Raw genomic sequence first — 65078 nt, forward strand, 5'->3', positions numbered from 1 at the left:
CCAAATCATGTGAAAACTGGAAGTTAATTTGCTCTTTTACCTCTCTGAGCAAAACTCAGAGCTTTTGCCAGCAGCAAAAGAAACACCAGAGCGCTGCTTGTTATTCCAAGTCTCGGGAGCTCCCAAGGACAAGCAGAGGGAAGTCCTTGACCCAGCAGAGCAAAAATGCCAAGCAGCTGATGAAAAGACAGTGGAAAACAGAAATATTCTGGGTTTGGCTCGGGGTGGTTCATGGCAGTCTTCGAAATGAAGCTGTGTGGGTAGTTCTGGCTTGCTCCTCCGGTGGAGGAACGGCCTCATTCCGCCTTTGCCCAGGGCAGCCCCGCCAACCCAGTGGCCTCCAGATGTGCTGGACTGCGAGTCCTATCACTTCTGCTGGAACGAGGGCTGTGATAATCCAACACATGGCGGAGCAGAACAGACCCTTCCAGTAACCCGATGTTGCTTTTGTCTTGCAGAGAAGAACGAAAACAAAAGGAAGGAGAAACGCGGGAAGAAGCAAAAGAAGAAGAAAAAACCGAATTCCCAGATGGTCACTTAATTGGCTACCGAGTGGGGGGGCCGGCAGGGGGCACTGTCGTGGACAGAAGCACCTCTCCGCTGCAGCGAAGTTTGTTCCACAGCTTTTCTATCTGCCCCCCCACCCGCCCTTTTCATCCAAATCCTATTGCACAATTCTTCTTGGCCTTCTTTCCACCATGCTCAGACAAAGAAACAGAGACAAGGGATCATTTATAGCTTGTTACACGCATCCCCTTTTTACAGATGAGAATTGGAAGCATCCCCCCCACATGCAAGATTCCCCCCCCCCCCGGCCCCTATTTGTTGGAAGGCTCCCGAAATTGCACAAGAGGACAACTTCAAAGGAAACAATATGGCTCTGCATGACGAGCCTTCCTGGATTGAAACAGAGCCGCTGTAAGAAGAGACCGGGAAGCACAGAGACTGTGGGGCCCCAGGGGTGCGCAGACATGAGGAGGTTGGCAAAACTATCAATCCAGAGGCAGCGGGATGCTCCCCGAGCTCAGCAAGGGCTGGAAAATGCAGTGTCTCCCAATCCCAAGGCAACCTTTCTCCCTGCAGAATGACTCAGAAGTGGCACCTCACGAGTTTATATTAGCTAGCACAGATTCCTCTGCCAGACCGTATCCTTCACCTTGGAGCAGAACAGGTTGTCTGCCAGAATGGGGGCAGCACCTGCCGGGGAACCAGCGGGCACCCAAGGTCTTGCTCACTGCAGACAAGGATGGGCAGGAGTGGAGCAGCCGCCGGCAACCAGCCTGGCTCTTCCGCTGGAGCCAATCAAGTCAAGAGCCTTCTTCAGCAGAGGAGAAGCCGAAGCACCTCCTGGGCTCTCCTGCATCCTCGATCTGTGCCGAGGGATGCTGCACCGTCGCCCTGCTTCTGCCGAGCTGCCTGCCGGCTTGCCAGGTCGTCCGGGGGGTGGGGGGGCGGCTTGTGCCACGGTCCCCTGAGCAGTGCAATGGGGCAGGGTGCGGGGCTTCCCAGAGCCAGTTCCTTTCACAGGGAAAGCTGCTGGAGCTCAGCGAGGCCTTGCCATAGCTGGCTTCTTTGCACAAGCACATGCAGGACGGAGGCAGAAGCGCAGCTTCACGACCCCAACAGAAGGGCCGCTCTCCCGGCAGCAGATCTCGCAAGAGGTGGCTCGCATTCCGGAGCCCGGTCTGCTCCTGAGTCAGAGCTGCCGTCTGCCAGTCCCCCTTTCATCCCCACTTCCACTCGGGCCTTGGCTGCTCCCTCCCTATGGAGAGGAGGGGTGGGAAGAGGGCTCCGTCCTGCTGGCTTTTAGTTTCCAGGTAGGTCTTACGCCCTTGCAAGGCCCTAGTCCCCACTTGGGCATGAAGCTCGCTGGGTGTCCGTGGGGCACTGCCTCTCAGCCTGACCTACCTCACAGGGTTGTTGTGAGGACCAGATTGAAAGGAGGCGGGGGGGTTATGTAAGCTGCCCTGGGTTCCTTCCAGGAAAGAGGTGTGCTGTATGGAGTCAGAGACTGGCCCAAAGGCACCCCGTGAATTTCATGGCTTCGGGGAGCATGGAACCTTCACCCCCACCCCCAATCCAGTGCATGGACTGCCACACCAGACTCTGCATGACATGGTCTGCATCTAGGGTCTCTCGTGCTTTCCAAGCAATTCTGCAGCTTCTTTTTCAGAGCGACCTTTGGAAATGGTGGGCTGAACTGGCATGCAGAGCTCATGCATTTTCACAGTCCTGCTGAGCTGCAGCCCCCACCTCGTGCTTTTGTGATGGAGCGTCTAGGAAAGCAAGGCGAGGCCCTCAGAGGGGAAAACACGGGTGGGACGGAGGGGACCTCATGCCCAGGAGCCAGTGGCAGCCCGGCAAAGAATGCAGGGAGCTCAGTAAAGGAACCTCGTGGGAAAGCCCTTGACCTTGGAGAAGCTTTTGGCGGGGGGGGGGGACCTCAAGAGGTTTTCTTCCATTGATGCATCTCATTTCTATCAATGTACACTGGAAGCTGGAACCCTGAGGATGCCCCCCCCCCGACGATGTGCACCCCAAAACAGCGGGAAGGCTTTGCCAAAAGGTAGCACTTGGGCGGTGCTTTGGATGTGGAACTAGATGGCTTGTCTTCTATTAAAAACAAATTCCAGTAAATAGGTATATGTGTGCATCTCTACCTATAAATTATTATTATTATTATTACTACATTTTTATACTGCCCATAGCCAAAGCTCTCTAGGCAGTTGACAGCAATAATCATAGAATCATACCCTCAAGTCGCCCATCCCGCTTCCGCCCAGGCCTGACCCTGCTTAGCTTCCAAGATTAGGCAGGGTCAGGCACTTCAGGCTCCACACGTCCCAATTCGATGCAAACCTCTGTCATCTTTTTCAGCACGGCACGTGCTCCCTTTTCTCCCAGGAGGTGCAGGTGTGCCGCCCAGAATAATCATGGGTCACCTGCCCCCCTCACCTGGGCTTCTTGGCAAAGCACCTCCTCTGTTTTGCAAGAGATGTTAAGGTAACCTTGCCTGGCCAAAGCCCAGTCTTAGAAACAAAGCCTCAGGAAGGACCCTGGAGGCCATCCAGTCCAGCCTTCCCCTGCCCGTAAGTGCAGCCCTCTCAAGCTGCCTCCACACATGCATTTCTCCCCCCCACCCCCAAAGTGCCTTGCAGGTATCCCTGGGCAACTCCAAAGTAAACACTCAGAGCATTTTAAAAGAAATAAAAACGACCCCAAGCCCAGAGTGACTCTTCCACACCTACAACCTTTTGCCTCCAAATTCCTCACTGAACATGAACCGAGTGCCCAAATGATCGGATTATCCAGTGGAGACAACCCACCAGGAAGTTCTCGTGTGCAAAAGATTTTACACAGGACCGTGTCCAAGTGGGCGATGCCGGTGGAGTCCCGTTACTCCTGAGTAGGCATGCACTGTACGTCTTAGATGGTCCGCTTCGTCAACGGATTTCAGATAGGTTTCTGTGATTCTGGATGATAGAAAATGACCTTTTATTGTTTCTATAAATAATAAATATATAAAATATAGAGAATTTATTTCTAGAATGTCAATGTATTTAAAATGTCTTTCATTATATATATATATTTCTTAAATTTTAAAAATGTTTTTGTCTTTTGCATTTTTCTGTTTCATGATGCACTGTACATAGCTTTTTCTGAAACCAGCTTTGCTCCTTTTCTTAGCGAAATAGCGATCTGAGCAATATACATTCCTTTCTACATACAGTTTTAGCAGCAACCACATGGAGGGGCTACAGAATAGAGAATGACTGGACAGCATTTCTATTCCTGCTTCCACTGAAGAATTTTTAAACTGCTGTTTTTTGGCTCCTGCAAGAGAAACGCTAAAGCACCAGCTATTGATGTTTTTAACATTGCCTGTATTGGATCAAACAAAGGGCAGCTGTCGCTTACTCACTATTCAATAAAGTCTTAAAAAACCCAAACATTCTGGCGTGTGTGTATCGGAGATTTCTGAGAAATACTACAATTACAAAGCCGCCTCTGGTATGGCAGTTCGGGATGTTGTGGACTGCACCACCCATCATCCCTACCTACCTGGGCAAGGATGGTGGGAGTTGCAATCCAGACCCAGTTTGGAAAAGGCTGTCATAAGGCATAAGCAAGTCAAAGTTAAGAACTTTTAAGTCCCGCTGACTCCACAGGTTGACAACAGCGTGACCTCTATACCTGCTTACCTGATAATAAGCCCCATAGAAGTCAATGGGCCGTATGTATTTACTTCGTCAGGTTAACTTGCGCACTACAGATGGAGGGACGACATGAAGAAGGGCCTCGGCTTGCGATCCGAAGACATTGGCTGTGATGTGCCATGCAGCTGCTGGCATCCCTACGAAGGAGACCGCTCCAGCCTTGGCGGCCCTGCTCAGCTCTTCCAAGTCCAAGGCTGTGGCTCCCTTGGTGGAGCAGATCCGTCTCGCGCCTGGACTCCCTTCTTCTCCTGCCTTCAGCTTTCCCGAGCATGCTTGCCTTCTCCAGGCAGTCCTGCCATCTCATGATGTGTCTGAAGTACGGCAACCTCAGTGCGGTCATTTTTGCTCCAGGGAAAGCTCTGCCTTGATTTAAGCCAGGACCCCCTGGCTCACCTCTCTGTCAGTCCAGGGGATTTGCAAAGCTCTCCTCCTGCTCAGTATTTCACACTAATTCACTGTCTCCTCTCAGCTTTCTCCCCTGTCTGGCTTTCACACCCGTGCATAGAAGGGTGAGTAGATTGAAGAATACGCAGGGGCCGTGCCATTGAACAAAGCGGGGCTTACTCCTTGCGTGAGGATCGGGTTGCTAGGAGTGTTCGACTCTGGGCGGATCATGCCCTTTGTCCTCCGTCCTTCCAGCCCCAGGACTCCCCTTTCATAGAATCCTAGGAGCCGAAGGGGCTCCGATGGGCTTGCTGACGTGAGAACCGGCTGCTCGCCCTTCCCGGCAGGGCCCACGCCAGCCTCTGATCCAGCCTTCCTGGGAAGGGGGCAGGGGTGGCTGAGCACCACAGGCAGCTCCTGCCCTGCTCAGACCTGGACCTGCACCGCCTGAGGCCCGGCCCTGCGGACGTGAGAGCCACCGGTCTCTCTGGCCAGCATCTTCGGCACTTCCAGGTCGAGCTTGGTCTCCAGGGCTCGCTCCTTCTTGGTGGCTCCCCACGGACCCTGTTCCAGCTCCCCAGTGCCCTGAGCGCAGCATCGGGATCCAGATTTCTGTCTAGGTCCAGCGTGGAAGCCAGGTTGGGTGGGGGGAACCTGTTGCCAGCAACAGGTGAGCCTGGAAGGGGACTGGGTGGGGCCACCCCCCCGCCTCCCTCCATCCCTCCCTCTCTCACACACACACACACACACACAGGGAAAGGGCATCCCGTCAGGTAACCAAGCAGTCCCAAAACTGGGCTTGAAACTGGATTGAATTGAATCCAGGTTCCAGATTCCTCCCAGAGAGCCTGGAATTGTCTGGCCACCACCCACCTGAGCACCTTGCCCAAGAATGGGATATTAGCCACTGGTCCATTATTTATTTATTTATTTGGGTAAATTTTCTTTACCCCGTCCAATACCTAGTGGGTCTCTGGACGGCTTAGGATTCAAATCCAAAAAATACATATATACTCAAATAATACAAATAATCCATGAAGTGAGCATAGAAACATGGTTAAAATTAAACATTAACATTATGGAAGAATCAAAAGGTCTTGACGTGGTGCCGAAATACATAATGTTGGCGGCAGGCGGACCTCTCTGGGGAGCGCATTCCACAGTCGGGGCGCCACCACAGAGAAGGCCCTGCTCCGAGGATGTTCTAACCTCCTTCAAGGAGGGTTCCTGGACCAGGGCCTCTGCCTCAGATCTTAAGGGGCGGGAGGGCATGTAGGGAAAAAGACGTTCCTTTAGGTATCCTGGTCCCAAGCCGTTTAGGGTGGCCACGTGGCTAATTGGTGGTGACCTCTGGGTCCAAGTTCACCATCTTTAGGAGGGATCTGACAACTGCCTCCTTCAAGGGAGTGGGGATCCCCCCCCCCTTTGGAGGGCATTTATGACTTCCAGAAATGCCCCGAAGTTAAACCCTGATCTGCTGGCAGGTCACAGGAGGACTACGCTGACCTCCAGGAAAGCTTTCTGACCACCCCACTGTTTCTTAGTCTCTTAGGAGTGCCAACCTATGCACATTTGCATAGGTTGAGCTTGCTCCAGCCCTTCAAACACAGTAATTAAATCAATCAATTGATTAATTAATTTTCCAATTTATATCCTGCCTTTTTCCTACAAAGGGCTGGAGGCAGCTTACATCCTCCTCCTCCTCCTCCATCTTATCCCCACAACAACCCTGTGAGGTAGGTTGGGCTGAGAGTCTGTGACTGGCCCAATCCATGGCTGAGCGGGGACCAGAACCCAGATCGCCTGAGTCCCAGTCCCCTGCTCTTAACCACTAGGCCACACTGCCTCTCTGAACTCGGTTGTGCAGCAGAACGCTTACAGGAAACCGGAGGTCCTTGGCGCCACACAGGTGCCACAGTGCTGAGCATCGCTCCAACGGGAACGTGTGTTTCTAAGGAAAGGCGCGGCCAGTTCCCCAAACCCACAGCTCAGTCTCATGTGGGGCGTGCTTAAGCACACGGATTTCTGCCTGTTTTCCTCTGCCCGGCCTTGTCCCATTTGCATCAAAGAGCAGGGGAGGCTGGGCTGCTTCCATTTCCCAAGTGGACCAAAGGGCAGCGTCTCAGTAGAGCAATCGGATCGGCAGTGTAAACAGAACTGGCCGCGATGTTTATTTGCCCAGCTGGCATCGCCCCAGCGCGCCAGGCAGAATGGGGGGCACTCCTCCAAGCTTTTGTTGCAACATCCCTGACAAGGCCTTCGTATCTTGCGCTGCTTGGACAAAGGGCTGGGATTCCTCTTTCCGAAGGGGGAAAGCTATCGAACAAATGCTGCATCAGCCAGGAACATAGAACAACCCCAAAGCACTGTAGACTCTTGGGTCCAATCCTTTTTGGTCATCCTATAATCGGGGTTCTTGGAGTGGCTTCCGAGGCTCAAAACAGAAGATATTACAACGAACCAACCAAATGCAACCAAAACACCATCGTAAATGCACCAAGCACTTAAAAAGAGAGGGCAAGGAACGGCATAGCGAAAAAGGCTATTTGCAGCGAGTGGCCCAGGAGTAAAATCCACAGAGCTAAAAGAGTATCAAAAGTAAATAAAATAAACCAAGCTGCTGGCTGAGACCAGAGTTAGGCTGCCCCATGAGCTGCCAGGGATCCGTACTAATGTTGTGCAATCATACAAATGGGTCTTGCTTACCGTTTAGGCCCAGGCTTTTCCTGGGTCTTTCAGGTCCAACCCCAGATGGGGAGGATGGAGTGCCTACAACCAGCAAAGATGGCCCACGTTGTCTGGGGCTGAAACAGAAAGCCCCCATGGACTAAGCCAGCCTTACCCAACCAGGTGCCCTCCAGGTGCATTGGACTACAACTCCCATCAGCCTCAACCAGCATACATCTGGAGGGCCTCTGCAATCCAAATAACTCTTTGGATTTCATAGAAACATAGAAACAGAGCGAGTCAGAAAGGGTCTCCCGGGCCATCTAGTCTGACCTCCGGCACCAGTACTTTCATTACTGGCTAAGCAGCTCTCTCTCCTTCCTGTCTGTTCCCCACTTCTTCCCAGGCTGAATTCACAACGTCATCATTTCTTCTCCCGCTGGGGATTATCGTTCTGCGATGGGAACGGGAGTTTTCTTCCTGGCGGAAGAGTCTGAACAGCCTCATTAAACCGAAAGAAAGTGAGGTGGCCAGAAACCCATTTGCCCAGGGCACGTCACTCTGATCGCTGTCAGAATTGAAATTTCAGTGCAGCCAAATGGAGCCAAAGGACTCATTCTAGCCCATAGACAGCACAGATTCCTTTGACAGAAGTTGTACTTATTCACAGCATCACAGGAAGGACCTTGGAGATCATCTAGTCCACCCTCCTCCTCAGTGAAGGCGCTTCAATGCAAGCACAGCATTTGCTGATGGCTTCATTCCCCTGACAGCTCCCAAGTTCAGAGCATCAGGCACAGCCTTTCTCAGATGCCAGGCAGATCCATGAAACCCACCTTTACAGTGGGTCTCCAGAATCGAACTCGTGCAAGGCATTTTTGCTGACACTGTAATTTCAGGCTCATGGGTGTGTCCCAAACCTCCTTCCCCGTGTTCTTTCTGCCATTATATCCCAGATTTCTTCAGACTTGTCATATCACAGTTTTTATGCATTGAATTTTTAATGTAATATATATTTCAGAGTGTCCTAAACTTGTGGCACTGTGCTGGGCAGAGGAATTGCGCTGGCCATTTGGGCTGAGGCATGAAGTGCTGCACTGAAGACAGCTGATCAGATTCGCAGACGACACTAAAACTGGGGCAGTGGCCACAACTGAGGAGCAGGTACTGCAGTTCCAAAGGATCTGGACAGACTATGGAAGTGGGCAGGAGACAACAGGATGGCGTTCAATGTGGAGAAGTGCAAGGTCTTGCACTTGGGGCATAGGAAGGGGTGTCGTAAGTCCAGGTTAGTGGACAAGTGGCTGGAGAGCAGCACTTGTGAAAGGGACCTCGGGGTGCTGGTCGCCTGCAGGCTGAACATGAGTCAGCCGTGTGATGCAGTGGCCAAGAGGGCCAATGCCACCCTTGGATGCATAGCCAGAAGTGTGGCTTCTAGATCAAGACAGTTATTACTACCACTCTATATGACTCCGGTGTGCCTGCAACTGGAGTAGTGTTCTCAGTTTTGGGCCCCTCGTTACAGGAAGAATATAGCCAGGTTGGAGTCAGTGCAGCGCAGGGCCACAAGGTTGGTGGCCGGTTTGCAGGGGATGCTGTGTGAGGCGAGACTGCGGGAACTGGGTCTCTTCAGCCTGGAGAAGAGGAGACTCAGAGGGGATCTGTTGGCGACATGCAGGTATGTGAGGGGGTGTCACACGGAGGTGGGGAGAGACCTGTTCTCCCCTGCAGAGGAAGGCAGGACGCGCTCCAACAGAGCAAAGCTCAGGAAACCCAGGCTCCATCTGGATGCCAGGAAGCACTTCCTGACAGTTAGGACCCCGAGGGCGTGGAATGGGCTTCCCCGGGAGGAGGTTGAGGCCCCATCGGTGCGGGTGCTCAAGGATAGGCTGGACGTCCACATGGTGGGCATGTCGTGAGCGGAGCCGGCTGGAGCCGGGGGTCAGACTAGATGGCCCGGGAGGCCCCTTCGGATTCGCTTTGTTTCTATGTTTGTATCTCCTATCAGGTTGGTTTTTGTTCTTTTTTTACAGTATTTGCAGTGCACATGTGCAGAAGTGTGAATGTAGAAATAACACAAACCTCTCTGTGGCATCAAGTTCTGGGCAAGGAACACACCAGCTGAAATGTGGCACTTAATACTCAGAAGTAAATACATTGCCTTCAGTGGTGCTTACAGCTACGGAAGGCGCATGGAGAGGGGTGAGACCTGCACATTACTTAAAAAAAAGATATTCTTTAAAAAGCCAGAAAAGAAACTTAATGGGCAATTTCCTTGCTCACACCCATTCCCAGCTCCTCCTACCTCGCCCACAACTGCATTTGTGTGTGACACAAGATCACATTTTTAACACAATGGAAACAGTGCTGTGTTTGTTAGCATGAGCCTCAGAATGGCAACTTCATTTTGCACAAACACAGGGAGGAAACCGTCTTCCTAGGGAAGAGGAATCCCCAGTGCATGCAAATGGATCCGGATTCTGTGCATCTGACCTACAGATTCAGCGGCGGATTGCCATCTTCCAAATCGCGTGTTTTCAGTGGACCTGCAGACTAGCTTTTCATTAGATTGGATTTGTGCAGAGTGTGTAAATGTGCATTTGCAAACAGGAACAAAACGACTGTGCAAAAATACAGTTCCATAAGTGGTGGCGGGGGAGGAGGCAGAAAAAAGATGCCTAACAATCAACAAGCGATAGATGGAGCATTTTCCCAAAATCCATACATTCCTACCACTGGTACATACTGTCTTTCAGGATTGACCCTGAAATTATCGTCTAGTGGAGCTGGCTGCCACTTTGGGCAGCTTCTGGAGCCAAGGAACATTTTAAAGAAATCAAATCAATCATCTCCTAGGTTCTCTCTGCATTTGAACATCTGAGGACAAAGCAAACCTAGCTGAGGCCAGAGTGCCCAAGCCCTGGCTCCCCGGAGAGTTTATTTCTTTTCCTGGAGACTTGGAGGAAGCGAAAACCACGAAGGCTCAGGTCAGTCCGTGAGACTTGGCAGCGCTTGTTCCGCTGCGATGTTTCCGCCGCTGAGCCAAGAGGTGAAATGTCTTGAGAAGCAGGGATCGCACTTTGGCCGGCCTCCACAAGTCCCATGGGCCCTCAGAAGAGGCTACGGGAAAACATAAACAGATATTATCGGAAGCACAAATGCTGTACTGCCTCTTTCCTCAGAGCACCAGAAGGCGTTCTGCGGTCCCAGTCTCCCCTGAAAGTTGGAACAGCAGGACTCAGAAGGGACACAATCCAAAGCCTCCCGTGCTCAAGCAAGTGCCGAAAGGCATTTGCTACCTGTCTCATCACTGTATCACCTTTCTCATGGCAAATGTTCCTTCAGATGCAAAACTGCAGCCACATATTGGCTGAATAGCTGCTTTTTTTTACTGGGAGGAATCTGAATTTCAACATTTGTTGGCTGATGTGTAATAGCATTTAATGTTTGAGGGCCTTGGTGGCTGACTTACAATTGTGTGTCGCCATCCTTTCCATACTTTCTGTCCTCAGGTTTGTTGTTGTTGTTTAGTCGCAAAGTTGTGCCCGACCCATCACGATGCCATGGACAACCTTCCTCCAGGCTCTCCTGGCCTGCACCATCTCCTGAAGCCCACACCGACTGCCCCAGTGACCCCATCCAGCCACCTCGTCCTCTGCCGCCCCCTCCTTCTTTTGCCATCAATTGTTCCCAGCATTAGGCTCTTCTCCAGGGAGTCCTTCCTTCTCATCAGGTGGCCAAAGCATTTGAGTTTCATCTTCAGGATCTGGCCTTCTAAAGAGCAGTCGGGGTTGATCTCCTCTAGGACTGACCGGTTTGATTGCCTTGCGGTCCAGGGGACTTGCAGGAGTCTCCTCCAGCACCACAGTTCAAAGGCCTCAATCCTTCGGCGCTCAGCCTTCCTTATGGTCCAGCTTTCACAGCCATACATTGCAATCTGTCCTCAAGGCTTTCCCCCAAATGCTCTCTTTTTTGCCACAGGGAGCAAGAAATTATTAAGCAATGATTTGGCCACCTTGAACAGGTAGCAGTCAGAAACGGCAGCTGGAGAAGTTGACCTGGAGAAGAGTCTTGAGCGAGGCAGCTCCACCTCTGTGGAACTCACTGCTACTGGAGGCCAGGCGCGCACCAGCATCGTGTCATTTCCGGCACCTGCTGAAGATGACTGTTTCAGGAAGCCTTCCTTGGTGATCAGCCACAGGTCTTAGGCATCCTTTAAAAAAAAAATCCATGTTTTCTTTGTTCAAAAATCCAGGATCTATCCAGATATGGAGTGCCAGGCAAAGCCTGGAAGTGAATCAGTAAATAAAGAGGACACTCCTTTGTGTAACATTTGTCTATGCTAATTTATAGGCATGGACATAGAAATGCAGTGCATCCCACCTGCACAGAAGAGAGGGCGAGTTGGCTTGTGGGCCTGATCCGTCTGCCATTCATGCACGGATTGTGGAAGAGCATCCTCAAGGCCCTGACTTGCTCTCCCTCCTTATTTGTTTATTTGAGGTGTTAATTATGTTTCTATCTCACCTTTTCTCCACAAGCAACTCAAGGCAGCGTTCTGGATGCTTTCTGTATGATTCTGTGGGCGTGGACTGTACAGCCCATCAGGCAGAGGATGCCTTCAAAGAGAGAACTGACCTCCCTAAAGTAGGACACCTGCTTTCAGCCACACAGGGAATGCAAAGCTGAAAAGCTTTTCTCCTGACTTTTCTTATGTGCGGCCCAAGCCATGGCGCCCAACCATGGCAGGACATCGACAAACCTTGCCTCGTTGCTCCGTCCCACACGAGCTCTGTGGGAAGTCCTCTGCTCCCCGGGCAGCACCGGCCACCCCCGCCCCTGCCTGGCAACCCGGCCCTGGCTTGATTAATGGCCCCCGGAGTGGTCCGTGCCCGGCTGCTTTCGCACGCGTCCCCAGGGAGGGCAGAAGCCCTCCATCCATCCGGCCGCTGCCAACCGTAACATGGCGTGGGCGAGGAAAGCGGGGACCTGCCAGGCCAGGGAAAATGACCCCATCCCTTTCCCTGTCGCTTTTTCTCAAGGCCAGGTTCGGAAATGGGTGGCCTTGAGTGTGCCACTAGGGAGGGCAGTCCTCGATTTGCAGGGCTGGCGAAGGACGGTCCCTGGTGTGAAGGTGCCTGCCGTTTAAGAAGCCACCTGCTCCAAGACTGCCTTAAAGATGGACCCCTTCAAATGAAGGGAGAGCCACGGGCCACCAAGTCCTCCAGCTAGGGAGCCCAAGGACAGCGTCCTGAGTGGGGCACTCTGTGGGGTTTACTTCTGCAGGATGAATGTCAGCAACCTGGAGGACTTTCTCAGTGGCCACCCCTAGACTGTGGAATGGCCCACCAGGAAATATGCCTCTGATATTTCAGATTTCTACCTTCCAGGGGGTGTTAAACTCTTATCTCTTCCAACGTGCCCTCCTAGATCAGTTTCCATATTTGTTTTATTTAGTATGCTTGTTTTCAATTGAAACGTTGGCTATGGTTGGATTTAATCTCTTGTAAACCACTCAGAACCTATGAAAAGATCAGAACATAAGGAAGGACATGCTGGGTCAGGCCCAAGGTCCGTCCAGTCCAGCACTCTGCGCACGTGGCAGCAAACCAGCTGCCCCCAGGATCCCTCCAGCAGGAAGGGGGCGAGACCCCCTCCTGCCCAGCTCCCCAGCAACTGGTGCAAGCAGGCAGGCCGCCCCTGGAGAAGGAGGGAGCACCTGGCCAGCAAGGCTAGTGGCCACCGATAGCTGCCTCCTCCGTGAATCTGCCCAATCCCCTTTCAAAGCCATCCAGATTGGCGGCCATCCCCTCTTCCTGCGGCAGCGAATCCCATGGTTTAACTATCTGCTGTTGCTAGTCCTCAGTGCTGCTGCTCCAGTCCCTGGCCCGTTTCACTGCTGTTTGGGAATGGAACATTTTACAAAATTCAGAATAAGAAATAAATATTAGATGAGCCGGTTTCACACTTCTGGTATTTTCTGAGGACCAGTTTTGCTGGGTTAGTGTTCTTCTTTTTTAATGAATAGATGAATTTCAGCTTTCAGGCTTGTTCCCATTAAACCCCCCCCCTTTTTTTCTTTTGGTAATCAGGGCTGCCATGCATATTTTTAATTCAAAGGAAATGTCTCTGCAAAGCATTTGGAAAGTTGGCTTCTTAAGTCTTTCTGTGGTCCCGAAGTGCTACTTCTTGGGTGAGTTTTTACATTCCAACTTTGTGATGGCGGGGGGGGGGGGGGGGGGGGGGGTTGTGATGGGGGGGGGGGGATGCTGCTCTCCCCCCCTTTTGGCATCTGGAGAACTCCAGGACTGGGGTGCAAAACTCACCAGCATTGACCTTGCTACTGGCTGCAATGGATGCAGGATTAAATCCCCATGGTACAGCAGCAAAGAGCCAGAAGGGGCTAGGGTGGCCAGGTGTCCTCTTCCACAGAGAACAGTCCTCTTTGGAAGGGCTGCCAGAAAACCATTCTCCTCCCTCTTTTGGCATCCTCTCTTTGAAGAGCTGTCTTGTCCAAATTCACAAAAAAAGTAAAGAGACATAAGAACCGTTTGCCATCCACAGTTAGTCACAAAAGCAGGAAGCAGGTTTACGGGAGAGCTGCTGAAAGGCGCTGCATTTCTATCTAAATTCTAAGATTTTTGTTCTAAAGATGCGTCTATGCACATTCGATTAGTATAGGCATATTCTATGCATATTTGTCTCTTCTTTTGTCTTTGGGTGTGTAAGTATGGATGGACTCCATACAGAAAGCTCTTGGAATTGACAAGAGCCGAGCAGGTCTGTCAAAGAAAGGACCTTTTGAAATGCTTTCTTTCCAGGGTCCTCAGGAGTCACAGACCTCAAAGGCTGTCACAAAGAGGAAGGTCAAGATCTCTTCATGTTGTGACAACCCAGATTCAGGAAAAGCTTCCTCACTGTCAGAGCAATGAGACAGTGGGACCAGCTGCCCGGAGAGGTGGGGGGCTCTCCCACACTGGGGACATTCAAGGAGAAACTGGGCAGCCCTCTGAGTGGGATGGTGGGACTTGGAGACCTGCAAGAGCAGGGGGCTGGACTAGATGGCCTTCATGGCCCCTCCCAACTCTACTCTTCTAGGATTGTAAGCTTTCTTCCTAGAGGAGTCCCCCAGTTCCTCAATCGTTTTGGTTGCCCTTCCCTTGCACCTTCCCCAGCTCTCTGGGCTTCCTCTTCCGCGGAGCAACCGGACGTGCGCACAGCATCGTCGGAGCATGGTCCTGCAACGATGCCTGGCCAGGACTCAGAAGCGTTTTCAAGGGGCTTGCACCAGTCTGCATTTTCTCTTTGCTTGAGGGGGAATTTTCCTGGATGGGAGCAGTGATTGCAGGCATGCCCTGACTCAGTTCTCTGGGTTATTATAAATATCTCAGCAAAAACGGAGAAGGAAGTGCTTGCTCTAATCAGGACACCGCTCCTCTGAACCGAGGAGTGAGGTCACAGCTGGTCCTGATCAGGGAGGGATTTACTGTTTGTACCACGGAGGGGACAGTTAAAAAGAAATGGAATCCGCCTCTGAGACTCGCTCTCTCCTTCGTCCCGGAGGACGGACATGGGGTTTCCAGAACGAGTGCAGTTTTGCCTCCCAAGGGCACCTCCAAATGATTTTGGCCCCTTTACACTCCGGTTTTAAGGCATGTTTAATGGGAGAGCACGCTGCCTGGCCCCATATTTCATGGTGAACATACACTGCCACTGCGCAACACTGTGGCCTGGCATACGCCACAGAAGCTCTGGCGCTTGGGGCTGAAGGCCAGGGGTCCACAGTCCAGCCCCCCCAAATATCCGTCTGGAAAAAGCCGCACCGAAGAATTCTGGTGCTGTTACCTGGGCAGGCAATGGCAGTGCCTCCCTAGCGGATGTGATTCACAGCACCTGCCTTTCTCCTCACTTTCACCTACATTTTATAGTCAGGGGCGTGTGGCTCAGCTTGGAGGTCCTTAAACACGCTCCTCTTTGCACCTTATTTTTATCTTCTGCAAGAAAATGGCACTTGCTGCCAAGCAAACCTGTTTAGCATCAGGGCAGCAGAACCAAAGTGCATTTTATTCCTGCACTCAAGATGGCAAAACAAGTTCAATGAATCTGAAATGCAACGGCGCGCATGCATGGAGCATCTCAAGTTTGCGAGCAGTTCTGCCAAATGATCAGCACATAGAAGCAGCTGGAAAGTGTGAAACAGTGGCTGACTGGGGAGCAAAGAAGCATGAGTCATGCCCCTCGCAACCGAGTCATGCACATCTCCGTGTGAAGATGGGCTTCCGGAAGACTGAAGTCCAGGTACCAAACGGTGCCGTTGGCAAGGTTGGGATTCACCGGACAAGCCCCGCAAAGTGTACCACACAATTATACCTGCTCGTCTGGGCTCTTGTACGGATGCGTCCCAGGGAATTCCAGGCAGTGTGAGAATTCATCAGTACCCCTCGTCACTTCCAGGTTTAGAGGTGGGGGTGAGTTGCTTGTCTCCCCCACCCGGGTTTCATAGACCGTTAGGACTGCACCTTAGCAAACTGACCGAAGATGTTTCTAGAACTCTTACAAGGGCACGTGCTCCAGAAAACCCAAATCTGTCTATAGGCCTGCAATGAGCCCTTGCCTTGGCTGTGTGCAGCGAGTGTGTGCGCGTGTGCAATTTCACATCTGAAACTTGAGCTCTTTCGGTGGATAGAGGAAAGTGGGGGGGCAGCGCTGCGCTCCTCTGTTCTCCCCCTTTTTCCCTCTTTTCTTCTTTTTTTGGCAAGACTGCCCCCATTGCCGCTGGAGCCGGGCTAATGATAAAAGGGAAAGCAGAGGCGCGCGCGGGGGGGGGGGGGGGCTCGGAAGAGGGGAGCCCGGGCAGGGGAGGGGGTGGGAGGAAGCTCCGAGTTTGCGGAATTTCGACATGCTCTGAGGGACGGAGAGAGGCAGCGCGCCCGGCAGGCGAAAGACACGCAGCTGCGCGCCGCGGCCGGCCCGCACCGGAGCGGGGCCCGATTCCCGCGGAGAGTCGCGCCGCAGCGATGTGGGCGGCTGCCCCCGGGCGGCTGGTGGCCTGCGGCTTGCTGCTGGCCGCCTTCGGGGCGGCGGGCGGGCAGCGCAGGGCGGGCGAGGGCGCGATCCGCCGGCGCTCGCACCGCGTGCAGCACGGGCGCTGCAGCTACACCTTCGTGCTGCCCGAGGCCGACCCGCCCCCCTGCCCGCACGCCGCCGAGCCCTTCGGCGCCAACACGCTGCAGCGCGACTCCCCGGCCGGCCCGGCGCTGCGCGGCGACGAGCGCCCGGCGCTGCGCGTCCAGCACCTGGAGCGCGCCTTGGAGAACAACACGCAGTGGCTGCTGAAGGTAGGCGCGGAAAGGGCGCTGCTCCGGCCCAGAGGCGCCGGGGGAGCGGGGGGAACGCGCGCCCGTGGGAGCCGCCCTCGGCGGACGGGCCGCGGGGCTGCGCGCCTTCTGCGCGGGCGCTCGCGGGCCCGCTCGGCTCTCCGTGCGGGAGCGCCGCGGGGTCAGGTGCCCTTGCCGCCCGGGGTCCCGGTTCAGCATCGGCGTGCACGAGGGGCGGCTGTTTCGCAGGTTGGGGCGGGGGCGGGGGTTAACCCTTGCGACGCGTCTGGCCGCTTGCGGCACTCCGGAGCACCCGTGGGCCCCGGGGGAGGCCGGCTCTCTGCGCGGGTGTCCCCTCGCCTTTGCTTCCGGCCATCCCAGGAGAGGCGCAGGCTGGGCCGTGCCCTGAAAGAGCCCGCTTCGAATTCCCACGGCAGCTTCTCTTCCTGTGCGAAAATATCCCGGAGCTTGTGGGCTGCCGACGAAGCTTTGGCGCAGATGCTCTCCCGAGAGGCGCGGAGGAGAGCGAGGATGGCGCAATACCCCTAGGGGCGCTAGCGCAGGGCATCCTCGCCCCCTGCAGGACGCGAGATGCGGAGCAAAGCAGGCCAGCGTACAGCGCAGGGGGAAATCGCCCCCCCCCCCATGACAGGGCTCGGCTTTCCCCCTGGGAGTGAGTGGATGCATCCCACTTATAGGGGAAAGGGCTGCTTCCTGCTCATGGTGACCCCAGGGATGGGGAATCAGCCCGCCTGGCTCATCTGCATAGCTCTGCCCCCTTTTCTCTTTCTTGGATATGCCAGAATATGTATGACCAGAAGTTTGGGACAGGGAGGGAACTATTGGGGTTATTATTATTATTATTATTATTATTATTATTATTATTAACTCATGATGGGGAGAGGAATGGTAGGTTGGACAGCCAGTTACGCATCACCAAACTCTGGAAAGCATCGCTTTGATGGGTGAAAAGATTTGCATAATATTTGCATGTGCTCATTCAGCTGAAGGCCAGCATGGTGAGGTGGTTACAGAGTCGGACGGGGGACCTGGGAAATCCCTGATCGAGTCCCCGCTCAGCCATGAAGCGCCTTGGGTGGCGTTGGGCCCGTCACAGACTCTTCACCTAACCTACCTCACAGGGTTGTTGTTATGAGGATAAAGTGGAGCGATGTAAGTCGTCTTGGCTTCCTCATAAGAAGAGAAAAGGCAGAATAAAAAATTAGCATAACAGTAGTGGTAACAATAATTATAACAATAAAGCATGTCTAGATACACATTAGATATAAATTGCTATTGCTCATATATATATATATATATATATAGTTTCATATATATATATATATATATATATATATATATTGCTTTAACACGTAATTGCAGTGTTGGGGAACTCCAGGACAAACTCAGAGGAGTTTGGTTTTCTCTGAAGCTGACCTGCAAATTCTGTGACAGGCCGCCTTTTTCTGAGTTGCACAAATTCTGTGGCCTTCTAGACTCCACATCTTTAACTTTTGAGGGGCATTATGGAAAGTTGCTCCTTAGTGACAGATTTTATTTTCCTGGACTCCAAGATCACCACAGACGGGGACTGCAGCCAAGAAATTAAAAGGCGCTTGCTCCTGGGGAGGAAAGCTATGGCAAATCTAGACAGCATACTAAAAAGCAGAGACATCACCCTGCTGACAAAAGTGCGTATAGTCAAGGCGATGGTTTTCCCAGTTGCCATGTATGGCTGTGAAAGCTGGACCATAAGGAAGGCTGAGCGCCGAAGGATTGAGGCCTTTGAATTGTGGTGCTGGAGGAGACTCCTGCGAGTCCCTTGGACCGCAAGGCGATCAAACCGGTCAGTCCTGGAGGAGATCAACCCTGACTGCTCTTTAGAAGGCCAGATCCTGAAGATGAAACTCAAATGCTTTGGCCACCTAATGAGAAGGAAGGACTCCCTGGAGAAGGCCCTGGTGCTGGGAACAATAGAGGGCAAAAGAAGGAGGGGACGGCAGAGGATGAGGTGGCTGGATGGGGTCACTAGGGTGGTCAGTGTGGGCTTGGGTGGGCTCCGGGGGATGGTGCAGGACAGGAAGGCCTGGAGGAGTGTTGTCCATGGGGTCGCGATGGGATGGACACGACTTCGCAACTAACAACAAAAATGCGAAGTTGCACTTGCACTAACGAAGATCAGTGCAGTGCAAATTCGGGCTAATGTACCTTAGTACAAGTGGAATAAAATCTTTCCGGAAAAGACTCAGATTCTGTCAGTGAAGGAGAGACAGAACAAAGCCTGACAATCTGCAGGATGCAGAGAGCAGGGGCATTGCGAAGTCTGCCCTTTCCTAGCGGGAAAGAATGGACCAGGTGAGCTGGAGCTGCACAATCAGGAACCCTGAAATTGCCTCCGGATGGGCAGTTTTGGGGTTCCTTCTCAGGTGTTTATCTTCAAACTGGATGTGGACAAGAGCTTTACAAGCAGAAGAGAGGCAGTGTGGCCTAGTGGTTAAGAGCATGGGACTGGGACTCAGGCGATCGGGGTTCGAGTCCCCGCTCAGCCATGGAGCCCACTGGGTGACTTTGGGCCAGTCACAGACTCTCAGCCCAACCCACCTCACAGGGTTGTTGTGGGGAGAAGATGGAGGAGGAGAATGATGTAAGCTGCCTTGAGCCCTTTGTCGGAAAAAGGCAGGATATAAATCCAAAAATAAATAAATAAAATAAGATGGAGCTTATAAAATAGAGTTCCTGGGAGGACTCCAGGTAGTGAAAAATCAGGAACAACCTGCCAGCAGAATCCCTTTCCTGAGCTTCAGATTCTAATTCCAGGGGAAGCCCATTGTGTGGGAAAAACCACAGTGGGTTTCTGGGTCTCCCCCAGCAGGGTGGCGAAGGGGATGTGGGAAGCCTGGGTAGCCCATGGGAAATGGATGCCATGGACTAGAAACCTAACTCCAAGTAATCTAGTTTGGATACAGTGGATATTTGATTAATTTAAATAAAAGAAAACAAACGTGAAGGATTTTTTTAAAGGACAGGAAAGAACCAAATGCTTGTGTAGAATTGCAGTCCTGGAAATTGGGATATACAGAGTGAACATAAAAGCATCAGAAAAGCTCTTCTGGGTTCAGGCTGAGATCTTTCTGATCCAGGCTCCGGTTCTCACCGACAGCTCGCAGGAAGCAGGACAGGAGTGCGAGGCACCCTCTTGCCCATGTTCCCCAGCAACTGGTGCCCACAGACCTACTGTCCTGGATCTGGAGGTAGCACGTGGCCATGGGCAGACTTGTCCTCCATGAGTCCGTCCTATCCCCTTTTACAGCTGGCCCTAAGTTGTGGAAGGACATGCCATCATTTTACTGTGTGAAGGAGGGTCTCCTTGGATTGGTCCCCCCCGCCATCAGCTTCAGGGAATGACCCTTTGGGTTCCAGCATCAGGCCACTGGGAGAAAAACGTCTCCCCAGCCACTCTGCACACAAGGCACAATTTTGCCCTTCTCTGCCAATGTCTTCCCTTCCTCTCCTTTTCTCCAAGCGAGACTGGCTCAGCTGTTGCAGCCTTTTTCCCACTGAGGAATACATGATCCTTCATATAAGCAGAAGAGTTAGAACACCCTTCCCAGGGCAGTATGACTTAATTAACGACCATCCTGCCTCTCTGACCACCTTCCATAAAAACAAAGGGTCCCAGTTTAGACCAAGCCAGCGCTTTCCCTGAGAAGATTGAGGCTGTCGTACCATGGACACGTCACAAGAAGGCCAGACTCCTTGGAGAAGGCAAGCACGCTAGGGAAGCCAAAGGCAGAAGGCAGAGGGAAGATCAAATAGGAGATGGATCAACTCCATTCAGTTCATCATAAGTCAGAGACAACTTGATAGCACATAACCACAACAGCAAAACACAATTTAAAACACATCAGCAAAAGAGACAGGCAGCAACAACCAAGTAAGCTTATCTTCTGCAACTGACCAGTTTAGATTCCAGCACCCTCCAGATGTGCTAGACTACAACTCCCATCATCCCAGGCCAGCCATGGTGCTAGGGATGGTGGGAGCTGTAGCCCAATACATTTCCAGAAGGCATCAAGTGGGGGAAGGCCAAGTTTCTTGGTAAAGGAAGAGAAAAGAAGCGAGGCAGGAGGACCGGACAATTAGGGCGAGGGGACTGGGATCTCTGTGAGGGGCGCACCCTGCCCGTGTTTGCAGGCATCTGCCTCCAAAATAGGAGCCGGCCAGAGCCGGGCCTTTTTGCTCCCGCGTCCCTCTCGACTCCACATCCGTCATCTTTGACTCACGACGACTTGCGTCAGGCCCACAAATAGCCGCGTCCCTGATGGGTTCGGGGGGACAGGATCCCAAAACAGCAGCAGATCCGCTGAAATAACCAAACTTGTAGCACAAAGCGAAAACCAGCACGAGGCCCCTCCCCCTCATGGGAAACAGAGCGGGGACGTGGAGGAGCGTGATGAACCGGATCCTGGCTCCCCATCCGCATCCCAGCAAAAGGCCCTGCCACGAATCGCCTTTGCTCTGCTCGTCGGGGGAAATGCCTCGTGTGCGCCTCTGCTGAAAAGGGAAGTGCCCAGGCACGCTTTTCAGAATGCTCTGGTCCGTGTGCAGTGTTCATGTGCAATGCACAAGCAGCCCACTTCAGCTCTGCACTCCCCTGCTCAGTGCTCTGCAGCTTGTGGCAAACACGATTTCTGTGCGCAGACCTGCAAACATACACAGAGGCATGCAAAACCTCACTGCATTTCTTTTACCCATGAAGAGCCGGGTGGCCTGAGCCCCTGAACAAGGGTGGGCTGCAGATGCACAAGAACCAGGTTGTGGCGAGACATTATGTGAAATACCCAGAAGCTTGAAAAGCAAGGAAAAGAAAACTCCCTCGGAGGTGCCTGCAAAGGGCAATGCAGTCTTCCCCAAGCTGGAAAGCCAGCATGGGATGATGGGAGCTGTAAATCGGGGCACCAGTTTTGGGTGGCTGGTACAATAGGATGGGGGTGCAGGAGGTGGGCATTCAGGCTGCGATCCATGCTCGGAGCAGGGGCTCGGAGGTGGCCTGCCAGGGCTTCGGTGTGCCCCACAGGAATGGCATGGCTGTGGTCCCGGGAATCTCCACCGATCTCTCAGCTGCATTGCTGGCATTCCGCTTCCTTGCAGGGCGTGCCGCCTCTGGTCTGGGGGGAGAGTCAGGACAACGTGTCCCCAAACCTGTGAAGTTGCCACCCCTTGTAGCCGTGGGCTGCATGACCTTGCTCCCCTGTCCAGCGGTCACGGGGTTCACTCAAAGTGTGCAGAACACGCCCTGGTGCTGCACTGGGGGCCCTTCATGCCGCCGAGTGGGGCCACGCTTGCAGACCTTGCCCCGCATGTGGGGATTCAGCGGGCACTGGGAGCGCTCCGTCAGGCGGCCAGTCCTCGGGCTGTTTTTTCAGGAAAAGCGAGCGAGCGAGAAAGCCAACCAAACCCCCGTGGACTCCATTTGTGCTGCCCATCAGAAATTTGCTTCCAACTGGGAGGTGGCTCCATCCCATCCAAAGGGCTGCAGCAAAGTTTGCATCGGGTTGCCATCTAAGCAATCCATTGCTACATTATCTGTGAGCAGAGCCAGCTGGAGCCGGGGGTCAGACTAGATGGCCAGGGAGACCCCTTCTGACTCGCTCTGTTTCTATGTTCCTGCACCTCGGAAGCGGGGTGGAAACAGGCATTGAGTTTGGGCGATGCACTTGCCCATGGAGATGCGCTCTCAGAGGAGGCACCCTCCTCGAGAAAGCGAGGACGGCATAGAGGGTTGTCCTCCCCCAGCCCCCCAGTGTCAGGGAGGCTGTGTCTCCACTCTGGATTTTACCCTGAACGGCAAAGGGGCTGCCTGTGGTGCTGGACTGCAGCCGCCACGCTGAGATCAGCACCACAGAGAGCTCCGTGCAAGTTTGGTCCGTGCTCTGGACTGACCAAGGGCAAGTCAGCAGCCTCCACGGGAAGGATGAGGCCCTTCCAGAGAGGGGACTCCTCACACCATGGACAGAACTGGGCTTGGCCACACGCAGTCTGACGCATGGGGTGCAGCTGTTTTGGGTTGATGGAGGGCCCCGTCCTAGGAAAGTTGGGACAGAAAGAAGGCTCCAGCGAGTTGTAGGACGTTCTTCTAGGATCGCACCCTGAAATATCTCCAAAGAATAGATTAAATTTGCTGATTACGGGAGCGATCTTATAGAGTTCTCCATGGAGAAGGTGCATTTAACAACTTAAAGGGCTCCTGCCTCCTGGACTCTTTCCCTGCTACCCCCCAAAATCCCCTTCCCTCTAGGAGAGAATGGATTTAGATCAATCCCACGGCAATCGTCATTGCCCCTGTGGTCAAGGGCTGGAAGCACTAGATAATGCAGATCCTTCTCTGCTCTGCCCACGTGACCCCAGTCTTCTCCCAAAGTGCCCACAGGATCCCTCCAGCAGGAGGGGTGCAAGACCCCCTCCTGCCCAGCTCCCCAGCAACTAGTGTGTGCAGGCCTGAAGGAGGGAGCCCATGGCCAGCAGGGCTAGTAGCCACGGAGAGTCTCTTCCCTCCTCCAAGAATCTCTCTAGTCCCCTTTTAAAGCCCTCCAGATGGCCAGCACCATGTCCTATGGCAGCAAAGCCCATCGTTTAACTGTGTGACGGAGTCCTTGTCTCTGTCCTGAATCTCCCCCCATTCAGCTGCATGGACAACCCGTTTGAGCATCAAGTGCAACAGGAGAAGGAGAAATACCAGCCTTGGGAGGGGTGCAGATCTTAATGCTGCGGCACGGATTGGGGGTCATCTCTCTTCCCTGAGAACTTTGGCTCTGAGGGTTATTTATGATCTGCTATGGACTGCCCCACGCACGGCAAACTGTAGCCGGAATCCCCAGCCGGTGTAACATGAACACGTCCCCCTGCCCCCGAGCTTCTCCCCCACCTCTGCTTTCCATTATGGAACACCGGAAGGCGGTTTGATTGCAAAAACGCCCCCTGAAAAGGGGAGGGGGAGAGAACGCATGCACACCATCCCGCCGGTGAGGCCGGAGGGGGCTGCCCGATCTTGGGGCAGAGCAACACCCATACTCTGTTTGCAAAGAAAGAACAGGGACTTGGTCCCCCACTTACTGCCTGCTGCCAGCCAGTTCAAGACAAATGCAATCTCGCTGTCATGCACACTGTACATGCCCAGGGGCCCTTTTTCCTCTTTTTCTTCCAGAGAAATGCGAGCCCTAGCCCAGGGGGCCTGCAGTGGTTCTGACCTGCCACTTGCATCCATCCAGCCGTCTGGCTGCTGGTGGGGCCCCTGGGGGCTACGGGCCAAACATCTGGAAGACGACGTGGCCCCGCCCAGGCCTGGCCCCATTGCCCCTGCATGGGGCAAGGCAGCGATGCAGACACACCTTGTGTGTTAGTGTCTTCCACTGGCCCAGTGGATGTGTCCTTCCTGCATCAAAGGGGGGCTCGGGGCAGGGCTGGGTGTCGCGGGGCCACAACGGAGGGAGGAAGGGGCAGCCCCCTCCCTGTGGGCCACGGCGGCAGCCCCGCTCTTTTGGAGGAAGCAGCCCACAAACCAAGCCGCGTTCCTTCTGTGCGGCTCTCAGGCTGAGCCGGCTGTCCTGCGGCAGCGTCCGAAGCAGTGCCATTCCACAGGGGGCCTGGAGGTGGGAACTCGCCCTCGCCGGCCCGGGGAGTCCTCTTTCCTTGCTGTCCCGCGTCCCGCTGCTCTTCTGTGTACACAGCTGCGTCCGAGGTTGCTACCGGGCAGCGCTGCCGATGCCCCATGCTGGGCCGGCGGAACCGCTTCCGGGGCATGCGCTCGGCACTGTGGTGGCCCTCCGGATGGCCGTGCCGTCTGGCCTCTCACCGGACTGGGCCGCCGGAGCTAGTCTGACCGCAAAGGAAGGATTTCGCCTTATTGTGAAAAAAGAAGAAAGCACCTCTCGTGTTTGAAATGGTGCAAAATGCAAAATTTCGAATTTTGAAATGAGCTGAAGGGGCTGAGAAGGGACCGTGGCCCCTCCTGTTCTCCAGTTCCACACTGTCTGGTCTGCTGGTCAAACCTCTGGGTGAGCGACCGCCCCCCCCCCCCGGGAGCGTCATGGCCGAGCGGGGACTAGAACTCACATCTGCCAGGGCCAGGGCCCACACTGCACTGGCTCTCAGTCCAGGCCGCCTGCAAACCGGGGCATTCACACCCCGACTGAGCCTGAAGTCCTGTCTTCCCCCAATCTGGTACTCTCCAAACGTCCTGCTGGCTGGGAATGATGGGAGAAGCGGTCCAGCTCCAGACTGGAGAAGGCTATTAACAGGGGAGCAAGTTCCAGTGAACCTTGCAGAGTCTACTTCTGAGTAGACTTATCTGGAACTACGCTGGTAACCGGATTGAACAGACCTCCCAGGGAGACTGTGGGAGCTGTCGTTTGGGGGCGGGGGTGGAGGGCTGAGCCAGGATGCTCTTGCGAGGAATTGCAGACCCGACCAGGCCTGAATTCCCGGGATTCTTTGTCACCTAGAGGAATCCCTACAATGCCAGGGCTGTTCCGTGTATTCAGAGCCGTTGGCACGATCTGGGGGCTTTCTCCAGGCACGACCACGCTCCCCTTTCAGACCAAATGGACTGGCACTGGTCATTTGCACACATCTGCTTGTGAAAGTTGGTGCGAATGCACACATTGCCAGCATCTCAACAGAAGTGCCTTCTAGAGGGGGAACTTGCAGTCAGGTGGCCTGAGCGCTCTGTGGACGGGCAGGTGGACGCGCTTCTGCTTTTCCTTTTTCGGGGCGCCGTCTCCTTAAACCAGCTCGGGTAGGCGGCCCTTCAGAGGCCCACGGCTGCCTGCTGCGCCAGTTTTGCCGGCGTGAGCTGGGCTCTCTTGGTCCTCGGAGGCGGCCGAGTTCTCTGCGATGGGGACCTGGGCGTTCGCTGCCTCGGACCCCCTCCCTGAAAGCCCCAAAGCCCGGTGACCCCGTGCTGCAGTGTTGCTCTTCCAAAGCAGCCCTGTTTTCCACCACCCCAGCTGGAATCACTTAGCGGGACCTGTTTTCTTTGGATTCAGATCCTGAAACAACAAGTAGGAAGCACTGGCAAGGCGGGGGGAGAGGGAGGGGGCCGTAACAGGACTGGAAAATGCAAGAAAAGTATTGGCCAGCCAGTTAGAGAGAGCACTCAGGCTGGCTCCAGGCCAACGCGCCTGGTGGCCAAGGCCTTGAATTGTTAGAAGGAAGAAGAGGAAGAAAGGGGGGAGGGTGCCTCTGGGCATGTGTAGAATGTCCTCCCCCCACAGTGGAGTAATAGACCTAGGATTTAGTGGGCAGAACAACAAAAGTTCAGAAAATGAGAATTGCAGGCATATTTCATGCCCAGCAAATATCCGCAACACAAGCAAAGAAATGCCGAGGTGTTCCAGGTTGATGCTGAAGGTCACACCGCTGGCTCGAATGGGGTGGGAGCACCAGTGTGGCCTGGGGGTGCAGGACCCTTCCTGCGAAACTGCTCAGCTGCTGAGTGCAGGAAGCCCGAGGGCTGGGAGCGAGGCAGGGGGGGCTTGGCTGCAAACATTTGTCGGGGCCCGTGGGCTTCGGGCAGGGTGCCCGGCAGGGCCTGGTTGCTCAGCTGGCGGCCTGAGTGGACTTGGGGGAGCTAATAACCCAAAGTGTCGCCAAGCCAAGACGATCCGCCACTCACGGAAGCTTTCCCTCACATTTCACTTCTCTAAATAGCAGAGATGTGCCTGGAAAGGGGGAATCAACCCACCAGCTGAGCAACCCAGAGAGGACGTTGTTTCAAAAGGCAAATCCAAAATGGAATTCACGCAGCGCGTGGTCCAGTGCCATGGGGAGTGGTGATGGCCACCCATCTGGAGGGCTTTCTCAGGGGGCTGGACATATCCCTGACGGCAGTCGGTGGCTACAGGACAGCGCAGGGCCACAAGCGGGGGGGGGGGGGCGGGTTGCAGGGAAAGCCATATGAGGCGCGACTGAGGGAGCTGGGTCTTTTCAGCCTGGAGAAGAGGAGACCCCGAGGGGATCTGTTGGTGACATATAGGTACGTGAGGGGGTGTCACACGGAGGTGGGTAGAGACCTGTTCTCCCTGCAGAGGAAGGCAGGACGCGCTCCAGGGGAGCCAAGGTTGCATTTGGATGCCAGGAAGCACTTCCTGACAGTCAGGACCCCGAGGGTGTGGAATGGGCTTCCCCGGGAGGTGGTTGAGGCCCCATCGGTGCGGGTTTTAAAGATAGGCTGGACTTGCACATGGTGGGCATGTCGTGAGCGGAGCCAACTGGTGCCGGAGGTCAGACTAGATGGCCCGGGAGATCCCTTCTGACTCGCTCTGTTTCTATGTTTCCCTCTAAGATCGGAGGCAGTGTGCCTGTGCCCCCAGTTGCTGGGGAGCATGGGTGGGTGGGTGGTTCCATTGCCCTCGTGCCCAGTTTGTGCTTTTTTCATGGGCAGCTGGTTGCCCACGGTGTGGATCAGAGGCTGTCCTGGCCTGGTCCAGCTGAGCTTTTTCCAAGCTCTTACGTTCTTCCTCTGGTGAGGGTTCCCCTCTGCTGGCCTTCTGGGTCTCATGAATATACCCCATCCAAGATAATAACTTGGGGGCTTGATTTAACGGGTAGAAGCCCTTCCAAGATATTTTGATAGATGCGAAGAAGCTGGCAATCTGGAAGGGATGATATTAAATGTCATCAGAAAATGCACACTGGGGGCAGGCGATTGTTTTCAAGGAGGATCTGGTGTGTTTGCACTCCGATCTCCTGGCCTTTTGCTTTTCTCTGGTCACAATCGCCACTGCAGGCTTTGGAAGCACTGCAAAACTCTGCAAATGTGTGTGGGAGTCTCTCTCTCTCTCTCTCTCTCTCTCTCTCTCTCTCTCACAAACCCCTCCGTGTGCAAAACGGAGCAACAATGCTTGCGAGAAGCCCGAGGCTTGGCGGAACCGTTCTGGATTCCCTGAACATGCTGCTTCCAACTGGCTGCTGCCAGGAGGGCCTTGGCTGGTCAAAGGGAGGTGGGGGGAGAATGCGCACGGAGAAACAGCGGTGCGGAGGTGTGGGGGGAGAGAGGCAGCTGCGGGGCTGTGGGAGGGAGGGGGGAGGAGGGAGGGGCTGGGGAAGGCGAGGAATTGTGTGGAAGGGGCTGGGGGGGAGGACTAGCAAGGCGAAAGCCGGGCGTGCAGGGGGAGCAAAGGGGGAGCTTCGTGGGGGTGCGGGGAGATGGCAGGGGGGCCGGGAGCGACTCCATCGTTGTCCTTCGGCCACTGGAGAGTGGACGGGAGGCAGCCGAGAACAGGGAGGGAAACCTGGCGCCGTCACGTTTGCCAGCTATTAATACTATTATTATTTCGAAGTGGAATTCAAGAGAGACCCAGGGAAGGGGAGCTCCGGAGGCACCAAGAGGACCCCTCGGGGGCCACTCCGAGGACTCCCTCCTGTGCTCACGGGCTCTGCAGAGGCTGCTCCGAGGTGCCTCCGCCACAGGGTAAGGAAGGGCTTTGTGGCGAAGCCCTGCCAGATCCTCCTGGTCTTGGGACTCTGCTGGGCTTCTCCTCTTCCTCTCCTTCCTTTTCACCGTGCTTCCCCAACCCAGGGCCTTCCAGCTGGGTCAGACGGGATGCCGACATGCCCAGCGTGGCCTCTGGGACCGCAGTCCACCTGGAGGGCCCCTGGTGGGGGAGCAGCCCCCTTTTAAATGGGTAGCCGCTTTCCAGATGTTGAGCGGCCCCAGCCTCCCTCGGGAGCTTCCCATGAACACTGTAAACATGGATCCAGCTCACTGTTCCCGAAATAGCAAGGAGCAGCCCCCCGCCCCCCCCTGCCCCTTTCACTGGCATTTTTGATGCTTTCTGAGTTTGTTATGCTTGCTTTATCTGGGGCTGGCCCTCCACTTCTCTGCAAACTGGCAATTTTTCATGGCAGGGGAAAGCCGTCTCCGTTCAAAGGAAAACGCGGACTGGAGCCGGTGTGGGAGCAAAGGCAAGGCCAGGGGAAGGGGGGGCAGCCGAGGGGCTCCCGGCAGCGCCCTTGTTGGCAGCAAGAAGCTGTGACGAGCAGCCGCCTGTCAAGGCACTGCAGAGAGAGGGCACAGGACGACCTCCCCAAATGCCCTGATTGACAGAAGAGGCTCCTGCAGGGGAAGCATCCGTCTTGGCGGACAAGGGGACAGGACAGAGGACGGGAAGAGGCTCAGCAGGAATCCCAGGGAAATAATTATACTGTTGTTCTCAGGAAGACGGCTCTCTTGCAGGTCATACCTGCTCTCTCGCAACCGGTTTCTTTTCCTTCCATGGATTTGGCCGACTAGTCAAACTGCCTCGCTAGGCCCAGCCACCCCAGCGGTTTGCTCACGTAATTGATGGATGTATCTATCCATCCGTTATATCAATATTGCGACTTTTCTCCCTCCATGTGGCTTTCATAGTCCTCCTCCTTCTGCTCTCCAATTCATTCACACAACAACCCTGCAAGGTAGGTTACGTTGAGCATCCATGGCTGAGTGGGCACTAGAACCCGGATCTTCTGAGTCCCAGTCCAAAACCAAAACCCCCTTCTCTGCTCCAGGGAGCAGCCTGCCCCCCCCCCCCCCCCCCCGCCACATGAGACTTACACACACACACACACAAATCAGAGTCACATTTGTGGATAATTTATTTCCCCACTTCCTGTGTGCATCCTGGGGATTTAAGAAGAGGCTAAATGAACTTCCTTCTCCCTCAGGGAGAATCATCTCCTCCAGGGTTCAGCAGGAGCAAAATTTCTGCCTGCACTGGGCTAGGTTTCTCTCCGCTTTTTCCTTCCAGGGTTCTCCACAAGCCTTACTCCACCTGAAAACCTATGGATGTAGACACCCTGGAACCTTTTTAAATGTTTAAACTTAGCTTTTCTGCGCCTGCCACCTGGACTGGTGGTTAAAAGCAGTGGGGAAACAGAGCTGTGATTCACACTTGGTGGTTAGTCCTGGCTGTCAAAGGATTCTGAAAAGATCCCCAGCTAAGAGAAACGCTGCTAGAAGGTGGCTTTGCCTGGCTGGGGGTCGGAGAACCGCGTTCAGATTCTGGCTTAGTCATAAGGTTTCCGTGGCGGTGGCCATGGGAAAGCTGTGCATGCGCTCACACGGATCCACACACAGTGTGAGGACAATAAAGGTCATAATTATGGGAGTGGAGATTCGCTTGGCTCACATTTTAATGCAAATGTTTTTAGCTTCACATGCTCAAGCCAATAAAAACCCAACATTCAGATACTGAAAAATTTGCATGCTCCTAAAATTTGCAAAGGAGTTGCCAGCCTGAAAGTGCATGTACAGATGCATATCTCAGTGAAGCTGCTCTTCAGAAGGGCATTAAATTAACAGAATGGCTTGCAGAAATGGGCACATTCATAGAACTGTGCACGAGACTGTGAATCTTCATGTGAAATTTAAAAAAAAACAAACCCTCGACTTTGGGGCTAAAGCAGACGCTTAAGGTTACAGTCCTAGGGCTTCCCAACATTATGGATCATTAAGAATCATTTGGCATCCACCTCGAAGGTCCTGCAACCTTGATACTGGGGCTCCATATACTGGATTGGGGAGGGGGGAGGGGGTGCACCAGGAGGCAGGGGCTTACTGTACCCAAAAGGCACCCCAGGGACCTTCTCTCCGCTCCCTGGCACCTCATCTAGATGCCAAAATCAGCTATCAGGAAACTCATAAATGGCGATGAGAAAGAGGATGAGAAGGATTCTGGGGAAGAGGTTGGTTAGGCAAGAGGGAGGTGGAGGAAAGGAGCCAAGAGGCCAAGAACAAAACAAAACAAAATACATATTTGTACCTGTGCGAACATATGTAAATGCCACTACAGGATTTGTGTCCTGCGCAGATGCAACATTATTTGCAGTCTAGCAACCTGTGCATGGCTGGTTCATAACCATTCTTGTTTTAGAAATGGGAAAGAGTTTGTCCTGAAATGACGGGGGGGAACTGGAGACCCGGCCGTCCTGTTTATGGACTTTGACAATGAATAAGTGACTGTAGTAATTTGGAGGAATGTGTGCATAGCTGCTCACTGAACTGTGCAACCGGGCTGGATTCTCACAGGATGTCGCATCCTTCCCCTCTTCCAGTGTGTGAATGTTCCCTCATCTTACCCGTGCGGTTTGGCATGGTCATCTCCTGGATTAGTCACGCAGGCCATCTTGCCCATGCGCACTGAGAAAGGAAAGAAGGCCCTGCCAGCTGGAAATTGTAGGGTGGATTTCTTTCTCAACATGCGTGGGACTGTGCCCTTCGTAAATGGAATGACGTCACGGCGCTGTCCCTGACATCACGGAACAGCAGCGAAGGAGCCCCGTGAATCCACGCAGCCCCACCGGTTTCGCTGGGCAGCTCTCTTGCTCATCGTCCAGCAAACCCGGAAAGTGAGGGCAGTTTAAAAGAGCATGGGGATGTTTTCAAAATTAGCCTGGCAAAGGCGGAGGGTGTTGAGATTAAAGAGCAGGAGGCTATTTAGGCTCATTAGCTGGTCATCGGCTTTCGTCCCTGCTCCTGCCCCCAAGCTTCAGCTAATTTTTGTGTTTAATTGCACATGATTAGTGATTAGCGTGCCGGTTTCCATGAGTGAGAGTGACGTCCAGCCGCAGCTGGTGGACGGATTCTGTTCTGTGAGTGATGTTCCTCTGGCCCGGATCGCCCCGCACCCTGCGCACACTTGCGCGGACACGCCTGCTCTCTGCTCCTGCCGGCCTCGACTGTCCTCCGCTCATGAGTTCAAAAGGATTTTGCCTGGCGAAGCGGCACCATTAATGATGTGACAATCGGGGAAGGCTTCCAGGAGCCACGTGGCTTCACAGGCCTGCTCCAGACGTTCGCCCAAGTTCCCTTGCGAGAACTCGTGCCAGTGGGATGAAGACTGAGCAAGAAGCCAGACCGAGTCACCTCTCCTGCTGTGTTGGATTGCAACTCCCATCATCCCCAGCCACAGGCAGTGCTCCCGTTGCTGGGGGGCAAGGTTTGTTTCTTTAAAACATTGCTATGCCGCCCCCATCGCAACAAAGCCTCGGGGCGGCTCGCAAAAAATTCATAAAAACATACATAAATAAAAATAATATAGCAATTTAAAAGAAAAAAGCATTTAAAAATGTTTTAAATGGGAGGTGCTGTTGCAGTCACATCCTGCCTGTGGGATCCTGCAGGCCATCGGTCGGCCTCTGGATGAACAGGATGTTGGCGTGCATCGACCGTTGGCTATCACAGCTCTTCGTATGTTCTTAGGTGGCACATCCAGACATGTGCCCACCATGCCAAGCAGTTTGGGGGGAACAAGCGCTCCACTCCGATCGGTTCGCCAAAGCCTTTCTCTAAGCCCCACGTGGCCGTTTGCTCCACGGCTGTGCCTCATCTTCCACCCCTTTCTCTGGACTGCTGCTATTTTTGTAGAACCCTTCTTGGTCAGAACCTTGGGAACTGTCTAGTTGACCCATCAAGGCTGCCTCTGCTCCACTGCTGAGGAGCTCTTGCTGAAATTTCTCCTAAGGGTAAGCCAAAACCTCCTCTCTCCATCTTCAGCTCATCAGTTCTAGTCCTGCCCCTGGGAAGAACAGAGACCCATCTGCTCCCTCGTCTGCATGGCAGCCTGTCCTCTATAGCTCTTTCTCTAGATCTAGGAATGCCTTTATTTATTTTTATTTATTTATTAAAACATTTCTATGCCGCCCCGTTCGCCGAAGCCTCGGGGCGGCTCACAACATAAAATTAAAATACAAGAAATAACAATATATTTATGAGCCTGTTGTGTGCACATGTGCCACACTGAAGCTAAGCAGCTCTGGGGCTGGCCAGAGCCTGGAGGGGAGGCCACCTTGCGTTCCGCCCATGGAAGAAAGCAGGGCTAGCAATACAACACAGGTAAATTGAAACCACTGTCATCTCTCCGCTTAACTTCCTTTTCTCCAGCTCTTTTAGCCATTCCTCAGAGGACTTGGTTCCAGAACCTTCCGAGTTGCTTTTTTCCAGGCACGCTTGAGCTTGCCACTGCCCTGCTTGACCTGATGCACCCCAAGGGAAGGGATTCCCTGCTTATCTGCTTTCCGTTCCCTTCTCAAAAATTTGGAAAGGCACTCCTAGCTCTTGGTTCTTGACAGAAAGAGCTTTAAGTTGGCAGATGTTGGTATTGTTAGTAGTTTGGCCTCGCTCCTTTTGCCTTCAGACTCACTGTGCACCCCCTGAGGACTTCGCCGAAAGTTGCTTCTTCCTCTGAAAGAGTTTCAGGCCCCCCCCCATCCTATTCTATCCCCCCCACCCCAGCAGCAAGAGGTGGTGGAGACTCTCCTCCTATCTGAAGTGGGGGAAGACAAGGGAGGTAAAGCAAATTCAGGAAAGCACACCTAATTTGCTGGACTACAACCCCCATCATTCCCAGCCAGCATGGTCAACGACCAGGCTTCCCTCCCTGCTGGGAACAGCTGTATCTGCTGAAGGTGAGGATTTCATTTGGTTCATTCTTTTGAGAAGAGCACGCCAGGGAGTTACACATTTCTTCATCAAAGGGCAAAGAGAATGTGAGCTTTAAAATGCAGATATGGGGGGAAAATGAAATGGGCAGATTTGGCCGTCCTTCCTCAGTACGAAAAGGAAGCCTCCTCGCACACAAATCTATCTATGCATCAAGATCATGGGGTGAAGCTTTTCAGCAAAAGTCTCCAGGTGCATTTTAAAGGTGCACAGGTTGTCCTTGTCTCTTGGATGCCCTTCTGAGAGAAATTTCACCAACATCATATCCTTTTAGGCATCTGGTTAAAATCTCATTTATTTTCCTTGGCATTTTAATGGTGCGTGTTTAGAAAACTGTGCCATGGTTTTAATGGACTGATGAGTCATGAGTTTATCTTCTTTTTCATTCATTTAGATTGATGTTTCCCTGCTGCTGGTGGAGTTTTTTGTTTCATGTCAATCCATAAATGTTCACCATGCATAAAACCTCCATGGTCAGGAGCAGTATACCACTCCAAAGCTTTTGCTGGGGAGCAAGAGCAAAAGAGGGCCATTACCAGAGTGCCCTGCTTGAAATGTAGGACACTGGTTGTAATGCAAGAAACTGGTCTCTGACCAACCAGAACCCCTAATTCAGCTCCTGACCCAACATTCCCTGCTAGGTTCTCCCTTTCTGGGCTGAATTCTACAATTTGTTCTCACTGCACAAACACTCAGGATCCCAGACAGTTCTTCCCTTTTGCCCACAAGTCTGCACAAAAAGTTGGGCACTTGGAATGTATCTTCAAATTAACCCAACATCTGATTTATAATAATACCTCCTAAAATAGAAAACGCTTTGGGAAATGCATCTCCCTGGTGGATTAGGGGAGAAGAAGGGACATCTGCCTTTAATCTGCATCTTCAGTTCAAGGCTTGTTTCCATCTTTTGCAACACCCAGCCTGCAATTGTCCCACGTCCAGCTTGGAAGCGAGGCTGCATTGGCTGAGGGCTATGAATGTTCATTCACTGTATGCAATTTTATTCTGCTCCTCAGGTGACGAAGTTCTTCTTGCAGCTGGCTGGAGATAATTGAGAAAGGACCACTGATAAAAGTTAAAAGAAAGAACAATAAAATAGAAATGCAGGAGGAAGCAGGGGAAATCCGTCATTTTAGTGGGGCTGGCGGCACCGGCCTGCTTCCCCCCTCTGCTCTCCTTCAGCGCACCCTGCTGGAAGGGCAGCTGGTGGCAGTGGGTGGAAGAGGAGAGGTCTTTGTGGAGACGGTCCGACACGGGCTGGTTTCTCTGGACGCGATGTGGAAGGGGCTTCACTTTGCCTCTGAACTGGTTATACAGCTACATTAAGAAGTTACGTCTTTGCCTATATTGGAGCGATCACAGACCACTGGCTTCAGGAGTGGGGGGCTGAAATGCCCCGATGGTCCTTGGGCGCCAGGGCCTGCAGGTCTGCAGCTCCCCTGGCGGCCTGATGCAGGAGGCAGCCTGGTCAGCTTGCAAGTCTATGCAGGACTGGCCGCACACCTGTACGCCCCTTCAGGATGAGGACCATGCAATCCTGTTTTGCTGCAGCCAGGACAGTCTCTGTGGTGGAGGCTGCATGTTACTGACCTGGTTTCTGCTTCCAGTCCAGAAACATCTGGACCCTGACCTGTTTCTGACCCTGCTTTTATCTCTGGACCTGCCGTGGCTTGTTGGCACCTGATCCTTGCTGGATCCTGGCCTGGTGTTTCCCTCAGGCCCTGCTGTGCGGATGTCTAATCTTGGCTGGTTCTCCTGGTTGTTGTTGTTGTTGTTGTTGTTATAACGTTTCTATGCCGCCCCTTGCCGAAGCCTCGGGGCGGCTTACAACACAATAAAATACATTGAAATACAATAGAACATAATAAATTACCACTAAATACAAAAATACAAAAAATACACTGAGATACAAACATAATAATATAAAATTAAAATTAACAGTATAAAATAAGTAAATATCTTGCCAGTTCTCCCTCTACCTCTGCCACCCCGGCCCTGGGAATCCGGTGCGGGATCCCTGCTGCTTAAGGACCAAGAACTGGCGCTGGGACTTTCCTAGGAGCCATACATAGCAAATCCAGTCCCAGTGTGAAGTACACAGGCATAGCCCTGGTCCGATCCTGGCAACTAGCAGGCGCAGAGAATAGTTGGAGAGCTCATTAACCCGGCTGCGCTTGCAAATGATGGGTTGTTCAAATCCAGCCCATGGAGAGAATCCAAGTTCTGTTGGAGGGTAGTGAATTGTGGGTGTCTCACCAAGGGTTGCTGTCTTGACTGGGTTCAAACGACATGACAGTTCATAGTTGGACAGAAATTCATCCTCAACCCTAGATTGTGGCCTTTGTTGTCTGAATCCAACCACTGTGCAATCCAGCTCCAGGCGAGCTCCCACTCTGAGAAAGGTGCAGAGCTCTGGTTTCACGAAAGCTTGCGTTTCTGCTAAGCATGACTTCATTCCTTCTAATTTCCAGAACCTTTTGCAAATGCGTGTGTGGGAAGAGGTTGTTTGTAAAGTTTGCATGAAAATTTGCATACTAGTATATGCCCCTTTTGGCAAGCAGCTTCTGTGATGTATGTATTTTTTGGTGCATTTTTAATGAACAGCTGCATTGTAAAGTCCAGATGTGTGAGTGTATTTAATCCATGTATTCAAATGCATATACCACTTTCCATAAAGTTATTAAAGTAGTGAACATAAAATGCAGGGCAGTAAAAACCATAAATATAAGAATAAAACCACTGTACAATTAATCAGTAACAAAAGCATGCACTCTGCTTTGAAAAGGAAAGGATATTTGCATTCTGGTAATTTGCATTCTGGTATGCAAATTAGATCATTAGCGTTAAAATGCAAAACCAGTGAATCCCAGCCTGTGCATGACCTTACCCAACTACTCTTCATTATGACTGAACCAAGAACCTATTTAAAATGCTTAAGCCTGCCCTAATCTGACAGTAAAAATTCGTTTTATATTTTAGTTGCAATGTCGCTGGCCAATTGACTCCTGAAAAGCAGGACCTGATGACCGATTACTCCCGAAAGATCATTGGACAGCTAATGCTGTGCTTTCACCCCATTAAAGAAATCTCAGTTGATTACTCAGTTTAAACTTGATGGATGCATTGATTGCATCTGTCCAAATTTGCATATGCCAAAATGATGTCTCGGAGGGAACATTTTTCTTGGTGGAGGTTCCAGCCTCCACAATCTTAGGTGTTCCATCTTCCCTTCAGACAGGAAGGGGCCTGCTTCCAATGTGACAGTCGGCCATCTGTATCTTTTCTAACAGGCGATGAAACTTTTCCCCATTCAAATGTTTTAGATTAGATAAAATTTGCATTTTAAAAGGCTGTTCTAGCTGCTCAGTTTGTCAACCTTTCTGCACTAATCAGAGCAAGTATTTCCCAAGCAGCCAAAGAAGGGCTGGATATTTCAAATGGCACCTGGAACAAAAATGTTTTAGCCCTGTCCTTTTCTGCTCCCTTCCCTTCTCCTAACTCAACTGGTTTTCTGTGTATGCTAAGAGAGAAACATCAGTCAGTTTGAGCGCTTCTCATACTGGGACATTCTGGCGACTTAATGAACTTGGAGATCAAGTTCATTATTTGTATATCAGATTTTCTGGCAACATTTCCAGAATGGAGAATTTGGGGTAGGGCAAAAGTCCTTCCTGCCCAGGCATGGTTGGGACAAGAGGCTTGGAAAATTCATCTCGGAAACAGCCCTGAGTCAAGGGAGCCCTTCCCTCAGGGTATAGTCCATGGATCATGGAAAAAGGGCTCTTTAGCAAGAGTGGATTCAACAGGCACCTAATCTTTTCTTGGCCAACATTTCTCAGAGATTAATTTTTCCAAGAGGAGTTTTTAGCTGAGTTTCTTTTTCCCTGAGGCAGCAATCCAGGTTGCCAAGAGCACGCGCCGCCGCCGCCGGATGGCTCGACCACAAAAAGCATTAATGATAATAACGTAGGTCAAATTGTCCCAAAACATATTTCTCGGAAATTGCCCCAAGCTTGGCATCTGCTTGAAGGCGAGAGAATCCAAGGTGTGCCTCCAGAGACCCGTTTAGCAATCATTCATCTGGGGGAGTTTGTTTTACGAAATAGGAATTGCTCTTCTTGTGGAATGAACTGGAGGGAGGGGAAGCCAAGCGAGAGTTGGGACTGGGGAGGTGTAATCTCATATCGTTCGCCCATAACTTCTGGCTATGTTCTATTTTAGCTGGAAAGTTACATCCAGATGAATATGAAATCGGAGATGGTTCACATCCAGCACAATGCAGTGCAGAACCAGACGGCCACCATGCTGGAGATCGGGACGAACCTCTTGAATCAAACGGCCGAGCAGACCAGAAAACTCACAGATGTGGAGGCTCAGGTGTTCTTTGCGGCAGTGGGGAGCATGTGGGGAAACACCGGGATAATGAATATGTTTATTCATTAGAGAGGGGAGCAGAAGGGAATGCTGGGCCCAGTTGCTCCAGCCTGAGTAGCAGGCGTCTATCCTGGGGGCTTCTCCCTGGTCTTCAGCCTTTCCCCACTCCGTGGACTTTGCTGCTAGAACTGGCATTCATTTGTTTCTTTGTTTTAAAGCTGAACTCCCTCGTCAAAGCAAAGTGCTCGCTCGCAAAGGCAGAAGGGCCAGAACCCGGGGGCACGGTGCTGACCGTCGCTGAGCTCATCTTGAGCCGGCACATCAAAGCTCTTGAAAGCAAATAGGCTGAGGAGGAGACAGGAGGTGCTCTGGCTTAGATTTTGCAAAGAAATGTTTCTTTCAAGATTTGTATGCCACTTACTATGTCTGGGTGTGTGTAAAGGGAGAGAGAGGTGGTTGGGATGGAACGGCACATCTTGCGATCCACGGTAGGGGTGTGCTGCTAGTTTCATGGCTCTTGTCTCTCTGAACATGCATTGGTTGATCCTTAAACTTTCAAGTTGAATAGCCAGGATGGGTGGGAGTGATTTCAAGATGAGGAAGGTCAATTATAGAAACCCCTTTTCTCTCTTGGGGGCCATGCAAGCACACCTAAAAGAGGCTGCACAGCCTGGTCTGCTTTTGGTGCCACTCACTGGCTGGCCCTTTGCTGTGGACCTCGAGAGCGAAGGAGAGCCCCGGGGACAGAGGCAGCTGAGCTCTCTGAAATGCCTTTTCCAATGCTTTTTCTGTGTGCTGGAGAGGCAGTGTAGGGTAGTGGTCAGAGAGCTGGGCTGGGACTCAGCACTATGGGTTCTAATCCCCACTTGGCCATGAGACTCACGAGGCAACTCTGAGCCAGTCTCTCTCTCTCTGTCTCTCTCTCTCTATCTCTCCCCCGCCCCAGTGTAAGCTGCCTTGGGTCCCTTGCAGGAAAAAAGAAAGGATATAAATACAGTAAATATATATTTTCTCAGAGAGCTCATGGTACAGCACTCAGAGAGCTTTTTCACTGAATGAAGGGGATAGAAAAGCTTTACACGGATAAATGGGGTCAAGCTGGGGCAGCCCCTGCCTTCAGCATCTGGTTGACCAGCATGAGAATCAGGGCGCTGTGCTACACCGGCCTTGGTCCTGATGCAGCAAGGCTGCCCTTGCATGGGAGGGGAGATCGACTGTGGTCTTTGGAGAAAGGAGCATTCTGTTTCCCCCAAGAAAGTATGATGGCGTTTAGGTGTGGGCAGCAGGGCTGGTGAAAGCAGCTTGCCCCACCTCCTCCTCAAGACCCCAGAGATGCTCTTTGGAGGGTCCAGGGACCCCGCTGAATGGGGTGAGCTGTGGTGTGACCCGCAGGGCAGAGCCCTGAAAACCAAGCGGCTCCTTGCCATCAAAGGAAGCAGATCCTGGACCCAAGCCTAGGATTACAGAGAAATGTAGAGCCCAGCAAGGAATGGGGAATCGAGCCTCAGACCCTGGGGGGCTGCAGCTGCTCCGTGGAGGCCCTCTGCCCCTGCTCTGTGCTTGCCGTTTTCCACGGCTGACCTCCTGCTGTGGAAAGAAAGAGATTCTGGGGGGATCGGTTTTCACCTGACCTTCGTCTTGCTCCGTGCCTTGCTTGCACAGGTTCTCAACCAGACCTCCCGCATCGAGATTCAGCTCCTGGAGAACTCCCTCTCCACCAACAAGCTGGAGAAGCAGCTGCTGGTGCAGACGAACGAGATCCACAAGCTGCAGAACCAGAACAGGTACGCGGCTGGGCAGAGGCCGAGCCGGCTGCCCCGGGCGGCCCACCTGTGCCTCGTGCAAGGGAGGAGACGCGGCACCGAAAGGCAGCACGGCGGGGGGTGCCGAGGCACGCTCGACCCATGCGTGTTCACTCTGCGCCCTCCTGGGAGCCCACAAGCCCTCCTGGGATGCCCACTGGCCGCCTTAGGTTTTGTACAGTTTCTTAAGACTTTCTACTTATTTATTTAAAACAGTTTTATGCCGCCCCCATCGCAACAGAGCCTCGGGGCGGCTCATAAAGCCTCGGGGCGGCTCGAAAGATGGTTCTTTTAAACCTGGGTGGGTGGCTTGCTGCACAGTCCTCTAGTGTGACTTTAGCAGGGTGTAGAGAGTAGTTTTGTGTTTTGGAGCTCAGACCGCACTCCTGCCACTTCTCGGCACGTGGCTTTTTTTGTAGTCTGCCGATCTGCTTTCTTTGAAAAGGTGTTTTGCAGCTGGTCCTGCCCTGTCCCCCATTTGGGAAAAGGCCCAACACTCCAGGGATGCCCACTGATACCAAAAGGCTGGGAGGGGGACCCAGTGCTAATGAAAGTACTTCTGCAAACTCAGAAATAATTGCTGCAGTTTAAATAGAAATGCAGCGTATTTTATGATCGTGTGGGCCGTCTCTGTGCCCACCTCTTCAGCCTGCTGCAGGGTGGACACCTGGGCTTTTGAGGGGCTCAGAACCATCTCCTGCTTTTAGAACTGAATTGGATGGGACAGCCCTCCAAATAGAGGACTGCCTAGTGAAAGAGGACACAGGCACCCCTGCCAAAGGAAAGTGGGCAGGTAGCTGCAAGAGAGGGTCTGCTGTTGATGATGACGACGACGATGACGACATGCTGTTAAGTCCTCTCTGGCCTATGGCGACCCTACACATGAAAGTCCAGCTCCATTCAGTTCTTCCAGGCTTGAGGCTGTAGACGCCTTTGTGGATTCCATCCATCTCCTGTTTGGTCTTCCTGGCCTTCTCCTGCCTTCAACTAGTCCTGGCACAATGGTTTTCTCCGGGAACTTTTGCTTTCTCATGATGGGCCCAAAGTACTTCAGCCTCTGTTTCAACATTTTTGTCTCCAGGGAAAACTCTGGCTTGATTTGATCTGGCTAGGAGCCCCTTTGGTCTTTCTGGCAGTCCAGGGTATTCACAAGCTCTCTTCCAGCACCATCTTCTGAAGGCACTCGTTTTCCTCTTTCCAGCTTCCTTCACTGTCCAGTTCTCACAGCCATCCATACCGATCAGGAGTACAATCGTGTGGATGGTCTTGGCCCTGCAATGTCCTTAGACCGGGGGATCTTTCCCAGATTCTTCATCGCTGCCCTTCCAAGCCTCAGCCTTCGTCAAATTTCTTGGCTCCAGTCTCCCTTCGAACGGACGACTGAGCCGACGTATGCAAAATCTTTCTCAATTTCAAATTCTTCATTGTTGACAGTCCAGTTCCCGAAGTCTTCTGTAGTGATTCTTCCCAGTCGTGGCACCCCACTTACAGAATGAACCCCCAAAAAGGCTTGCCCAGTGCCCAGAGCCACGCAAACACCTTGCTTTTCTCCCAGGTACTTCACAGACCTAGCTCTAGGTTTTTATGGCGATGCTTTGAGGTCCCAAGTTGTGTGTATTGTACTATACACACATAAATACTGGCTTATATTACATTTTAGTCTTTTAACTGTTTGTACCCTGCCTGAGGAAACACTAGTTTTTGGGAGGATTGCAAAGATAATAAACACCCCCAACATGCAGGTGTTCTGTGAGCGTGAGAAGATGCCACACGCCCCGAATCCCGTCTTTGCCTCAAGCTGCTGCATGCAAGAAGGGATCGTGCCCCACTCTCTCCTCACCGGGGGTTCTTCGCGCACACCTTGGTGGCTTATCCAGGTGATCCTGTAGCTACTGGGCCTCGCAGGGACATGACTGGCCTTCACACAGGCAGAGGGGAGTGTAAATTGGATTTCATGCTGGATTTCGGAGGACGAGGCCTTTCCTGCAGCCCTCCCTGAAGGCAAGGCCTTTCCTGCCCCGTGCATCCCTGGGCTTGCTCCTTCACCCGGCAAGCTTCCTCTCCTGGGTGACACAGTCCCCGAGAGGGTTAATCCTCGGAGCCAGGAACCCGCGGCGCCTTGGCCTCCGCTTCTGGATTGATTCACGCCTCAGAAATGCATTCGGGAGACATATTTTATCTGCCTTGGACTGGCCTGGCCTGCCTCCCCGCCTTATCTCTGCCTTGCTCTTCTGGAACGTGGCCTCGCTCAGCCTTGCTCAGCCTCCCAGGGAGTGGCGGTCTCCTGGCAGCTGCCACCACGGCCCGGCTGATGCGGGAAGGTCGTCTGCTGCTCTGCACCCCAGACTGGGCCATCAAGAGGAGAGCTTTGCACTGGGCGAGAGGGTCCTTTCGTGCTGATGGAGACCCCTTGGCAAGCTGCAGCATGGATGCCTCTCTGTGGTCCCCAGGAGGCGTGAGATACACAAAGCAAGTTTCGCTACCGCAAAGTGTTCTGGGAAGGACGGATGCTGCGTTCCGAGGCACACGGAAAAAACTCTGCCACTCACTGAAGCCGGTCCAGAATGTGATAATTTGCTGTTAGGGACGCAAAATGTAATCAAGTGACAGATGAAATGACTTCACTTACATTTTAAATCTGAGACTATTTCTTCCAGTTAGCAGGGTGCCCAGAGGAATCAGTCAGCAAATGCTTCTAAAAATGGCTATAAAGACAAAGTATGGCCTAAATCCAGTGCGCCGTTGGTGGAAGAAATCGCTGCCTTTGTGGAGCGAGGCTGCCCCTTTCCTCTGTGCAGGCAGAACACTTGGGAAGCCCAGGATCTGCCAGGTTCCTGGATCTCCAATGCGGCGACCTGGTGTCCGCAGGTGGCCCTGTTTGAGGGCATGAAGTTTGCTGCAGTGGGGCCCAATGGTTTCAGCTGCCTTCATTGAAAGTAACATAGGAACAGAGCGAGTCAGAAGGGACCTCCCAGGTCATCTAGTCTGACCCCCGGTTCCAGCTGGCTCCGCTCACGACATGCCCACCATGTGCACGTCCAGCCTGTCCTTGAACACCCGCACCAATGGGGCCTCAACCGCCTCCCATGGAAGCCCATTCCATACCCTGGGGGTCCTACTGTCGGGAAGTACTTCCTGGCATCCGAACTGAACCTCAGTTTCCTGAGCATTGCTCCATTGGAGCGCATCCTGCCCTCCACCGCAGGGGAAAACCGGTCTCCGTGGGACTCCTCACACTCCGCTGGTGTCCTCAGGGGCGTGCGGCTAAGTTACAATGTTGCTGAGCCCATTGTGTGCAACTGGGGAGTTGAACTGGCATCATGTGACCCAAAATATAGTGTGAGCATCCCCCTTTGGGCTTGGGTGAAAGATTTATTAAGGATAAGTCAGCAAAAACTACAGAATGCGGGGAAAAAGTTGGTCAGAAATTAAAAAAGGAAGGCACGTTCTGCTGGCCCAGCCCTGTGTCAGCTGCCTCTTGCTTCCCTGAAGAGTCCCTTCTGTCCATGGCAAAGATCTCCAGTGCCTGTGCAGAGCGTCCCTGTGCAGTCCTCCCCCCGCCCTTTGTTTGGGGGAAACTCTAGCTGAGCTCCGGCCCTGGAGAAGCCTTGGGGCCATCTCTCCTGGTGCCTGAAGGCTCCCCACTCCCTTCTGGTGTCCCGTGTCCCCTCCGGCCCCTCCCGCTGTGTCTGGGGGTTGATTCCAGAAGGGCCCCTTGACTGAGTGAGTGCGGGTGCCCATTGGAGTCCTGTCCCCAGCTCTGAGATGGATGCTGCAACACCCACGGTTTTGGGGCAGGTAGACAGCTTTCTGTGGAACTGCTTGCCACTGCAGCCGTGCTGAGCCTAGGGACATCTTTCGCCAGGTCTCCGGCGCTTGCGCGGCCAGCGTCAGGGAACCGGGCCTCTGGGCATTTGGAAAAGGGAGGCTTCTGGCTCTCAGACCTGGGCAAGTGGAATCACAGTGATCCGGCTGCGGGGCCACTTCAATCCACACAGAGCAAACACTGCGCCAGCAGAAGCTGGGGAGGTAGGAAAATTCCGCTTTTGCTTGCAAAAAGTACAGCCAAGCCTGGTTCAAGCAGGGCAAACACACATCCCCACACATGCGACTGCATTTGATTTGCATGCTCAGCTTTCCCAGTTTACACAAACTTCCATGTAGCTGGAAGTGCCTGATCCTGCCTTATCTTGGAAGCTAAGCAGAGTCAGGCCTGGTTAGAATCTGGATGGGTGACCTGAGTCTTGTGTGGAGAAGGGGGTCGGACTTCTAGGCCCCTTCCAACTGTGTGAGTCCCCTGCAGATTGAATCGGCCCCTCTTTGCTTCCCTCCTCTATGGAGGCAGGTTGTGCCAACTAGGAAATCACACATTTCCCACTCAATCCCTGTTCAATTTGCAGTTTCACAGTGTGTACAATTTTCCTGTTCAAGTAAGCAGCAGGCACAGGGCGCCAGGCAGGGGGAGAGGTGGCCGTGGGGGCCCGTCAGACACTCCTTGGTGGCCCACTTCTTTCCCTGGACTCTCCCTTGGACAGCGCTCAGAACTTTGGTTTCTGCTAGCACTCCATATTTGCACTGGAAAAATGGCCAGTGGAGACGTCCTCTCTTGAGCAACCCGAAACTTAAGGTCCTCAAAAGGAGAGAAGGGAAAAATACTTAAAGGACAGCTATCAATTCTGCGATGTTTCAAAAAAAGAAAATGCCTTGCAGGCAGGAATAATGGGCCCATAGTTCATATTTCTCCCAGGCTGGAAAAATGTTTGGCCAATAAATATATAAAAGGAACATGGAGTACTGGATGTCACTGAAGCTTTTGCGGATTCCGTCTCCCACTTGGCCGTGAGGAACAGCCTGACCCAGCCCCAGCGAAAGCCCTTCCCCAAGACTTCCTGTCTCAGCACTTCCTAAATCCTGGCCCTTCCATTGGGTTCCATGTCTTGGGATACCTCTTTTCCACATTTTCTTTTTAACAGTGGTCTCCAAGAAATAATGGCAAATGTTTCCAAAAAATATTTTCTGCCCTCAATTCAGAACAACCCTCTCCCATCAAATGGCAGGGGTAGCTGGCACATGACCCTGCTGGAGTTCCAGCCCTACCCTGGACTGAGCTTGGATGTCTTTAACTCCTGCCTGCTGTCAGGGGGTTCTTGTTCTGACTCTTGGACTTCTTCCAGTTCTTCGGACTGAGTCTCAGAGGGAGCTCTGGCCAAGCGCCACGTCCACTTGCTCTAAAGAATCCCACAGAGGTTTTTAAAGAGCCGCTGCTGCCATGTTGCATTAACCCAAATCCCCAGCAGATGTGAGAGAGCAGGAAATTTCATTCCGTTCTAAGTGTGCTCAGCCCGTTCTCTTCGGCCAGCCATGGTAAGTCGTGGCCCCTCCACCGACTTCCTGTCTCATCACTTCCGTCCTCCCTAGTGCATCCCACGACTCTGCGCATCGTTCCATGACTCAGTGCAGCCATCAACGACCTGGATCGTGTCCAGAGGTGAACCATGAGACTGGCGAAGAGTCCTGAAACCAAAGAACCCAGGGGAAGGGAAGGCTAAGGAAAAACATGGTCGTGTTCTCCCAACATTTGAAGGGCTGTCATGCAGAACATGGAACAAACGGCTGTTCCAAAGGGCAGAACTTGAACCAGTGGTTGGAAATTGCCCGGAGGAAGATTAGACTCAAAATGGGAGCGAGGTCCTTGGTCCAGTGGTGGAACGGATGCCTTGGGTGAGGTTGGGCTCTTCTTTGCTGGAAGGATGGAAGGAAAGGACTGTACTGGGCGGTGGGGGCGGCCTGTAGGATGTCCAAAGCCCCTTCCAGTTCCATGATTCCATGAACCATGCTGAAGAGTCCCTTTTCACAGAGCTTGCCCCGGAAGGGGAACCGACTACATTGCAAGATCATGAAGGCATGAGCAGAGCACCTCAGCATCTCATAAAACATTGCCTCTTCTTCCCCAGGTGTTTCCCACAGGCTTGAAAGAACATATTTGCAGCTAAGCTTTTGCCGAATATACATTTTCAAGGCTTGAATGCTAAAATCCTCTGGGAGCTGAATTGCATAGCAAATTATTTGACACTTGCAAGGGATCTTGGAATGCATGATCGTGTTTTTCTCCCCCATTTTTGGCAAATGAAACTCATCATCAAGTGGCTTTTTTTTTTTTTTTTTTACATTTTGGCATGGCAACTGAGCTTTGTGCATGATCCAACATATGCTGCAGTTGCAACTGAAATGATCCCCTCAAACTTTGGGAAGCCAGCTGGCTGGGATGCAGTGAGCTGTTGCTTCATCCAAGCTGGCGTGTTCACAAAAATGGAGGGGAATTACACCATGGAAAACCGGAGTCGACTCCAAGAGGCTTCATCACTGGTTTTGCACCTCTTTTGTACTAGACTGAGGAGTCAGTCAGGAGCTGTGGTCAGACCTCGCTGTGAAGTTTGTTTTGGGAGCCCTGGAACCAGCCCTTTGTTCTCAACTTGACCTGTGCCGCAGGGTTTTTATGAGGATAAAATGCTGGGGGCAGGAAGACTGGGTGAGCTGCTGTGGACTTCTTGCAAGAGGATAAGAGGATATAAACTTAGCAGTAAAATCCAAAAAAACACCCAAAAAACAAAATCCATGGGCCCCTCCTTGGCTGTTGTAATCCTCCCCTCCTTCTCCACGTTCCCATTTCCTCACCAAATGCCAAAGGTTCAGAGTGGACCAAGACCCCTGCTGGATCAGACCAAGAGCTGGGGGGGGTCCACCAGCCTGCTTCTTGCATTGGACAGCCAAACACATTGGAGAAACCCAGAAGCACCCCCCGAGGGGATGGCCCACTCCCCGCCTGCACTAAGACGGTGCCACATATTCAGCCAGCCCCATTTTTGGCCATTGATGGGGGTGGAATCGAGGCAGCCATGAAAGAGGGCAGGGCAGGGGGAATTCTGCAGCATTTTCTCATTGGGAAGCCAAGACAGGCTCTTCGCCAGCACATGACGTGGGTTCCTGTAAAGAGGCTGAGCACACGGCTGCAGTGTGGCAGGGCGCTTAGCAAAAGCGCTTCCAGTTCTGCAGCCCCTCTGGAATGCCTGGGAAACGGCACATCTCCGGAGCATCCCAGGAAAGGCGGAAAGACCCTGTGCGAAGAGCCCCGTGACACGGCAACAACTTGCGGGCCATTTTAGGGTCCAACTCAGTAAAATGAAATTTTACCCAGCTGGGAAAATTCCCCAGCTGCCCCCTGCACTGGAAAGGCAAATGAAGCCTTTGGCCCTGAAGGAGGGACTCTTCACACAGCAGATGGTTAAATAGGGAATTTGCTGCCGTGGGAAGTGGCTGCCCATCTGGGTGGCTTTGAAAGGGGATTGGGCAGATGCCTGGGGGAGAAGGGGACCTGTGGCCACGCGCCTTGCTGGCCAGGCGCTCCCAGAGGCGGCCTGCCTGCAGGCACCAGATGCTGGGGAGCTGGGCAGGAGCAGCTCGTGCCCCCCTCCTGCTGGGGGGATCCTGGGGGCAGCCAGCTTGCCACCGTGTGCACAGAGCGCTGGACTGGACGGATCTTGGGTCCAATCCAACGTGGCTTTTCTTAGGTTCTTGTGTTTCCTCTCCCCCGTGAAAAAGGTTATTGGGAGGTCTTCCCCTCCCTCTGAGAGGATTTCTTTTGCAGGTGGGGGATACCTTCGTGGGAGAAGGGGCCAGGGCTCTGCCCGTTTGATTTTTGCGCCATAGCAGCGGGCACTCGGTGCCCCTTGCAGAGGGTGGCCTGCAGGTACCAGCGTGTCCCCAAACAGCAGCCTCGATGCTCACCAAGATGCTCTGCATCTCCCAACTTTTCATTCCTTTTTTAAAAGTTCTTAGCCTCACCTGAGCTCCCTTCAAAGCAAACTGGGGGCCTCTGAGCTACTCGCCTCTCAGTATGCCAGAAATTACTCGCTTTTTCTTTGCGGCAACCCACGGTCCGCCTAAGGCAGCCATTTTGTGCCTGTGCCCATGACATTTCCCCAAATTTCCGAGTGCGGCCATGGCCCAGAAAGGTCTCCTGACCCTGGCGTGCTGCCTGCCGAATCTGGGATTTGAAAGGAGCCCAGGACCGCGCTTCCCCCACCACAATTTCACCTCATTCCCCTTAAAGCCAGGAGGCCAAGCATCCCCCACCCTGCCCCGCAGCAGCGCATGCCAGGGATTGGGGCCAAAACCACACATTTGGTCAAAGGGCCGGATGAAGCAGCGGATCACTAGCTGGGCCAAAACGCAGTGCCAAATACCTGCGTGTTTTAGTGAGAAGTTTTCCTTGTGAGTAACTAAGGCACCGGAGAGGCATTCCAACTTTTCAGAGAATGGAGGGATCTGCGCAAAACCTGGGAGCTCTCCAACGGATCGTGGTTTGGATGCAGGGATGTGTCTGGCGGTAGGGATGGGGCCATTGTGGAAAAGGGGTGAGCTGGGGGGGACAGAAAAGGGCCGGTTAGGGTTTCAGGCCAGAGCTGGGCCTTGGGTTTGAGGCTGAACACCCCTGCCCTAAATAAACTATAAAAGCACGGCTCTGGCTTCTGGGGGCAGGCTCCATCCCCTTGTGAAATTCTGTGAAGCCTCCGGTTATGTCACTAGGCAGAGGAGGTTGGCGGACGGCTAGGTCAGCGGGGTTCCTCAAGCAGTGCGGCTTTTCTTTTGAGCTGTACAGGCTCTGTCCATGGACCTGAGCCCCGAAACAGGTCCACCACCTGCTTCTATAAAGCCCAGTCAGAAAGCTGTGATGGAGGAGGAACTCCACTGAGACAGTTCATCATCATCATTTTCATACTGCCCATAGCCAAAGCTCTCTGGGCAGTTTACACCAAGAATCATTCACTCAAGTCACCCATCCCACTTCTGACCAGACCTGACCCTGCTTAGCTTCCAAGATTAGGCAGCATCAGGCACTTCAGGCTACACGGAAGCTTCAGGAGGCCTCAACCCCCATGTGCCCTGTGAGCCCACCACCTTCCTTGTCTTTCTGCTCTCAGCATCTTGGAAACACGAGTCCTACAGATGGAGGCCAAGCACCTGATGGAGATGGAGGGCATCCGACTGGAGAAGGAAGAGCTCCAGCAGCTGGTGAGTCGCCAGAGCGACACCATCCAGGGGCTGGAGAAGTCCCTGCATGCCACGAACAGCAACACCAGCCTGATCCACCAACAGCAGCTGCAGCTCCTGGAGTCGGTCCAGAGTTTAGTCCAGCTGGTCTCCCAAGGCAAAGGTGAGCTCAGCAGCATTTCTGAAAACGGCAGCTGGCTTTCAATGATGCCCTTCAAGGTGAGTTTCTAGCTCGGTCCGTGGGAGGTTCATTCTGCTGCCATCTGGAATTTGCCTGGGATGTTCCTTGGCTGCAGAGCCAGAAGCGTGGCTTCCAGATCGAGAGAGGTATTGCTACCATTCTACACGACTCTGGTGCGCCCGCAACTGGAGTATTGTGCTCAGTTTTGGGCCCCTCGTTACAGGAAGGATATAGCCAGGTTGGAGTCAGTGCAGCGTAGGGCCACAAGGCTGGTGGCCGGTTTGCAGGGGATGCCGTATGAGGCGAGACTGTGGGAACTGGGCCTCTTCAGCCTGGAGGAGAGGAGACTCAGAGGGTATCTGTTGGTGACATACAGGTGTGTGAGGGGGTGTCACATGGAGATGGGTAGAGACCTGTCCTCCCCTGCAGAGGAAGGCAGGACGTGCTCCAACACAGCAAAGCTCAGGGAACCCAGGCTCCATTTAGATGCCAGGAAGCTCTTCCTGACAGTTAGGACCCCAAGGGCGTGGAATGGGCTTCCCCGGGGGGTCGTTGAGGCCCCATCGGTGCGGGTGCTCAAGGATAGGCTGGGCGTGCACATGGTGGGCATGTCATGAGCGGAGCCGGGGGTCAGACTAGATGGACCGGGAGGCCCCTTCTGACTCGCTCTGTTTCTGTGTTTCCACTCAACATGTAAAATTCAGAATTCCCCCCAGCGGGGTATTGGGAGGCACCTCAAAGTTTTGCAGTCCAGGCAAATCTGCATCTTATTTTTCGCATGTCAAGTGGCTCTGGACGTGCAAATGTTGAAATTATTTACTGATGTTTGCAAGGGAGGCAGTCCTTATGGTGCAAGCTGAGAAAGCAAAAGAGAAGAATTTAAAAACCCCACAGCTCTGCCTGGCTGGGAATGCTGGGAGTTGTAGGACTCCTTTCCGCCCACACAGGCACGGGGTCAGGCCTTCCTCCTCTCATCCAAATCATCTTGGATAAAATGCATTCTTCATTAAATGTGAAACTTTCCCCAAGCCATCCTCCCAGACAGATCGGAATTTCCCTTCCCAAAGAAAATAGCTATCCAGGGAGATCTGTTTGGGAAGGAGAGGTGTTGCAGGACAGGAGGGAGGGAAAGGAAACGTTTCAGGGTTTGTCTTTTTCTCACCAGTTCCTCGGAAGAAAGAAGATCGGCTTTTCTCAGACTGTGCAGAAATCCTTCAGTCTGGACTCAACCCCAGTGGGGTTTACACCCTGCATATCAACAATCTGACCGAATCCAAAAAGGTCAGTAAAATCCGCAAAGGTGGCCTCTAGCAGTGTCGGTGCCTATATTTATCATCTCATTTATATCCTGCATTTTGTCCGGTTAAGTAGCTTACAGAGTCCTCCACCTCCCCTACCTTTTCTTGACACAACGACCCTGTGAGGTGGGCCGGGCCGCAACATGGCCTGGCCCAGTGTCACCCAGTGAATCGCCTGCCTGAGCAGGGCCAGAACCCAGGTCCCTGTGCCACAGACACATCGGCTGCATTTGCTTGCGCTGTCTTGCTTTCTCTCCTGCGTCCACACACACACTGTCCTATAGGTAAAACAAACACGCACGCCCCTTACGGCCTCTTTTCTGGCTCTTTCCAAAGGAAACCGACTGCTTAATGGTTTATAGGAAATCCATGTGCAAAACAAGATGGGGGTAGGCGTGATGTATTTATTGTACGTATCGCCCCCCCCCCTTTCTCCCAGGGTGGAACTCATGGCGGCAGCAGGCGGTTCCGGGGTGGTCTTCCCTCCAAGGCCAGGCCAGCCACGGGCCTGCTTGGCCTCACCAGGGTGGGTGCCTGATGTGCCTTCAGACCATCCTCTGGGCCAAAATCATTCATGGGCCCCAACATAGTATTAAAGAAGAATGCAAAGAGCTGTGCTAAGAATTATGAATTTGTCTCTGGAAAATAGATCAAAGTACATTTAAAAACACACTTTGCAAGAAAACGAGGTTGAGCAAGGCATGCTCAGAATTATGTGAATGGTGTTCCTTTGCAATGGCACTGGCTGTAGTATCCCAAGAATATCAATTTAATTAGGAAGTTGGTTTTTTTTTTAAAACACATTTATATTCTTCATGGCATTGCAAGTAACCAGTTCAAAAGCAGCTCCTCCTGGTACAGTCCTTCCCTGCAAAGCAATCAGCTTCCGGACTGTGTCACGCGGACCGTGGTTCACCCCTCTATGTCACTTCACACAAGGCACTTCAGAAGCATTCAGATGTGCATTTTTAAACACATTTTCTCGCACAATATGCATTTTTTAGGTGTTTTGCACTTGATCCATTGTGGGGCCGAGAGGAACTGGCGAAGAGCCCCGTTCGGACCTGCCTGTGAATTTGGGAGGGGCCGGGATTCAGCGGGGCCCAGCTGCCTTCGGCCCCACATTCCTTCCCCACCTGCAGCCTCTGCTTTCCTCCCCTGCAGGCCTATTGCGACATGGAAGTCGACGGAGGCGGCTGGACTGTCATCCAGAACCGAGTCAATGGCAGCGTCAGTTTCCAGAAGAACTGGAAGGAGTACAAACAGGTCTGGATAGCCTTGGAAGAATCTCTTCTGTCCTCGGGGATGTTGGTCAATAGAAGCAGCGGAGAAACGTCACAGCGGGAAACGGGGACTCCCTTTCCCTCTCTGACCGCAGGCTGCAGATCGAAGCAGGACAGCGCTAGAATAGCGGCTGAGCGTTTTCTTGTCCCTGTTTGGCTTCTTGAGAATCTGTCGAGATCCACCTAACATTTGTATCACTTTGGGTTGAAAGTCTGTTTGAGTTTCTTAGATTAGCAGATGCACTTCATTCCTGCCTTCACTCATGGACTGAAGTGGATTTTTCCCCTCCCCTGAGAAAAGTACATTTTACATGCATTTTACAGTACTATGACCAGCACATGTTGTTGCTGTTAGTCGCGAAGTCGTGTCCGACCCAGCGCAACCCCATGGACAACACTCCTCCAGGCCTTCCTGTCCCCCACCATCCCCCGGGGTCCACTCAAGCTCACGCCAACTGACCCAGTGACCCCATCCAGCCACCTCATCCTCTGCCGTCCCCTTCTTCTTTTGCCATCTATTGTTCCCAGCATCAGGCTCTTCTCCAGGGAGTCCTGCCTTCTCATGAGGTGGCCAAAGCATTTGAGTTTCATCTTCAGCATCTGGCCTTCGAAAGAGCAGTCAGGGCTGATCTCCTCTACGACTGACCGGTTTGATCGCCTTGCAGTCCAAGGGACTCGCAGGAGTCCCCGCCAGCACCACAATTCAAGGGCCTCAATCCTTTGGCGCTCAGCCTTCCTTATGGTCCAACTTTCACAGCCATACATTGCAACTGAGAAAACCATAGCCTTGACTATACGCACTTTTGTTGGCAGGGTGATGTCTCCGCTTTTTAGTATGCTGTCTAGATTGGCCATCGCTTTCCTCCCCAGGAGCAAGCACCTTTTAATTTCTTGGCTGCAGTCCCCATCTGCGGTGATCTTGGAGCCCAGGAAAATAAAATCTGTCACTACCTCCATTTCTTCCCCATCTATTTGCCAGGAAGTGAGAGGACCGGATGCCATGATCTTAGTTTTCTTAATGTTGAGTTTTAGGCCAACTTTTGTGCTCTCCTCCTTCACCCGCATCAAGAGGCTCTTTAGTTCCTCTTCACTTTCTGCCATTAGAGTAGTATCATCTGCATATCTGAGGTTGTTGGTGTTGGTTGTTAGTTGCAAAGTCATGTCCAACCCATTGCAACCCCATGGACAACACTCCTTCAGGCCTTCCTGTCCTCCACCATCCCCCGGAGTCCACTCAAGCTCACGCCGACTGCCTCAGTGACTCCATCCAGCCACCTCATCCTCTGCCGCCCCCTCCTTCTTTTGCCATTTATTGTTCCCAGCATTAGGCTCTTCTCCAGGGAGTGCTTCCTTCTCATTAGGTGGCCAAAGTATTTGAGCTTCATCTTCAGTATCCGGCCTTCTAAAGAGCAGTCAGGGTAGATCTCCTCCGGGACTGACCGGTTTGATCGCCTTGTGGTCCAAGGGACTCGCAGGAGTCTCCTCCAGCACCGCAATTCAAAGGCCTCAATTCTTCAGCGCTCAGCCTTCCTTATGGTCCGGCTCTCACAGCCATACATTGCAACTGGGAAAACCATCGCCTTGACTATACGCACTTTTGTTGGCGGGGTGCTATCTCCGCTTTTTAGTATGCTGTCTAGATTTGCCATCGCTTTCTTCCCCAGGAGCAAGCGCCTTTTAATTTCTTGGCTGCAGTCCCCGTCTGCGGTGATCTTGGAGCCCAGGAAAATAAAATCTGTCACTATGCCCACACATACCATGTTGCTATTTTCCTTACCTTGGGCTTATACTCAATGAGCAAAGCACACACACACACAATACAGCAAAAGCTGAAGGGAGATGAATGTACAAAACACTGTGCTTTTAAGACATAGACATTAGTATATTATCCAGCATATGCATGTGTATATTGCATATGCTAATATATGAAACATAGAAACCGAGCGAGTCAGAAGGGGCCTCCCGGGCCATCTAGTCTGACCCCCAGCTCCAACCGGCTCCGCTCACGACATGCCCGCCATGTGGACGTCCAGCCTATCTTTGAACACCCTCACATATTGATGAGCATATTGCACATTTTATAATGTGCAAATGCTATTGTACTTTTGCACAACTACTTTTATATACAGTTCTAGAAAGTTGAGGAAACACTCTGCAAATCAACAGAGCCATGAGACTCAAAATATGCTGATCTGCTACAGAATCTATGGGTTGGGTTCCTAGAAATCCAAAGTCATTTGGATCCGTTGCAGATTTCCCCAGTACCCCGGACATTAACCACAGGGATGGAGGAAGATGGGGTGGGGGTTGGGTTATTGGAGGCCTTCATATGACACACTTTAACAATAAACAAGATGTGCTTGATGTGAATCACGGGGGGAGGGGAGTCATCTGAATCAGCTCTTGTTTCGCTGGCTAATGCATCTGTGAAGTGGTTTGTGCAAATTCGTGGAAGAGGGGACTGAGTTGTTGGGTGGGGGGACTTTGGAGCTCCTGGCGTGCCTGGAGCCAATTCAGATGACACTTTGATCCTGTCCTGAGCTTAAACAATGAGCAACCAGCTTTCCTTGAGCCCAAAGCAGACCTGTGAAAGCGCCCCAGATCAGCAGGCCTTTCAAAGTTTGTTTGTTTGTTTATTTTATTTTCTGATTTATATCCTGCCTTTTTCCTACAAAGGGCTCAAGGCAGCTTGCATCATTCTCCTCCTCCATCTTATCCCCACAACAACAACCCTGTGAGGTAGGTTGGGCTGAGGGTCTGTGACTGGCCCAAAGTCACCCAGTGGGCTCCATGGCTGAGCGGGGACTAGAACCCGCATTGCCTGAGTCCCAGTCCCGCGCTCTTAACCACGACGCCCCACTGACTCTCAAAGTTCAGTTTAAAACAAAACTCTTTCTAAAAACTGCAGCGACAAAAGCACAGAATGATAACCTGAAGATCAGTTCATAGAACAAGAAGGCTTTTCTATCCAAGGAGATTCCCAACATGATACAAGACTATAGAAAATCAGGGGTTTAATTCACTGCAGGGTCCTAGAGCCCATTAAGAGCTAACTTTGGAAAAACATAAGCTGTTGTACTTCAGGGACATCATGTGAAGGCAAGACTCACTGGAGAGGACAAGCGTGCTAGTGAAAATCGAAGGCAGAAGAGGAAGAGGAAGAGCGGCTGTGAGATGGATGGACTCCGTCCAGGAAGCCTCGGCCTTGAGCTGACAAGGGCTGGGCTGGGCTCCTGAGGACAGGCACTCTCACCCACAGGTTGCCCTAAGCAGAAGACCACTTCACAGCACTCAGCAACAACGAAGACCATTGCTCGGAGAGCTCCTGTGGGCCCTGCAGACTCCCTGCAGGAGAAGTCATGGCCGCTACTGTTTTCTCTACCTGGACGTGAAGCCTGCCCTCTTTAGGAGCATCCAAGGCAGGCATAGGATCTTCGGTGATGTGCCCAGGAGACTCAGAGCAGCCGCTTACAGCTTGTGCTCCGTCTCTTCCAGGGTTTTGGAGATCCGGCAGGAGAGTATTGGCTGGGTAACGAGGCAGTCCATTTCTTGACCAGCCAGGCAGCCTATTCGTTGAGGGTGGAGCTCCTGGACTGGGAAGGCCATCGCGTGTACGCCCAGTACGAAAAGTTCCAGCTGGGGAGTGAGTCTCAGAGGTACAGGTAAGAGGCGCCCATCACCAGACAAGCTGGCGGAGATGTATGCCGCGAGGAGGTGCTGCAGGGAGCCAGGAGAAATCTCTCTCTCTCTCTCTCCAGGAAGTCAAGGCCACTGGTTGCTACTGGTTGCTGGCATTGGGCAGTGGCCTGCCTGGTTTTAAAAGGCAATGCTGAGGAGGAAGAAGAGGCTTCTGTCAGCAGCCAGAGTCGCTTGTTTGGTTCCACAAATTTCTCCTAGACAAACTCAGGAAGGGGAAGGTCCCCAGTAGCTACTAGTCACACAGGAGGGGGGATCAGAGGCAGCAGGCCTTGAGGTATCCATTGCTGGAGAAGATTTTTGTCCTCATGATCTCCCACCTCCGTGCTTCCAGAGATCTCTAGCCAGGCCACTGGACGGAAGAGACAGGCCTTTGCTGTGACCCGTGGTGACAATTCTTGCGGAATGTCGAGTCGCAAGGCCTTCAGCAGCAGGGGCTCGAAGGCCCTTTCCCTGCCAGAGACCCTGTGCCAGTCGGAGCGTTCAAGCATGCCGCGAAGCCGCTTGGAGCCCCGCTTCGGCTCCCATCCAGTCTAGTGCTGCCACCTGCTGGTTCTTCACTGCAAATTGCAGCCTTCCAACTGGCAAAGGTTCTCTGGAGGCGGAATGGCCGCTCCGGCATCAGCGGAGATTCGGGGGCAGTAGCTTTAACTTAAACAGGCCTGCAGCCCATCCCACCATAGCGGGCCGGACCACGAGCAAGTGCCCTGCGTGCCCGCTCTGTCCGCGCCAGGGGGCAACGTGAAGGCTCCTGCTGCCCTCCTGTTTGAGGGTTCTTTCTCTGTCAACTTGAGTTGCACTGGGCAGGCCTTGCAATAGCGGACAACTTCCAATGAATAGACATAAGTATAAACATAATCATAAGTATGTAATAATAAGTAAACAGCAACAACAATAGAGGACCATCCTTGAACAGCTCTTCAAATAGAAGATCGCCCTCTGTAGGGCACCTGGCCACAGGCTCCTTGAAGACATTTGCTAGAATTGGAACAAAGAGTTGGACCCAAATTGCCTGAAAAAGATACATTGCCTGGGTTCACATCACACAATAAGCCACCTTCAAGGACAAGTGTGGAGCATAGTTGAACCGTGGACGGAACATGGCTTGTCGTGCTGTCTCTGAACCCACCTGAGATCAATGGTGAACCCGTGGTTCATAACCCAGGGACGGAGGGTGGGTTCTTACCATGGGTTATTTGTGGTTAAGAGGCTGCAGCTTGTCAGCACAGCAGGGTTCAGATGTCCTCCTAACTCACAGTTCAAGGAGAACCCGTGGTTCAGCGACAACTCACACTCAGCCCTTGCGTATGGGTTTATCATCCCCTGAGCATCGTCAATGCCTCCCTTCCTGAACTGAGCCCCTTCATGCTTTTCCCCTCTGAGATACCCCCAAACTGGGCCAGAAAACTGACAGAGTCTCAGTGGGTCGTAGTCTCACTTACTCAACCGCTGGGCCATTTGTTAGCTTTTAAAGTGTGAAGGTCACCAGAAGAGCAAAGTTTGGCCTGGCCCCTGGATCAGAACATGCTCTACAGCCTCTGCAGCTGAACATGGTTAGCACACCGTTGGCCTTTCTCTCTGCCCACCCCTTGGTGTGGAGACAAACCCCAGTGGGTTCAGCAGGAATTTCTATGCAGCTTCAGTTGCCTACGGCGAGAGCATCTGGTGCATTGTTGGTATTGGGGGCTGGATCCCTGGATCTTATCGGTACCTAGAATTGTCCTGGAAAAAGGATGTATTGCATTACCTGTAACTGACTCATTTCAACTGGTGCTCTCAAGGGCTGAAGCCAGAGCCTACAGCCAGCAAAGGAAGTTTCCTAACTTTGAGAGAGGGTTGTCTTCCTCCACATTTGCCGTGTGTTCATAACAAAGCTTCCCTTGATTATTGGCCAACTTAGCAGTTGTCCAGCTGTTTTGGGAATGCAAGCAGAGGGATGGGGGCGTTACAAGTTCCACAGGATGGGCACCTCTTCCCCTCCGCCCCTGCCAAAAAATCCCACCAGCCCTGAGCACCCAACTGTGCCAGCTGGGGGGCCCCGCTCTGCCCCGCTCGCTCCCCACCGTCACTCAAAGATGCGGAACTCGACTGCATGTCGCTTTCTTGTCCCACAGGCTTTTCTGGAAAGGCTACAAGGGCACCGCTGGGGAGCAGAGCGGCTTGGCTCGCCAGGGGACCGGCTTCAGCACAAGAGATGCCGACAACGACAACTGCCTGTGCAAATGTGCGCAGATGCTCTCCGGGGGTGCGTATGCCCTCGTGCGAGCCAGACGCGGAAGGGCGTGGATGGGGTGCGGAGAAAGGGACTCTGAGCATGCAGAGCTTGGCGGAGGGCGGTTCTGTGGACCCTCTTACTGAGCGTGACTAGGAAATCAGTTTGCCCTCATCCGCATCACTCCCATTCCTGTTATTATTTCCATGCCTGTGCCTTCCCACAGCTGAGGCTCTCTGGCGCTTTTCTCCCTCCATCGCCTCTTTCTCGCTCTCCTTCCCTCCCCTTCCTTCCTCAATTCCAGGCTGAACCACCTCTGTTGTGGCTTTACATTGTTTAGTGCATGTGCCCCACTTCTGAATGGGGGGACATTCGGGCGTTCCAGCCTGTCTCCAAGGTCTCCTCTCCTTCGAAGGTGGTGTGGAGCATCGTTCAACTTCAGGCGCAAAGGCATTTTCAGAGCAGCTTCCTTTGATTCCAGAGGAGGCCGGGGGGGGGGGGGGGCCAGGGGAAAAGGGGGGGGGGCAAAAGGCCAAAAGAGCAGTCTGTTTTAGCTGAAATCTCTCCTTGGCAGTTGCTAAGCCTTGGAGAGGCATTTCAGGCTGTTGGGGTGGGGAAAAGGCTGCGCAGGAGCCAAGAAAATGGGAAATGCTTGGGAAGAGAGGGAGGCCCACTGGCAGGAAGGCTCTGGACCTCCCTCAGGAGCGTGCCCTGGAGTCTGTGGCAGAAGCTTTGCTGACACACACACACACACACCCAGGCTGGCAGTTTGCAGCATGTAATGCTCCAGCACATGGATGCTCCACATCAGAGGTCTCGGGGAACCCACCATGCCGTGGTGTTTTGTGCAGAGTGCACTCTGCCTCCTTTTCGGAGCCAGCAAAGCCAGTTGCTTTGGGTCTCACCCCAGGCTCTGTGGGCCTGAGGGGAGGGAGCTCAGGGCTCAGCCCCTTCCCCACGAGGCCTTCTCATCCCGCCTCCCATTCAGACACACCTTCAGCAATGTTTCCGGCATCTGCCCATCTGCTGCCAGGCCTTGGAGGCTGCAGCGATGGACATCCACACATCTAGAACTCGCTGCTTCAAGCAGAGAGAGACTCAGATGCTGAGTGTGGGATTTTGCACCCAGGAGGACCAAGCGCCTGCATGGCTGCGGCCTGAGGGGGTCGAAGGGGTTGGGAATCCCTTGCAAAAAGGAAAAGTTGGCAACTGCAGCTTGTCCTGCAAAGTCAGGGATGAGCAAAGCTTTGCCTGCTGAAGTCCCCACTTTAGGCAAGTCCCAAAGGAAGAGGGGCACCTCTCCTGGTTTGCAATGGGCTGGCACTGTTGCCAACCTTTGAACTCCCCTTAAGTTTGCCCACCTCAGAATGAGAGCTGTTTTCGCACCCTCTGCGTGCTGCTGTGCTCTAAGGCACGGGGCCGTCGTCTGCTGTGGTCGCACAGTGCCATCCGGTTGTCTCCGCTGGTGGCAACCGTGCGAATGAGGGCCCTCCGGAACGCCCCCCCCACCCCCCCAGTGACCATGCTCGGCTCTTGCACCGGTCAGGCTGTGGCTTCCACGGTGGGGTCCCTCCCTCCCCCGCTTGGTCTCCCTTGCCTTCTTCTGCCTCCGGCCTCCGCTAGCGCGATGCTCTTCTCCAGGGAGCCTGACCCTCTCCTGGTTGGGCCAAAGAGGGGCAGCCTCAGCTTCCTCTTTTGCTTCCAGGGAAGCGTCTGCCTTGATTGGGTTGCGTCTCCACCTGCAGCTCACCTTGCCTGATCTTTGCACTTGCAGGTTGGTGGTTTGATGCCTGCGGGCAGTCAAACCTGAACGGCATCTACTATCCGGCCAAGCACAATATCCGGAAGCTGAACGGGATCCGGTGGCATTATTTCCAAGGACCGGGCTACTCGTTGAAAGGCACGCGGATGATGCTCAGGCCTTCCAGTGGCCGCGAAGGGGCATAGCGGACGCCGTTCCTCTGAGCCAGAGAGCAGCCCTTGGCACGCATCGGGCGAGCCTCCGGCTCGGACAGAAAGCAACCGTAACCGAACCCGAACCCTGGCCGGCCCTGTGGGGAAGAGGCCCTTGTAAAGGGGGCAGGACTTCTCCCTGGGGCAAGGATGCAAGCTGCAACCTCCGGTTTCAGAGAACAAATGAAGCTTTTGGCAGGTCCTTCGATTCCCCAACCAAAGGAGAAGAAGCAAAAGTATCCGATGAAGGCTCAATCTGACCTATGAAAAGTGTGCCGCATTATCCCAGTGGGGTGGGGTTGTCGGGCACTCTTAGAAACATCTGGCAAAATAGGTTCCACTTGGGGATGTTTCAAGGCTCAACCTTTGCTCTCTCCTGTGGCAGACAAGGTTCGGGGACTTCAAGCACACGTGCTGAGCGATGGGAACCACCACCCGCCAGGCTCACGGGAGCAGTTTTTCAGCTGCATAGACCCATCTGCATAAATGTCAGCCTAGGCCAGCCTGGCAGCCCTTAGATATGCTGGCTGCACCCCCATAAAGCTGCAATTGGCCACACAGTCTGGGTCGAGTTGCCGTGGCAGGTTGAGGAAGGTTTAAGGATCTGTGCAAAACTTCTCCAGTCTTTTCTGCAGGCAAAGGCCGGGATTTTCCAAAGGCCAGTCTGGCTCACAAGCGCTATGCGCTGTTCCCCAGGAAATTGCCGGCCGGCTCGCCATGTGTGTGGCATTGGTGTTGCTCCCAAGGCCGAACTGTTGTGCTTTTCCTTCGTATTGTGCCATTGGTTTGGTTGTGGAAGGTCTTCTGCAAGAAGCCACCTGCTTGGGATCCACACCGGCCCTCTCTGCAGCAGCAAAATAAGCCAAACATATTTTGGACGGGGGATTCTTCAGGCAAGCAGACCCCCTCCAGCAGGTGACGTCTTCTGCTGCGTGGACGAATCCGGCTGCAGTGAAAAGGGGGCAGGCATTAAAATATCCCTTTTGTTCAACTGAAGCAACTGCTTATGCCTGGAACACACGAGGTGGGACCCCCATGAAAATTAGGTGGGCACATTGGTCGCCTCTTAGGCTTGCTTTGCAACATGGCCTCCGTGTATTGCCGCTTTAATCACCATCCACTCTGCATATGGGTCTCATCCTGAGCCCTTGTTTTGCTCCATCGTGCCAACATAGATGGGAGAAGCGATGCGATGTTCCCCCAGATGTTCCAGATTATGACTCCCACAGACCATGCCGGCTGGGCTGATGGGAGTTTGAATCCAAAACACCGGAGGGGAATCAAGCTGCCTTACCTTGATGTAGGACTGCTTTAAACAAGGCGTTGTCTGTGCACTTGTGATTCCTCGATTCCTCACTCACGATCGTCCACAGGAGCTTTGCCTGATTTCGTCGTTCTCCAGGGCCTTCTGCACTTTTTATTTTAGCTCAAGGAAAGCCGGGTCCTCACCAAAATGCTAAATCACGGCCAAACAGATTCATGTTAGCTTTGCAATTCTGCTGTGCTGCAGCTCCACCTTGTGGTTGTGTCATGGAGAGAAAGCAAAGCCCCAGGAAAAATCATGTGTAAAGCAGCGGAGTTTAATTCCACAAAGAATCCGGAAGCTTCCAAAAAGTGGCAGGTTAAAGGCCTCGTGTAGGAAAGCTCATTCGAGGCTTCTGCGCAGGCTCAGCTGGCAGGCTGGAGATGATGGTAATCAAGTGTCGGGAAATTGCCACTTTGGGATGTCTTCCGAGTTTGACCATCCATGCTAATCAACGCCACTGGATCCTTCCTTCACCCAATTTCTTTTTCCTGCCCTGCTTTGGAACTGCCTACAATCCCAATAAAACCAGGGTCTCCCCTGGGTCGTGGCAGGGCAGTCGTGAGCACAGTGAGCCAGGCTGAGATGCAGAAAATGCACTGGCCGTTTGGGAAGGATCCATTTGTGGACCGGCGTGGGTGGGGTTTCCAGTGCTTGGGTTTCTCCGCATCCCTGTACTTGTATAAGGGCTGCTGAATCCCTCATGTGTACCAAAGATGTTTTCAGAAGACACAGTGAGTAGAAACACTCTCAGTCGTATTGTGTGGTGAAATTCTGTTTTCTTTTCCTGATGCTGCAGATTTCTGCAGAAATGCACCTGGGCGTTTGGATTGTATCTTCTCCCGTTTGCATGGCATTTTCCTCTTGAGTGTTCTGCCAACCTAGATGTTCCCACACTGAGGTGCTTCAGGGCACGTGTCCTGCATCATGTGATCTGTAGTCGGTTATAAGTCTGGACAACTTTGCAACAAGCAGACAATCCACCCAGCTAAGTCTGGCCTCTACCTGTAATTGATTGACTGATGTAACTGATCATTCCCCAGAATGGAAACAGCAATTTCCAGTTTTGTGAAGGCAGGAGTTACTGGTGGTCAGATGAGAGGTGGTCTTCTAGCTTCCGGTGGTCTTTCCCATGGGAAGCAGAGGAAGAAGCCTGGTCCTCTGTCACGCTCCGCCCAGAATTCGCGTCTTACTCCTCGGGCTCCAGTCTTCCAGCAACTTGGCAGAATGAGCTTGGACATTCCTTATCTGCATTAAACTCCCAAAATCACATGATGCAGGACAGCTACCAACCAGATGCTAAAGCACATTGTGTAGCGAATCTGTAGCTGTGTATTCTGTTTTGGCTCCTGTCCCAGCTGAGCACAACAGGTCTGTCCCACAGGAAAAGAGAAACAATGGCGTTTCAGATTATGAATGCAACCGTCAAAGATGCTACGGGAAGCAAAGAATGGAGGATTATGGAGCGCATCCAACAATGAAAGAATACAGGAAGCCTTTCAAAATCGGACCATATAGTAGATTTTATAGTAAAATTTCTTCATATGATATATATATAGCAGACTCTGGGCAGGGACCATTGTTAAGTTTTGTACAGCACCTGGCACACCGTTGGCACCAATAAATGTTAACTGGTAGTGTGATGTCATGTTCTCTGGCTGCAGTTGCAACTTCCCCTTTCTTGGCCTGACCGCAGCACAAATTGCCATCCCTCGGTGCTTTCAGCCAGGAGTGCTGCGCCCTGTCCCCAGGCTCTTGGGGCAAGCAGAGGAGGACGCAAGGGTCAGTGAGGTCACCTCGCTCCAGGATCTTTCCAGGCCTCAGGACAGAGGCTTCCCTCCATACTTGGCCTCCTCTTCCCGGACTGCTGTTCCCTCACCTGTGCAGGAGCAGAAGGGTAGGAAATCAGTGTGGGCTCAGGGCAGGAGCAGCATCCAGCCCCTGCTGCACCGCCAAGCACTCCAGCCCTGCCAGGCTTCTTCGGCTGCCTGCAGCGCCTCGCTGTGACAACAGCTCTCCTTGTGCAGAGGCAGCCCAGCAGCGCCCCCACTGCTGCACTGCGCTGCCCAGGGTCCTGACGGTCCTTTACCCTGCCGTGAGCTTGTCCTCCTGGACCAGAGGGTGCTGCACTCGCATGAGCCTTGTCTGCCTAATGCTGGACCATCACGGCTTGAGCCTGTTACTGGCTCCTTCCGCTCGGCTGGCACGGTTTGCCTTTCAGTATCTGGAGAACAACCGGCGAAGCAACGGAGCTGCAGTTCAACTGGCCCTTTCCCCCGATCCCTTATTGCACAGTCGTCCACGGCAGCTGACTCTGCTGGGGGCTGCAAGGGGCCCACCCCACCTCGGCCTTCCCCTGGGCACGAGGCACCCAGAAGTCCTGCACAACCTCGGATGAAATGCCAGCTCGCCTTTGCAGGGTTCTGAGCAAATTGCGTAACAGGCGGCAAGTTCACATGGGGGGGGGAATTGTCCAAGCACACAGTGGTGGCGCTCCCTACCTGTTGGCTGTGTTTCCGCTCAACGGTGGAGACACACGAAGGTGACACCCTATCCCGGACCTTCCAGCCTCAGGAGACTCCTTGCCCGGAGTGTCGCCCATGCCTGAGGGCACCTGCGCTGCCTTTCCCGGGCCCCCTCTGGGTGCTTCCCTGGCCCAACCGAGCTTGCTCTGCAGCAGGTCTGCGAGCTGCCCGTGTGCTGCAGTCAGTGCTCAGTCGGTGAAAGCAGAGCAGATGTTCTTTCCATAGCATTTTCTGATGCGCCAGGCACCGCACGTGGCCAGAGCTTTCCGAAGTAGCCACAAAAGGGTTAGTCTTTTTGCCCCATTCTACATTTTCTTGTACGTATTTGTATAGGTTAAGGAAATAAAAATAATTAAAAGAACCAAGTAGCCGCAAAGGAGACGATGGTATGGAGCCCGAGGCTGTGTGCCTGTCTGCAAATCCCAGGATCCCCAGCAGGGCAAACTCGCACAGACCCTCCCCTCATTCACAGGAAGCCCTGAGAAGTGTGTGTGTGTGTGTGTGTGTGTGTGTGTGTGTGTGTGTGTGTGTGTGTGTGTGTAGGGGGGATTATTGGCTGCACGGAGGATGCCATCATCACACAGCTGGTTCTGCAGGACTCTGGGCAGGCCCAGCTTCGCCATGCCTTGATTGTATTGCATTCCTCCTTTTTTCTGCGGAGGAGCCCAAGTGGCCCTGGCAGGCCTCCTCTCCTCCAGCGACGCTGGGAGGTGAGCAAGGCTGAGTGGCAGCGTTTGGCCTATGGTCCCCAGAGCGGGGATGCGAACGGGGGCCCCCCAAGCCTCAGCCCAGCACCCTCCCCTCCCCTCCCCTCCCCTCCGAGCAGCCTCCTGGCTGCCTGAACTGGTCGCACGAGCGACGCCCAGGATCCCAGTCCAGCATCCATTCGCTGCAGTTTGGCATTGGATGGTTGCCAGGAATTGTGTAGCCGTGATGGTCATCCCCCCCTGCGTTGGGGTGGGGGGGATGAAGCGGTGATCTCGGCTCAGAAAGCTGCTCTCTCCCCCAGCCTAACTGGGCAGCACTGCCTTCCTGTCCACCGCTCTGCCTGAGCCTCTCGGGGCTGACCCAACGTGCTTTTGGACAGGGCAACGTCCCCCAACTTCCAGGGTTTGCTGTCAGGGTCCTGGATGGGGCGTGGGTGGCCAGAGGCCCGGAGGAAGTGCCAGAGCAGGCAACAGTGAGGCAGGATCTGGGCCAGGCAAGAGGCCGGCGTGCCAAGGGCCAGTAGACCCGGCTTGTCGAAGCCACCCCGGACGGGGCAGGCACCACAGCGGACAGAGACTTGTGCCACCAAGGCCCGTCTCAAGGGCACAGCTTGCTCCGGGGTGGCTCTTCCCTGGGACCGATCCTGCGAACGCTGAGAGGGGGTTCTGGCATGGGCATGGGATGGAGCCCAGGCAGCCCGGATCCTGACACTCCAGCTTTCATTTTCAGCTTGGGGCAACCCATCCATGGCACCTGCCTCCTTGGCTGCGCCTTCACGTTCCCCCACCGCCCCCAGCTGCACCAGCGATTCTTTCCGGATGCCGCTGGGAGACCTACTTCCGGTCCAGCCGGGTTCTGCAGGTGGCAGGGGTGGCAGGGTCTCATCCTGTGCCTTGGGCAGCAACGTGTCCTGAGCTGGGGGCAAGAAACGGAGAAGACCGTCCCGCTCAGGTGGCACTCTGGGTCGGGGCTCAGCAGGGAGGTGTGGGCAGAGCCAGAAGACCTGCGAACAGACCCTGAGTGCCTCACCTGAGATGCTCAGTCTTGTTCGGGTCCCTCCCCCCCCCCGCCATTCCCAGCATCTCCTTTGTTCGTCCCTTGTTTTCGTTCCCTTTATTAAATATTCTAAAATAACGACCGAGTAGAATGCAAACAATTTGAAAATGGGCACATATAAACTGGGTAGGTGTATAAAAAAGTGCCGTTGCTTTCCAGAAGGAGAGATTTCCAAGTGCAAAAGCTCTCAAGGAATCTGACTGTCCAGATTTCCAGAGCAATGTAAGCCTATAACTTGCCACAAGTTTCTGGGGAGAGCGGAACCATCTCCTTCTTGATAAGTGATAACTAAGTACGTTGAACTGTATCGATATCTGGATGGTCTTTTAGGTACCTAACTTGCTGGTTCCATCATCATCATCATCATCATCATCATCATCATCATCATTATTATTACATTTCTATGCCGCCCCTTGCCAAAGCCTCGGGGCAGCTTACAACACAATAAAATACATTGAAATACAATAGAACATAATAAATTACCATTAAATACAAAAATACAAAAAATACACTGAGTTACGAACATAATAATATAAAATTAAAATTATCAGTATAAAATAAGTAAATAAAT

The 65078-nt window shown here is 53.1% G+C and overlaps 2 protein-coding genes across 2 annotated transcripts in view; both read left to right on the forward strand.

The window, feature by feature from the left end:
* Nucleotides 1-541, forward strand: part of RSPO4 (R-spondin 4) — a 7930-nt gene extending 7389 nt beyond the window's left edge. Inside the window, exon 6 of the mRNA XM_044455123.1 lies at nucleotides 459-541. Within this exon, the coding sequence (XP_044311058.1) occupies nucleotides 459-541 (83 nt within the window). The remainder of the gene's footprint in view (nucleotides 1-458) is intronic.
* Nucleotides 542-16285: 15744 nt separating this feature from the next.
* ANGPT4 (angiopoietin 4) lies at nucleotides 16286-59145 on the forward strand. Its single transcript, XM_044455124.1, has 9 exons — nucleotides 16286-16606; nucleotides 37287-37442; nucleotides 39102-39223; nucleotides 48223-48455; nucleotides 49639-49754; nucleotides 50936-51037; nucleotides 54550-54716; nucleotides 56865-56995; nucleotides 58737-59145. The coding sequence occupies exons 1-9, from the start codon at nucleotides 16286-16288 to the stop codon at nucleotides 58907-58909; spliced, it is 1521 nt and encodes a 506-aa protein (XP_044311059.1). The 3' UTR covers nucleotides 58910-59145.
* Nucleotides 59146-65078: the final 5933 nt, after the last annotated feature.

Source organism: Varanus komodoensis, unplaced genomic scaffold (assembly GCF_004798865.1).
Source record: "Varanus komodoensis strain SLA01 unplaced genomic scaffold, ASM479886v1 scaffold8, whole genome shotgun sequence".
NCBI lineage: Eukaryota > Metazoa > Chordata > Lepidosauria > Squamata > Varanidae > Varanus > Varanus komodoensis.

Bases quoted from the DNA above. Each gene is read 5' to 3' on its own strand.
- ANGPT4 (XM_044455124.1), top strand. From the start codon at position 16,286: ATGTGGGCGGCTGCCCCCGGGCGGCTGGTGGCCTGCGGCTTGCTGCTG. The intron at 37,443-39,101 runs GTGTTCTTTGCG...TTGCTTGCACAG, and splicing joins TCACAGATGTGGAGGCTCAG to GTTCTCAACCAGACCTCCCG. The intron at 39,224-48,222 runs GTACGCGGCTGG...TTCTGCTCTCAG, and splicing joins AAGCTGCAGAACCAGAACAG to CATCTTGGAAACACGAGTCC.